The sequence below is a fragment of the Pongo pygmaeus genome, chromosome 1 (genome assembly GCF_028885625.2).
Source record: "Pongo pygmaeus isolate AG05252 chromosome 1, NHGRI_mPonPyg2-v2.0_pri, whole genome shotgun sequence".
In the NCBI taxonomy this organism is placed as follows: Eukaryota; Metazoa; Chordata; class Mammalia; order Primates; family Hominidae; genus Pongo; species Pongo pygmaeus.
The window spans coordinates 14,463,080-14,535,168 of record NC_072373.2 but is presented as its reverse complement, the minus strand read 5'-3'; the positions used below and the strand labels follow the sequence as shown (position 1 = coordinate 14,535,168).

General features: G+C 45.7%; 1 pseudogene; it reads right to left on the bottom strand.

Moving 5' to 3' along the window:
- Positions 1–24,897: 24,897 nt before the first annotated feature.
- Positions 24,898–46,194, bottom strand: LOC129019296 (uncharacterized; annotated as a pseudogene).
- Positions 46,195–72,089: the final 25,895 nt, after the last annotated feature.

Below are 72,089 nucleotides of genomic sequence, written 5' to 3'. Positions count from 1 at the left end.
GGGAGTTGAGTGGCAGTAGATAATATGCCCAAGCCTCCTCATTGGTGGGCAGCCCTGCTGACCGGAGACAGCAGGCTGAGTCCAAAGTTGAGACTTGGAAGAAGGGGAGGCAGTAGAGGAGCCAGGCTCTTTCTGCACGGACTTCTGGTGGGGGGTGAGAGACTAGAATGAAGGTTAGAATAATAATAACAATAAATACTATCACTCACTGGGCAGCCACCATAGCTATGCTAGGCACTGGGCAGGTACTTTGCATCCTCTAATCTCACTATTGTAAGATACGGGGATTGTGCTCATATTACGAATGAGGACAGCGAGCTCAGACAGCTCTAGAAATACGTCAAGATCACACAGCTAGCGGCACTCAGAGAGAGTCCCTCCCAGCCTTGCTTCTACAAAGCCTGAATCCTCCCCCTTCGAGCAGCTCCATCGCGGTTGCCTGTGCAGCTTGGGCATGTGGGAATACGTCAGAGGCGTTTTGCTCGCCTTTCCAAAATCAAAGCAAGAGAAGGAAGCTTGTCGCGGGCCTGGCCTGTGTGTTCATCCAAGTTGCTGCAATCTTTTCTTGTTTTTAAATTCCCTTCTGCCTTCCATACCAAGGCCCAAAGCAATGGATGACTGACCAGGCAAGCTCCTTGTTTCCATGTTTGTGTGTTAATGGGCTTTGCGTCTTTTTCCAGCAAATCTGTTTTGCCTGTTTCCCTCAGATTCTCAGCTCCTCAGGGGAAGAACTGAACCGTACATGCCTTATTTCTGGCTCCACAGCTCCGAGCTCTGAGCTCTGTACCCAGGGAGCACTCGATGGATGGTATTGACTGGCTGACTCAGGCCCCGTCTGCCCACATGAGCCATTTTGAGCAGCTTTGACTAAAATGCGGACAGAATCAGTGAGAGCCAAATAAGCAGTCTGGTCGATTCTCTTCCCTCCCACCCTATTCCGAATGCCTCCTGGAAACTGCTGGTCCTCCTCGCCCACGGTTCTCTCCTTCACCAGGGGCCCAGAGGCTGCAAAGCGCCCATCTCTTCTCCAGTGCCGTTTGCATCCTCAGAGCAGCGCCGCACTGTGAACTTGTTAGAGGGATCCTGATTCACCCAAGGCAGTCTCAGATTTGGAACTGTCATTTTTCTATTCCTGCCATCTTCACCCGACAAATAGTACTGAACACCTGCTCTGTGCCAGGCAGAAAGTATAAATGCAACCTTTGTCGCCCTGAGAAACAATAGGAGAGAAAGGTGATTCCTGAAACTTAAAACAAACAAACAAAAGGAATCTGGGGTTACTCAGGAATTTACTTACTTAGTCTACATACTGAACAAAGTATAGCCTTTATTGGTAAAATTAATTGGACACAAAACAGGTCAGGGCATGTTCACTAGTTGGATCTTCCAAATTCGGAAACCCTACTTTTTAGGAATCTATATTTCAAAGGAAAGAGAAGATGAAATTTACATACACAAATTTGCTTGTAAATACATCAAGCATCCCTGGTACAAATTAATAATATCAGTTGGCTCTTGGAAAGGGCTGAGAATTGGAGACAGACTTTTCAGAATAAATTCCTTGGATATTTTAAATTTTGATGCTATGAATAGATTGCTTACTTTAAAAAAAGAAAGATATACTTTTTTTTTTTTTTTTTTTTTGAGATAGAGTCTTGCTCTGTCGCCCAGGCTGGAATACAATGGCACGATCTCAGCTCACTGCAAGCTCCGCCTCCCAAGTTCAAGCGATTCTCCTGCCTCAGCCTCTTGAGTAGCTGGGACTACAGGCGCCCGCCACCACCCCTGGCTAATTTTTGTATTTTTAGTAGAGACGGGGTTTCACCATATTGGCCAGGCTGGTCTTGAACCCCTGACCTTGTGATCCACCCGCCTCGGCCTCCCAAAGTGCTGGGATTACAGGCGTGAGCCACCGCACCTGGCCTCATATACATTTTTATAAAGCAAGGAGAGGAGAGCAAAAGTATAGAGACGTGAAATAATCCAAGCTCTAGACCAGACCAACAAATGATTCTCCTGAAAGAAAAACATGCAGTTGCAATCATAGCCCCATCCTAGGCATATGTTGATGGCATTTACAAATAACTTTTTCCACAGGGTCAACACTTTAAGAGAGGTTGGGCACCTTGATTGTGCTTCATTAGGCACAGTCTAGAATGTAAGGGTCGTTCATCTTACAGGAAGGAAAAGTGGTGAAAAAGACGTGAGTGGGTTGACCTGCACCTGTTGATTGTAAGGCCACAGAATTCAGTGACAGCAGAGAGGGGTGGGAGCAACCCCTCCTCCAACTGACCTCCCCTAAAGTCACACAGAACAGGCCCCATCCTTGAGCTTGCCTGGTCAGTCATTCATTGCTTTGGACCTTGGTATGGAAAGCAGAAGGAAATTTAAAAACAAGAAAAGGGCCAGGCACAGTGGCTTACACCTGTAATCCCAGCACTTTGGGAGGCTGAGGTGGGCAGATCACGAGGTCAGGAGTTCGAGACCAGCCTGACCAACATGGTGAAACCCTGTCTCTACTAAAAATACAAAAATTAGCCGGGTGTGGTGGCATGTGCCTGTAGTCCCAGCTACTCAGGCAGCTGAAGCAGGAGAATCGCTTGAACCCGGAAGGCAGAGGTTGCAGTGAGCTGAGATTGCGCCACTGCACTCCAGCCTGGGCGACAGAGGGAGACTCCATCTCAAAAAAAAAGAAAAGAAAAGAAAAGATTGCAGCAACATGGATGAAACTGGAGGCCTTTATCTTCAGTGAAAGAACCCAGAAACAGAAAAATGCCACATGTTCTCACTTATAAATGGGAGCTAAACAATGTGTCCACGTGGATGTAGAGGGTGGAATAATAGACACTGGAGGCTCTGTAAGGTGGGAGGGCGGGTGTGGGGTGAGGAGTGAGAAATTCCCTGTTGGGTACAATGTACATTACTCAGGTCATGGGAAGATGAAAAGCCCAGATGTTACCACTATGCAATATACATGCGTAACAGAACTGCACTGGTATCCCTGAGTCTATAAACATCAAACTAACACAAAATAAAATAAAATTAAAAGAAGATTTGGGCCATTCAAAAAACAAATGAATAAATAAAAATAAGGAAAGAGAAAAAGAGAACTGGATAAGAGGCAAGATAAGAAAGGCAAAGGCCTCAAAGGAAAGGTGGGCATTCAGCCCCTGGGCTGGGAGCGCTAAATCTAGCCTCAACCATACCCCATCCCATCTGCCTGATTCCACCTGAAGTCAGGTAGCTTGCAAAAAGCCTGAAGCCTAATTCTTTAGCCTTTTAAGAGGAACCTCTTCTGAAGCAAAGGTCATAGGCATGGCAGGTGTCCAGTCTTCCTTGGAGGGGTCCCTCCCCATATTCCCAGCTGTGGGGCCTCTCTGAGGCAGCTCCTTCCAGCCCTAGGTGAAAGGGTGCAATCTCTGGATACCGGGGAAAAAACAAAAAAAAACAAAAAACAACCTCTGGGGTGAAATAGCCCCCAGAAAGAAAGTCTTCTTCCTTTTTTCCAGGAACTGTCAGCTCCAAGGTGGCGTCACTCCTAAGCTGCTTTCCATTTACAGATAAAAAGAGAGAGGAGACAGGAGAGAGGGGAGAGAGGAGAGAGGGGAGAAGGGAGAGAGGGAAACAAGCACAGATGTGAATTACTGGGTAATGCCGAGTGGCTTCCCCACTGAGCACGTTGCCATGGCAACACACTCCCGTGATGGGCCACTTTGGGAGGGGGGTACAAAGAATTGCAGGGAAATGCCATGAAAAGCAGCAGTGTGAGTTTGGGCCTAGGCTTTCTGTATTTCTGGAAGCATTCTTTGTACAGATGCATTTTTCACCCCTGCTCCTGGATCTACTCCTGTATATTCAGCAGGTGTGGCAGAAGTCTAGAACTCTCACACTTCAAAACAGAAGACATTTTCCTCATCTTCTTTTCCATACTTACACCTGTCCATCATTCAGAGTGCCTCTTAAGCTTGTCTTCCCTAAATAAAGCAGGACAGTGTCAGACATTTCTTCCAAACATAATATTGCTCTATTTAACCTTGCAGCTCTAATATAGACTGACTACATTTCCTGGTCTATCATAGATAGATAGATAGATAGATAGATAGATAGATAGATAGATAGAGAGATAGATGATAGATAGATAGATAGATAGATACACACTTCTTTAATGATAGGGGTCTCACTGTTTTGCCCAGGCTGGAGTGCAGTGGTGCAATCACAGTGTAATATAAACCTTCAACTCCTGGACTCAAGCCATCCTCCTGCCTCAGCCTCCCAAGTAGCTGGGACTACAGGCACATGTCACCATGCCCAACTAATTTTATTTTATTTTATTTGTAGAGATGGGGTCTTGCTTAGTTGCCCAGGCTGGTCTCAAACTCCTGGTTTCAAGTGGTCTTCCCTCTTCACCCTCCCAAAGTGCTGGGATTAAGCCACTGAGCCTGGCCACATATATATTTTGATATGAGTCCTCTGAGCATGTCTCTTTTTCTGTGCCTTCATTTTACAGTGACAACTTCTCCTGAGTGAGACAAGCCAGCTGTGAGAAGGACCAGCTCTGTCTCTGCCAGGCCAAGAGCCTGGTTAAGTTCATGGTGGGACCGGGCAGGGGGTATGTTGGGTCAGGGGGACCAGAGGAGGAAACCTCATTGCAGTCATAGGTCTTAGAGACAGAGACCGAAGTGAGAGCTGGTCATCTCATCCGTTAAGTGGGTGTCCAATTTCTTCCTGAATGCCTTTAGGGATAGCTACCTCCCTACTTCAGGAGAAGGCCCTTTCAATGACTTAACAATTTCCTTCTAAAAACATTCAAAAAGTGCTGGTTATCCCATGGGTGGGATTGTCCTCTTATGCCGTGAGGCCCTTCCACACTCTCTTGAGCACCTAGTATGTCTCACGTGAATTCCATTGACGAGGGTGTATCATGTCCACTATGCAGTCGGGAAACGTCTGGTGCAGGAGGGTCTTGTCCAAAACTACCCACCTAGCAAGCAGCAGATCTGAGACTCTCAAAGCCATGCCCCTTCTGCTTCCCCTTGCTGCTTCCTAGAGTAATGATGATGATGACGAAGCCGGTTTGAGCCAGCTGGAGGGGAAGGAAAGGCAGAAGGAGCCGGTCCCTGCCTGCCAGCAACCCCCCTACCTACTCTCAACAGCTTAAGCATAAGTGGGGGTTGGACCCAGTGTCACTGAGCCGATTATTGGTAGGAAAATTACATGCCTTCTCTCCATCTCCCTTTTACTATACAGAAGAACCACAGGGATAGGCAAGAGGGAAGCTTGGCAGGTGCCAAAGATCATTTACCCCATCTTTGGTTTATGGTCAGACTTGGGAAGCTGGGCTTAAACAGGCTCTCCATAGAGTTAGTGCTGCATTACAGCAGGTCATATACAACGGCAATAGCAGTGCCACTCACTACCATTTAATGAGTGTTTCTATGTGCCAGGCACTGTCTTACCTACTTCATAGTCACGATTTTATGTAAGTGGCTCAAAAAGTTTAAGGGATCTGCCCAAGGTCTCATAGCTAGTAAGTGGCAGCTAGTAGGTGGCTTTAACCCTGGTCATCCGATTTCAAACCCATGCTCTTTCAACACCATGCACCAATCCCCTGAGTCATCAGTTCATTTGACAGACTTATTTGAGCACCTACTAAGTGTCAGGGGCTGCTCTAGGTGCTAGGGACCCATCAGTAAATAAAACAGACAAAGATCCTGGACTTTTTGGGAGGTGAGGAGGAATGCTATAGAAAATAAACAAACAGGCCAGGCGTGGTAGCTCACGCCTGTAATCCCAGCACTCTGGGAGGCTGAGGCAGGTGGATCAAGAGGTCAGGAGATTGAGACCATCCTGGCTAACACGGTGAAACCTCGTCTCTACTAAAAAATACAAAAACTTAGGCAGGTGTGGTGGCACACACCTGTAGTTCCAGCTACTTGGTAGGCTGAGGCAGGAGAATGGCGTGAACCCGGGAGGTGGAGCTTGCAGTGAGCCGAGATCGTGCCACTGCACTCCAGCCTGGGTGACAGAGCAAGACGCCGTCTCAAAAGAAAAAAAAAGAACATAAACAAACAAATAAACAAACAAAAAACAGAGTGAGAGAAGGGAGACCAGGGATGCTAAGGCCAAGCAGATGGGGTCAGTATTGCAGGTAAGTTCAACAGAGGTCAGGGTGGGCATTGATCAGTGAGGTCTGAGCAGGCACTGGGAGGGGAGGAGTGGCCAGAGCCCTATCAGGGGGAAGAATGTTGCAGACAGAAAGAACAAGTAGGGTCGAGGCGCAGTGACTCACACCTGTAATCCCAGCACTTTGGGAGGCTGAGGCAAGTGGATCACCTGAGGTCAGGAGTTCAAGACCAGTCTGGCCAACATGGCGAAACCCTGTCTGTACTAAAAATACAAAATTAGCTAAGAGTGGTGGTGCATGCCTATAATCCCAGCTACTTGGGAGGCTGAGGCAGGAGAGCCACTTGAACCTGAGAGGCAGGGGTTGCAGTGAGCCAAGATCAGACCATTGCACTCCAGCCTGAGCGACAAGAGCAAAACTGCACTAAAAAAAAAAAAAGAAGGAAAGGAAGGAAGAAGAAAGAGAAAGAAAGAAGGAGAGAGAGAGAAAGAAAGAAAGAAAGAAGGAAGGAAGGAAGGAAGGAAGGAAGGAAGGAAGGAAGGAAAGAAAGAAACAAAGAAAGAAAGAAAGAAAGAAAGAAAGAGAGAGAGAGAGAGAGAAAGAAGTAGGGCAAAGGCCCTACAGTGGTAGCATGTCTGGCTTATTGGAGGAATCGCAAGGAGGCCAGTACTGCTGAACTGGAGTGAAACTGGGCAGGTGGTACGTCATAAGATTGGAGAGATGGTGGAGGTGGGTGTAATGATTTCTGCTTTTCTCTGGGTGAGCCAGAAGCTTCTGTAGGGTCCCGAGCAGGTGTAGCACTACCTTACATTTGCAAAGAATCACTCTGGCTGGTGGGTTGAAGGTAGACACAGACCTATCGGAGGTCACAGTTGTCATCCAGGGGCAAAATGGCAGTGGCTCAGAGTGACAACAGTGGAGCTGGATATATTTTGTGGGAGTAAGTGAGATTTCCTGACAGTTTGGATGTGGAGTAAAAAAGAAAGAAGTCAAGGATGACTCTGAGGTTTGGGACCTGAGCCACTAGGAGAATGAAGTGCTCCCAGCTGAGAAAGGAAGGCTGTGGCTGGAACAGGTTTGGTGGGAGGCAGCCTAGGGGAATAGGGAGCCCAGTTTCGGGCATGTTGAGTGGCAGATGTTGATTAACTTCCTGGAGATGTCAAGAAGGTCCTTGGATCTATTATGAGTATCAGAAATATTTTAGAACATCTGTAAACAAGTAAGACAAGATTTCAGGTGTTTCAGCCCATGTTACCATAAAAAATTTGAAGTATTAAAATAAAAAATGTTTAAAAAATTTTTAAAAAGAGATTTCAGATGTAAGCGTCATTCATCAGGGCAACAAAAATGGCTATTAAGCTTCTTGTTTCCCGTAAGACACGTCATGGAATAAGTGCCATGGTATATTCAGTACCATAGAAATTGCTGACTGGGGTGGACAGGAGAAAGGAGGGAAGTCACCCAGAAGCAAGAGAGGCAACCAATATAGGATTAGTAATTTTTGTTCCAGATAATCAAGGACTGGGTAAATACATGCAAAGAAACCTATGTTAAAATGAATGTAAATACCTTATCTGGAAGGACAAGTCAAATCTCACATACAGGCCTGGAAATAAAAAGCTTGATTAATTTCACATTAGGTTACCAAAACTCTTGGTACTTAACAGTTAACCAGAAATTAACCAGAGAGCCAAAAAGTAGATTATAGGTAATTCTTCTGTGAATTAAGGAGGAATGGGCAGTAGAGGCTGGGCGCCGTGGCTCTTACCTGTAATCCCAGCACTTTGGGAGGCCGAGGCAGGCGGATCATGAGGTCAGAAGATCAAGACCATCCTGGCTAACACGGTGAAACCCCGTCTCTACTAAAAATGACAAAAGATTAGCCAGGCGTGGTGACGGGCGCCTATAGTCCCAGCTACTCGGGAGGCTGAGGCAGGCGAATGGCGTGAACGGGGAGGCGGAGCTTGCAGTGAGCCGAGATCATGCCACTGCACTCCAGCCTGGGCAACAGAACAGAGCAAGACTCTGTCTCAAAAAAAAAAAAAAAAAAGAAGGAATGGGCAGTAGAACTGTTCTTCTGTAATACCTGCTCATACCAAATTTACTTTCAAGTGTCAGCAAATTTCTTGGCTAATTATCACAAGTCTCAGAAAAATGATGTGGCTATATTTTAATAATTGGAGCAACAATTTTAGGTATGTCACCACCTGCAGCCCGTCCTCTCTGAGCCCAAGCCGCCCCGTGCACTTCCGTTTGGTATGTCTACTTTGAGATGCATGGAAATAAAACCCGTCAATTCAGATCTTGGGAGATCTCCAGCCAGGGATGTGAGGTGTCAAGTATGAAATAATCACAAAGACGTTGGAAAAAAGCTTCACCACCTCATTCTGAGCCAAGTTCAGAAAGTTCATCTGAAATGCCAAGAGTAATGCTGGAAGACCCTGGAAGAGCTGAGACTGGAATGCAACAAGAAAGATTTTGAGTCTTGTTGGAGAAAACGGGGTGCCTTCTCATAAAACCTGCGCAGACACCTCAACGCTCTGACCTGCTTCTCCGTCTTGCTTGGGCTCGTGACTCTGTTTATAAAACATCTCTGACTCTGATGGTTAAATGCTGGGGTCTGTGTGCATGGAATTAAACTAAGACAGCCCGGGCACTCGTGGGCACTAGCAATCTTTTTTGGACGAAGAGTAGCAAGGAAGCATTCCCTATTCCTTCATCTCGGCTCTTTCACATACCATGTCATAGTTGTGGCTCCAACTCTACGGCCAAGTGACAGTCTCTGTCACCGTAATCAGGCTTAGGATATGGACAGGGGCTCTCACAGGCTCTTAAAGAACCAGGAGGGGTACTGGGTGTCCGATCACACACACACACACACACACACACACACACACTCTACTTGTGTATCAGATGTCCACTGACATTGGCCACATTACTGCTAGATTTGTGAACCAATTAAAAGCTGTTCTATTTGATAAACATTACATGTATATGCATTCTATACTGCAATAATAATTATCTCTTTGCATATCTGTTTCCTCACAAGTGCATGAGTCCCATCAAGACAAGGATAAGCCTTTCCACTTTAGAGCCACAGCAGGAAGCCTTCAGCCTGGTACACAGTGGGTGTCCAATAAACCTGAATGGACAGAATGAGGAAACTGAGACACAGCTCTTGTGTTCAGGGCCATTCTGAGACCAAATCTGGAAACAAACTCGGAATTTCCAATTCCAGGCTAAGTGCTTTTGCCAGAGGGAAGATGAAAGCGTATGTTTCAAGCTCTGCAAGATCCACAGAGAATTTTTTCTAAGCTCCTCTCTAAGAAGGCGCCAAGGAGCTCGATGTCTTTTTCCCCTGGACCCAGGTTTTATGTCTCTGCCCAGTGGATGCGGCTTCTCCACTGCAAGGAGTGCAGCTCCCTCCTCATCCATTGGGAACATAACAGCCGAAGCTGCTCCCCCACAAGCTGCAGGATAAATGTCAGTGAGGAGGGAATGCTGCTGCCTGGGTAGACTGCATTCTACTCATTCTGCTGAGGGTCACGCTTTGAAAATATCTCTAATTTTGTTTTCATAGCTTGTTAACCTTTTCCTTCCCAAAACAATGCCCATGTTTGTTTTGGCTCCACTCGCGTCCTGCATACTGAGGACGGGTCTGAGTTGGATGCACAAAAGCATTTTTCCCTTAATCTCATTACAAGGGCTCCTCAGTCTTTAATTCTTCCCAGGGCTCACTTGCTGTGAAGTGATTTCCTCTTGGAATCCGTTTCTCTTTGTGAAGCTGGGAGAGCAAGTCTGTTTGGTTTTGTAGGGATGTGGGGAAGGAAAGCAAAGACAAAGGCAAAAACAAGTGGTGCTGGGGTGCCCTGGAAGGTCCTAAGAGCAAACGGACCCACTCTGAAATGTCTGCAGCTGAGACCAGTGATACTCGAATTCCAGTTTGAATGAGGATCACGCGCTGAGGTCACGTACTTACTGCTGTCTCCTGTCTACCTGAGGTTTACAAAATGTGTGAATAAAGGCGCCAGTGCTTTGACAGCTGGTCTTGCTCGTGCGTTTAGAGAGCATCTTATTTCATCCTTTTTGCCCCTCGAATGTTGCGCATCTGACAGTTTGACCACCCTGCCTGGACTCTTACATGCATGTGGCATTTATTTTTCTTTCTTTTTCTTTTTTTTTTTTGAGACAGAGTCTCGCTCTGTCACCCAGGCTGGAGTGCAGTGGCGCCTCTCGGCTCACTGCAAGCTCCGCCTCCCGGTTCATGCCAATCGCCTGCCTCAGCCTCCCGAGTAGCTGGGACTACAGGCTTATGCCACCACACCCAGCTAATTTTTTGTATTTTTTTCAGTAGAGACAGGGTTTCATCGTGTTAGCCAGGATGATCTTGATCTCCTGACCTCATGATCCTCCTGCCTCGGCCTCCCAAAGTGCTGGGATTACAGGCATGAGCCACTGCACCTGGCCTGCATGTGGCATTTCTAACATGTTCCTCCTAAGCGTTGTGGACAAATCCACACTGAGTTTTTATTCTCATGGGTTCATGTTTATTCTCAATACTTGAGGAAATTGTTAAGTTTAACCAGCTTTCTGTTAATTTTACTATCCTTTCTCATTAAAAGATTTCTTTTCCCATCTGAATTGTTTCCTAGATTGTATCTGCAAATACAAAACTACAATGAGGGACAGAGGATTCTGGAAAATGAATGGGGATGCTGGGGGAAACTAACAACACCAGCGACAAAACCAAGCCACTGGAGCCTGAACCAGTCAGGTGCCTGAGGAAAAGGGGAGGGAAGGTTTTCTCTCCTGCTTATTGTATTCCTGTTGTATATTGTACATGTAATGCATGCTAGCTGCCGTCTAGAATGGAAAAGCATGCCCTCACCATGGTCAGGCCCACATTTTGCTTTCCGTGTTAAAGACAGAAATGGTGTAACGTGCTCGTCAAGAGGCGGCACCTGCAGCGGTTGGAGCTGGCACCCTTGGCAGACTTTCTGGGACCGAGTCCTAGCTTTTTCTCTTATTAGCAAGTTGCTTCCCCTCATTTATAGAATGGGACTCATAATATACCTACCTCATGGGGTATCAGACAGCATCCTTTCTTTCCACCTGATGCATTAATTTGGACATGAACTGAGAGAAAAGAAATATAAAACATATTCCCTGCTTTTCAGTAGCTTAGAATCCAGTGAAACTTACCAATATAAAAGAAAAGGATACAGGCAAATTCTTGACAGCATCTCCTCTGTACTCACACATCCTCTCCCACTATCTCTTTATTATATTTTCATGTAAAAACGTGTGTGGGTGACGGAAGGATTCTGGGAGGCTTCGTCCTGGAGCTCCAGCGGCTTATCAATCACCATTAATCTTGGAGGCTCACAGCCCCCGTGCGCATTTGCTGAAGAGGAGTGAGTCATCCTGACTCGAACAGCAATGCTGACAGTTAATTGAATTCCAGAGCCAACGTTTCTTCCTACCTACAGCAATTCTTCACAGCTCAGAGCTCCAGATTGCTCTGAGCAAGACCGCTGTGTTTACGAGACAGAGAGAAAGAGAGAGAGAGGGTGCCTTTTTCAAGTGATTGAAAGGCCATGTTTACATGTAAGATTTCGTTTTTCTTTGACTTTCAGGCTTAAAACTTATGCAAACTTGGTCCAGAACAAAATGGACCAAACAATTATGGTTGAAGATTGCTATTAGTGTCTTTCCATGGGGGCAAGGGGCACTGACAGAGAAGCCTCTTTCCACTCTAAATGTAGCAGGTGTAATCTGCAAGCAGCCAGCCCCTCTTTTAATAATCCTTTATCTTCTCAGTGATGACCAAGGGCAGTCATTATTTGCTGACTGGTCCGCTGTTGAAAAGGGAGGAGAAATCAATGCATGTGTAGAAAATTTTAATGAGGAAAGATTTATTTCTAGAGTCCTTTCACAACATGTGTATATTTCAAGAGGAGAGTGACTATGCAAAGTGACAAAGACAACAATTTATATTTGGAACATCTAGTGTTGGGTGATGGGCTGATTGGTTTGATGGAAGCCAGGTTGTCACGGACTGAAAAGGAAGCAGGTGGTAGATAAATGGAGGGAGCAGTGGATGATTCATTCAAGTCATTTAGCACACTGTCTTGGGAATCATGTGTGCACAAAAGCAAACAAACTTTTTGGGAGATTCCAAATTGGGCAGTTGGGTCTTGGAAAGAGGCCCCCCATGTGGGAAGCTCGAGCCCCCTCCAGAAGGCTCTTCAGAAGCTGTGTTAGAGCAGTGTGTTTCTCATGGTCGGTCCCTGACTCATTATCCTTCGTTCCTGGTTATACAGGATTTACCTGAAGCAAAATGACCACAAAGGCAAACTCCTCCAGGCCATCTCCTCTTGAAGTCCTCTTTGTTCACAGCAAGGCCCCACGTCACAGTGCACAGCCTGCCTGGGCCTGTCTGTCCAGGATCCAGCCCAGGCTGAGAAGCCCTGCAGCAGGCAGCAAAAAGAAGCCTGAGGTTTGAGGAGAGCGGCGGGAGGGTGGAGTGGAGCCAGAGGCCGTCGTGCCTTGGAAGCCCAGAGCCATGAGTCCCGCACCCTCATGGAAGCAATGGAGGGATCCCTCCCGGTTCTCAGTGCAGACAAGTTCCTTTCCGACTACGGCCCTGAGGATCAGAGAAGAACACCTGTCTACAATGGCAGAAAGCTTAGGGATTTACCTCTTCAACTACCTCTTGTTACAGAAGAAAAATCTGACTCCCATGTGATCACAGCGAAACAATCTGAATGAGACCCCTCTTCTGATTTATTCTAAGCCCCCTCTCAGACTGCCCCTAGGCCAACAGGGAGTTGGGGATGGGGAGTGAGAGAGTTTTAGACAAACTGATTGGTTCGGCAACACAGTCTTCTAGCAGAATTCTTACTCCTTATTCTTCAATAACAGGTTGTAGAAATTCATTCAAGTATGTAGGCTTGAGTCCTGGCTAATAGTTATGGCTCCCTTGGAAAAGTTCTTAACTCCTTGAGTCTTGGTTTCTTCCCCTGAAAAGTCAAGAACAATCATTGTGCTGGTAGTGGTGGTAATAATAATAATAATAATAATAATAATATCTGACTTGTTGAACTTTCAGGATTACCGTGAAGATCTAATGACAAAATGAATATAAAATTACTGAAAAAGTATGAAGCCCTCAAAGTATCACACAGTGTTGACGATAAGTTCATTGCATTTCAATCCCTTAAAACAAACAATTCAATTCTATTTCTATATTTCTATATACTTATAATGATTTTCACACACACTCACACACACGCACATACACACTTTAGCTCTCTCTGATCTTTATACACCGGGTCACATGCTTTTACATGCATTTACCATCTGCTGTGCATAAAGCCTCACTCTGCCCAGAGCAGAGTCAACAGAAATTAGGGCTGAATCCTGACTCAGCCTCAGTTATTCACCTGTAACATGCATGTAATAATAAATAAACAGTGGAGATTTTTCCTTGCAGTGGACAGATGCTAAATCATTATAATTGTATTCCCATCCTCACATAAGTTTGATGGGCATGTATTGTGTGTTTGAACTTACTCATGGATTTCTTAGCCTGGCACTCAAGGCCCTCTGTAGTGTGAGCCTCTCTTCCTAGCCCCTAGTTACTCCTGCTGCCTCCCATCTCCACTCACTTCAACCTTAGCGGCCCCGTGCTTCCCACACCAGTGCAATGCTTCTCCTTTCTTCACCCAGCTTCCTCCGTTGGAAGAGGAGGATGTTCCCCTTTCTTTCCCTGCATTTCCAGCTCTTTGCCTCTATTGGACCCTGTACTGTCAGCCCACAATGACTTCCCTGTATCCAAATTCTGCCCAGTCTCTTAGGTCTGGGCATTCGCTCCTCCCCTTTGAGATTTTTCCCGGAGCCTCTTAGCAAAGTCACTTTGCTCTCAGTTTTGTGGCTCCTCGACTGAATTTCCTCTACACCACATTTCACTTTCTGCCCCATGATTTAGGTATTCATGGACATGCTTTCTCTCTTCTCTAAAATAAAAACTTGCCGAATGAATGGATAAATGTGTTGTCTTGGAATAATGGGTTGATGTTTGTAGCTGCTTCCATAATTAAATTAAAAGCTTTTTAAAGGCAGGGACCACATCTTATCCACAACAATAATTCAATTAACCAACACGTTGGAGGGCCTAGCCTGAAATGGCACTGGATAAGGTGCTTTAGGGGTGGATGACAGAGCCTGTGAGACACATCCTTGCCCTTCAAGCATTCACAATCTGGTTGGAAAGGCAAGCCCCTCTCCTCTAAAAAAAATGCATGGAGAAAACAACCATAAATATCTGTTAATGGGGGAGAGATTAACAAAGAAAAGATTATTGTATTCATGCAATATACTACTACTCAGCAATAAAAAGAAACAAACTACTGATAGACTTACTCAGCATTGATGAACCCCGATCATTATGTTGAGCAAAAAGGGCAGACATAAGACTGTATACCAATTGATTCTATTCATATGGCAAGTCCAGAAGAGGGAAAACAAGACTTTGATAACAGAACTCAGATCACTGGTGGCCTGGGTTGTCTGGGTTGGTGGTGGGAACAGGGAGGGGGGTGATGAAAGCAAACGGGCATGAAGGAACTTTCTGAAGTGATGGAGATACTTCATCCTGATTAGGATGGTGCTTACACACATGCATCTGTCATCAAACTGCACACTTCAATTCTGTGCATCTTATTGTATGTAAATTTTATGCCAATTCAGTTGATTAAAAATGAGTAGAGAGGCCAGGCTCAGTGGCTCATGCCTGTAATCCCAGCACTTTGGGAGGCAGAGGTGGACAGATCACTTGAGGTCAGGAGTTCGAGACTAGCCTGGCCAACATGGTGAAACCCTGTCTCCACTAAAAATACAAAAATTAGCTGGGCATGGTAGCACATGCCTATAATCCCAGCTACTTGGGAGGCTGAGGCAGGAGAATCGCTTGAACCCCAGAGGCAGAGGTGGCAGTGAACCAAGATCATGACACTGCACTGTAGCCTGGGTGACAGAGTGACTTCATCTAAAAATAAAAAGAGTAGAGAATTAAGTCGTACATTAAAATGTAAATAACAGTTCAAAACAACCATGATGGAAGAGATATTGCAATTCATGGTTAATAGCAAATTGAGTTATACAGAAAATTGTGTTGACAGTCACAAGGAGAGACTTATTCCTTTGGACCCTGGAGGTCTTTAAAGGAGGAATGTGAAGACCTTAAGGATCACAGAGGGAAGGAAGAGTGTCTGCCAGGTGGGTCATCTTATGCTCCCCCTTTTCTTTTCCTTTTTTTTCCCCTTTTTCTTTTAGAGACAGTGTCTTGCTTTGTCACCCAAGCTGGAGTACAATGGCTGGATCATAGCTCACTGCAGCCTCAACCTCCTGGGGTCAAGCCATCCTCCCATCTCAGCTTCCACAGCAGCTGGGAGTACAGGTACATGCCACTACACCTGGATAATTTTTAAAAAATTTTTTTGTAGAGACAGGGTCTCGCTATGTTGCCCTGGCTGATCTCCAGCTCCTGGCTTCAAGGGATTCTCCTGCCTCAGCCTCCCAAAGCACTGGAATGACAGGTGTGACCCACTGCATCCAGCCCTCATGCTCCTTTTGAATTTACCACAGAACCCCAGAAAGCTCATGACAATAATTTAATAAGTAAGTGATCTCATAAGAACGCGTTCTTCCACTCTCTGTTCAGGAAGTGTAGACATAAGCCAATCCAAGCCCATGTCCACACACACAGGCTTGTGGGCCCTTCATGTCTCTGCTCCTTTCTCCAAGCTGCTCTTTCTGCCTGGATTTCCCTTCTTCATCCTTCCAGGCCTGGAGACATCTCGCTGTTTCCTCAAGACACAGCTCCTTCTTGGAGTCTTTAGGGACCCACCCTTCCAATCTCTTCAAGCAAGGCTATCTCTCCCTAGGTCAGGTTCTCAAAGTGACAAATCCATTCTGCTCCCCTGATACTCCCCTATTGCACCAAGGTTAGCAGCTTCCAACCCAACTGTGAGCAACTCCTGACTAGGTGTTTGCCAAGCAAATTACTTTTCTAATTAAACAACAAAAAAATGTGTGCATCAGGCCACACCACATATTCAGGGCCGGCTAAAGGCCAGTCTAGTTTCATTTTCATCTCAAACCCTTTCTACTTGGTGGGACTCTCCACCGTTGCAGGTGGCTGGATCTTGTGCTCCGCTGGCCTAGTGGCCTGCAGGAGAAGCCCTCTAGAAGGTTCCTCTGAGTGTCTCTTACCATGAACCTACAGGGCTGCAAACAACAGTCTTCAGGCACTTCTGCAAGTAGCAGAAAGCCCCTCCACACAACACACCCTTCTGCCCATTAGTGCCAGGCTTCCTTGTGGCAGGAGACCAGAAAAGGGGCGACTGCTTCCAGAAATGTAGTAGATCTAACAGGAGAAGAATCCAAATGATCACCTGGTCCCACAGATAGGGAAACTGGGTTTAAAAGGATGAAACTATAGTCTTACTAGGAGGACCTTTAAAAAATGAACAGAGAAGCAAAAGCAAACCTTTTTGTCCTCCTCTAAACACAGGGGGTGGTGAGAAAAAAAATAAATCAATCAAAGTCACCTGGAACAGAACCCGTCAGTAAGGAAAGACAGGCTATTTTCAGGTTCTAAAAGGATACTAGTAACAGTCGGGGGGGGCGGGGGGGAATCCACATAAAAACTGTGCTTGACAGAGGCCTTTTGAAAGCAGATAAAGGTGTGTTTTGCTGCCTTGTGGCCTTGAGCCTTTTCACTCTGCCTAGTCCAGCTGGGCTTGGAGATTGAGGTCTGGGAGTGTGATTGTCTATTTGTTCCAACTGATACTGGAGTTGTTTGCTTTGAACAATGTGACTTTGTTTCTTTGTCAGACATGGCCAGCAGCATAGCTGTTGCTTAGGAAAGGAACAAACACATTAGGAGCTTGCTAAAGTCAAACAATGTTTTGTATATTGCAGAGTATTAGCGAAAGCACTGTGATACTGGCCAAGGCAGCTTAGTGTGGCTCTAAGGACCATAAAATTCAACCATTGTGGTGGCAGGGAGTGATTTCCTCTCCAGTGCCAACCTGAAGCATATGCACTGGGCTCTGAGCTATTTCCAAGAAGATGCTGAGAGCAGTGGATCTGGAGCCAGGAATGACAGCCTTATATTATTTAAAAATCATTGCAATTTGCTCCTCCCAGAAGAGAGGATCCATTAGCTGCATTCTGAAAGGCAAGAAGACTCCCAAGCTAAAAGCCCTGGCTGGTGTGAGGCACAACTATAATAAGGGCACCTACTGTGTGCCAGGCACTGGACTAGCGCTGAAAGTACTGCCTGTGCATTACCCCAGTAACCTCAGTGCGTAGAAAGAGGGGTGTCTTGGAGCCAGCTCACAAGAGCCAATTATGTCTATCTCTTCCCAACTCCACATCCAGTGACATCATGGCAACAGCTTGAAATTGGCCATGGTGGAGGTATGTACACCATGGAAATTGGCAAGTACTATGAAATCAGAGGTTTCTTTTCGTTGATTGGTTGGTTTCATTATTGTTCAATGTTTACCAGCACAACCGCTGGATAGATAGTATTCTTATCCCCAGTTCACAGATGAGAAATTGAGGTTTTAAGTAACTAATCCAAGCGGTCATGCAGATTTCAAATTCATGTCTTCCTGAAACTAGACTCCAGGGAAGAGCCCAGTGCAGGCTGAGAGCTGTTGAGGGCTGTCTGGAGGGAGCAGGAGGTGGGGTAGGGCAGGAAGCCATTGGGATCCCCAGTAATCCAGACCCAGTGGAACCTGCTTTGAAGCACCCTTTAGAATTGAGAGACTGTGCACAGAGGCCCCAGGAGAAGTGGGTGTGGCCTGGCTCCAGCAGCTGCCCTCACTACAGTTGAGGGTCCCAGGACCCTCCGCTACCCTGGGGCCACCCTTCCTCATGTATGGGTTTCTCTTTCCTCTTTGGGATAACTAAATGATATTCCATTTTAACAACACATAATACTCTGGCCATTCCTGGGGTCAACAACCTCTCAGAAGTGATCAGGGTAAGGTTTTGGGTATCAGGAATAATTCTTCAGTGTGCTAATATTCTGGTCTGCAACCTTCAAACCCAGTCTTCGTGACTGACTGGAGCAAGGCTGGGGCAAACAGTATGTCAGGAAACTGCACCGTAGATATTCCAATGTCAGCACAGAGAGGATTCTGAGACCCAGACAATGTGGATATGACTTCTGAGTCACCCATGTGAACCTGTGATATGGAGGGGAGGTGGGAAGTAGGGAATGGAGTGATGGAGAAATGGTGGAGGCTGGAAATCTGTGTATTATGAGGGAGGAATGGGGATGAAATTATGCACTGGAATTCTTTAGCTCTGATGATCAGGTAGAAAAGAGGGGGCAGCTACTCCTTCTCCACCTCCTCTACTGCCTGCATCTTCTTTCTTCAGATGCAGACATGATTCCTGATTTCTTTTCTGGCTTGGTCAACAGCCTAAGGATATATAGTGGCTGCTGGGACTGATGGCAAATTTCAGTTACTTTTCTGCCATAGAGACCTCAAATCATCTCAGTCCACAGCGCATGTGCATCATATTTGCTTTCAACCCCAAACCAAGCTCTAGAAAACCCAGATTTGAGCCACAGAGAGAAATCACTACCTTTTCAATAAAGTCCATGACACACAAAATGCTATAGAAACACAGTTTAGCGCCATCTTGTCCTTACTGTGTAAATCAGAACAGTCATGGCTACCTCTTATTGTGCATCAGTATGACTTACAAGATAATGGAGATGGAGCAGTAACATTGTTGAAGTTTTTTTCCTCCCTTCTTAACTTTCCAAATTTTTACTGGCTTTTTGAAATTGCTGCCTAGCGCAGTAGCAAATGTTGTATGAAATTAAATATTGCTTCCCCCAGCCAAGCAATGGCTTCCTCATCGTTGCTTCAGTATTTATTATTTGAAGTTGTGTTTGGGTTGGCTACAGTCAGAAAAACACATCTTTTTTTTTTTTTTTTTTTTTTTTTACATTAGACCAAGAAAGAAGGTGAGGAAGGAGAGAAGCAAGAAAGATTTGTTTAATTAGAGAAATAGACTAAATCTGTATAGTATCAAAATATTGTTTTGACTGGCTTTTCCCTGATGTTTTCAGATTGTCCAAACATAGAAAAGAGAAGCCTTCTTCACTGCCTTTCTGTACCCTCTTTCATGGGGGTTCACCATTAACTATCTGTCAAGATACAGGAGAAATACCATCTTCCTATGGAGCTTTTCCCACCAGTTTTTAGCATGTGATGATTCCTGCCCCCTTTAATTGTTCTGATCTTTCTGCAATTGATGTCTGCCATGGACTGAATATTTGTGTTCCCCCAAAATTTATGTATTGAAATACCCGCAATCGGATGGTATTAGGAGGTAGGGATTTGGGAGGCAATTAGATCATGAGGGAGGAGCTCTTATGAATGGCACTAGTGCTCTTATAAAAGAGGCTCCAGAGAGCTCATCTGTCTCTTCCACCACATGAGGACACAGCAAGGAGATTGCCGTTCATGAGCCAGGGAGTGGGCCCTTGCCAGACACTAATCTGCTGGCATCTTCATCTGAGACTTCCCAGCCTCCAAAACAGTAAGAAATAAATATCGGTTATTTATAATCCACCCACTCTATGGTACTTTGTTATGGCAGCCCAAACACCCTAAGACATTGTCCAGGATCACATAATTAACTTTTTATTATAGTTTATTCATTCCCTAATAATCTATATATAAAATTCAGCTGTTTTTTATGTCGGCATGTAATGTCATCTCTTGCTCTCTAATTATCAGTGGAAAATAAATCTATGGTCTGAGTTCACATCCCAGTTTTGCGACTTACTGCTATTTGTGTGTAACCTGAAAAAATTCCCTTCCCTGTGCCTGAATTTCTTACATGTAAAACCATATTATAACATATCATGTGTGTGCAAAAGCTATTAATTTTTTATATTACTTTAAAATATGTGTGCCTTTTCCCTTGCCTCCCCATGCAGACGATGAGCTTCATGAAGTCAAGAATCATTTGTATATTTCTTGTGTTCATCGTGGAATCGAGCACCACATTGAATGTTTGTTGATTGACAAGTGTTTCACCTTTCTTTTTTCCTGTCAGTTTAGGTTTTAGCCAGTGCATTACTATAAGCCAGACAATTACTGTAGTTACTAGAAGCAACAGAAAATATGCTCCCAAGAGCAATAAGCAAAAGCAATAGATCTAAATGACAAGCAACATGTATCAAAAGGGGCCACACATTCATCTTTCTGTGTGATCAATTTTGGGAAGATGTGATATTACTTTTCTTGTAAAACAAGCAGTGATTTTTATGTTCTGTATAAGGGTTGTATTCTATTTCTACATTTTGAATGAAGGTAGGTTTTACCCGAGTTTACTAATGATAGCTACGTTTATTGAGTGCCTACTGTGCAGTGGTATACTGATAAGTAAGTTCTTGGGAAGACAATATCCCCACTTTGTGGCACTGGCTGATTTCCATGGTGAAAATACTCTTGCCATGGCCAGTTTCAAGTTACCAGTGTAATGCCGCCGAACACAATCTCACCTCATCCACCAGTGGGAGCTGCTCCTGCCACCTCCCAAACTGTGTCAGAGCTACACAACTATTCACAAGAATTTCCACAACAACCCTACAAGGAAGATATTATTGATATTATTGGCTCCCATCCTACCAATGAGAAAACAGGCTGGGAAATTATTTGCCCAAAGTCGCATAGCTAATAAGAGGTGAGTTTGGGATTTAGACAAAGGTCTGCATGACTCCTGAGCCCACCGTCTTTCCAATGCACCCCACTTCCTCACCACACAGCTGTGCGTGAATGGAAGAATGTGGTGACCCACTACTCCCAACTCTGGCAACACTGGGTGAGCGGAAGTGTCTCCAGACAAAGACCCATAACTGCCCCCAAAATGCAAACCCAGCCTTGGAAGACATGAACTTTCTCACAACCTATGAGATGGCTTTGCTGGGCAGTTGTTATCTTGCTCAGTTTTGGCACATTACCATGTGATGCAATCGAGCCAGTCACATGGCACCCACTCAGAGCATCCAGTGGTACCACAAGTAGTCAGAGTGTCTGGAGGAGGGCATGGGAAGAGCCCTCCTCACAGAAGGGCTCAGAAGGGACACAAACACCCCTGCCCTTCCAACAGCTGCTGGCCAGCAAAGTACATCGGCTTGCAGTGATTCCTGCATGTGAGTAGAAAGGGTGTTTCCAGCACATCCCAAAAAGGGTTTCAGTTAAGTCCTGCAGCTTAGGGCTCTTTCTTCCACAACTTCTCCCGGTTTTTTAAATGGGGGACAAGAGTGCTTGTCTCTCTATAACCCCAGGAGATTCATGAATAATGTCCCCAAAGGCTGTAAAATGACAAGATGGCAAGAGGCACATAAACACAGTGTTATCATTTTCCTCCACGACTTGGTTTTCTAGATGTTGCACCTTGCTATAAGCCCCAGATGGAACCACAGCAAACCAAATAATTGCTTTCCACACTGATTGTGGTTTTAAAGAGGTCCCACATTGTGAAATAATGATGTTGACAAAAATAATAATAATACCTCGTGTTTGAGTAACACCTTTCTTCTTAGGAGCTCAAAGCACTTTACAGACACAAGAAACATTGTCAACAGACGGACAATTAATAGAAAAAAAAATGACTCATGTTTTAAGAAGTTACTCCGTGGGGGATAATGGTTCTATTATCCTCACAAATGGACTGGCGAACATAATATCCATTTCTGGTCTAAACCAGGAATAAAAATGCCACGTAGGACAAGAGCAAGGGTACCTGGAGTGAGCAAGGAAATCAAGAGGGCTCCTCTCCCATCATCTACCTGAACACAGTCTAGACACAGCCACAGCCTGGGACAATTCTGACCCCAAGTGACCCCATGACAAGAGGCTGCTCAGGGACCTGGGTGATTAATATGACGGGACAATCACCCGATTTGTAGACTTTTCTCGAGGCTTCTTTCTGGGGTTCAGATGGAGGCTGTTGAGTCATCATAGCAGATGCTCAAAAGAAAAGAAAATCCAGAAGCCCATCCCCAGGGCCCTCCTGCTAAATGAATGGCAGCCCCACCCTGCTCCTCACCCACTTCCCTCCCCTCTGCTCCCCCCAACCTCCTGCGTTTACCTCCCGGTACTCACCCAAATCTACAAGCTCTGCAAAGCCAGCTGCAGATATCACAGGCGACTTTGAGCTGTAAGAAATCATGAAGCAAAGGCATTTGCTGAGAGGCCACTCTGCAAAGTGCAGTGCTGGATTGAAAGGGTGGGGTGTGAGACCAAGGAGAGGGGAAGGGAAGGGGAGAAGCACTGATTTAAAAGCTCAGTAGGGAATGCACAAAGTTTGTTACCTGTGCTAGCTCATTTGATCTTCATCAAATGCCTTGCGATTGAGGTGTTGTTATCCCAGTTTTTAGATAACAAAGCCAAGCATCAGAGAGCTTAAGCAACTTATCAGGGGCCACACAGCTGTCAAGTAGCAGAGCCAGAAGGAAAATCCAGGTGAGTCTGGGTTTCCACTTCAACGACAAGTTAGGGAGAGGAGCTGAGAGTGTGCATCGAGAGCTGTCAGAGCGGGCATTGAAGACCATGGTGAGGAGTTGGAGGTTGGTTGTAAGGTCATGGGAAACTACATCCAGGCATCACCCAGATGAGCAGGGAGGAGGAATGGATCTGAGGGGCACTGTAGAGAAAGAACTTGGGGGATGGATTGCCTTTGGTGTATAAAAGGAAGAAGGTGTCAAAGAGGATCCAAGGCAGCAGCTCTACATCCTTGTTGAGTCGAGAACCCCTGTGTGACGTGCAACTGAGAACTCGGGATGCTTCCCCCAGAAAATGCACACAACCCACTCACAAACATCAGCGTCATTTTGGGGGAGTTGCTTGGTTCAAGATTAAGGTTTCTCGCCCTGTGAAGGGCCTAAAGTGGTGAGAACATCAGCATCCTGCGTTTGGCTTGTAGGACTCTCAAGACAATTGTATATTTATTTTCAGAGAAGAAAGGAAAGATCTCTGAAACTTGAAATTAAAAACCTTATTTATTTTAATATAAGAGAGGAGTTTCCTTTTTTCCATGTTTCTTCTGCAAATCTGATTAATAGGACCACCACAGATGCCACTAAGGGTCACTTCACAAATCTCCCTATTCTTCTATGCTTATAGATACCTATTTGCAAAAAGGCTACAAGTCCTAGTAACTGGATGAAAGACATTTGGGGACAAAGGTCAAAAACGAGGGGAGGTTGGGCACGGTGGTTCACGCCTGTAATCCCAGAACTTTGGGAGGCTGAGGCGGGCGGATCACCTGAGGTCAGGAGTTTGAGACCAGCCAGGCCAACATGATGAAACCCTGTCTTTACTAAAAATACAAAAATTAGCCAGGCGTGATGGCGTCCACCTGTAATCCCAGCTACTGGGGAGACTGAGGCAAGAGAATCACTTGAACCCAGTAGGCAGAGGTTGCAGTAAGCCGAGATCACGCCACTGCACTCCAGCCTGGGCAACAGAGAGAGACTCCCTCTCAAAATAAAACAAAACAAAGGGGAACAGGGTGGATCCAAAGCTGCTCTGGAAAGTCAAGTCTCGAATGCCACAGGAACGTGAAGCCTTCATAGAGCCAGCGAAGGGGGTCTGCGTCCAGGATGTGGAGCGGGCTTGCAAATCTGGGAAGCTACACAAGAAAATGCCACTGATACACACGAGACAGAAAGAGAATGGGTAGAGGCTGATTGGGAAGAGGAATGTGCCTGGATGTTCCTGGTGGCAAGTCTCATTCTACTTTTCCCATGGAGAAAGAGGGAAAGACAAAGGAGAGTGAGGAAAGGCCTGGGAGAGGAAGCCCCGCAGTCGTTTATCATCTATGGGGTGGAGAAATCAGAAGTCTCCACAGCCAACTTTAAACCCGCATTGCATCCCTCACCCCAGTGCTGATACTACCTAGGCAAGCTTGGGGCAGTGCGCTAGTGCGAGAGGAGCCCAGGCACCCACCACAATCCCCCCAGGGAGTAAAACTTGAGATGGGGAGGGTGACTGCATCCAGGAAGGACCGTCTTAGCCCAACCTCACCATCACGTCCGTGCGTGTCTGCTGGAAACCTGTCTCTCCCAAGGTTGCCTAATTTTCTGCCTAAAATATGGGCTGACCTGCCGCTTACTCCTTCGACATGCTGTCTGGTGGGGGAGGGGGGGTTGGGGTGCTGGGGCTTAAGGAGAGAGAGTTTGGTGGAGATAAAAAAATAATAATAATAAGCCTGATCCACCATTCTGGACACCCTTTCCAGCTCTCTGCTCCATGCAGCTGTGTGTGTGTAAGAAAAACAGGGTATGTGAGTTTGTGTGTGTGCGCGCACACCAGCAATCAGTGTGGCGAGGCCAGAGGCTTTCATCACTGAAACACTGAGTTCCTGTTTATAAACATTTGCTCACTGTTTTGTTATGTGGGGGAATTAACCACAAAACATGACCCACGACGTCAAGTCCTCCATCTTCACATCCTTCATACCGCATGCACTTTCTCTCTCTACCTGAAAGTCGCTGAGTAGAAAATAATTTCTCTGCAGCAAAGCGGGGAATGCCCAGAGAACAGAAGGCGCCTCTACACAGACTTGAAGGCTTGAAGGGAGGCTGGGGAGACCTCCCACTGGCGATCACTGACCCATGGGGCTGACTCTGGGAAAAGTCATCACATGGGCCTTGGCTGAAGGCATTACTCTTTCAGGGGCTTTTTGGCACCCCAAAAGCCATTGGGACCAAAACAAATGTATCTCAATGGCATTTGCGTGCCATAGTGGGCGGGGGGTGAAGGTCTAGTTTGTATGAAGAGGAGAGGAAGACCACGCAGAGCAGAATGCAGCTGAGATCTTGGGAGAGAATGGAAGAGGGGATGGATCCGCTGAGAAGCTCTGGGGCGCCCAGGTTGAGAGGACTTATGCAGACTGAAAGGAGACCTCAGGAGCAGAGTTCTGAGGGGAGGGGCCCTGGGTGTTGAGTTTGTTTTCCTGACCGTCCTCCAGATAAGATGGTTCTTTCTGGTGAAAGACTGAGCATGCTGCTATCGTAGTTTGGGGGCATCCCAACAGCAGGATGCAAGTGTTCTGTGAACCATATTCCACAGAGCGCTGGGGCTCCAGAGTTACCCTGGAGAGCCCGTGGCAGGGGTGGGGTGAGTCCTGCCCTCTGAGAGCCCTGCCCTGCCTTCAAGGAGAATGGTTCCTCTTCCATCTGCTTGAGGCATTGGAGCTCCTCACTGGACTTCGTGGTAAGAATTCAATCACCAGGAAAAGTTTGGAAGCCTCTGGATCAATGATATCCAAAGTCTCTGATCTCAGCTTGGAGGTGCTTTGAGCCTCTGGCCCCGGTGCTCTGCACTGTCCCAGAGAAAGGGGTGGGCCACTTTTGGTCCTAACAAGCAGTTCACCAAGAACAGGGCAACGGCTAAAAGATGAAGAGTGTCCAGATGCAGATGAGGGATCCCAGGCCCTGGAGAGAGACAGTTACAGGACACCAAATTCCCGGTGGTTTTCCAGGGCATTCCAGTATTAGAGCCCTCACCCTCCTTCCCAAGGTTCTGCGCTGATCCAGTGCAGAAGCTGCATGCACTGGAGAAATGGCTAACTCTGTGCCCAGGGCTGGACAGAGCAGCATCGCAGATCAAAAGGCCGCCACCCCCAAGAAGTCCATGAAAGGCAATCACCCCTCAAAGCAAACCCTCTCCTTTCCAGGACTCACAGAGATTATCAAGTCCCAGCTCTTGCACCCCAACACGCCCTTTCCCTTCCTGCCTCATTACTCTCTTGAAGTTCCATTCCTGTTCCACAACCACCCAGATCTCTCCCGTGCCCCTGCCTTCCTTCCCAATGAGAAGCAGGGGGAACGCTGGATGCCCATTCTTTAAAACAAACAGGAAGTGGGGGAGGGGGAGGGGAGGATTGAGGGGGAAGGGAGAGAATGGCATTCAAGCACTGGAGCTTGACATTGTAATGCTTTGGGCAGGGAGGGAGGAGGCCACCATGCTTTACTAGGTCATGGAGAGGCGGAGCAGGCCTCTGAGCACACGCTCAGGCCAGGGCACCCCAGTGCAGGTTGCTCAGAGGCTCCCTGGGCCTAGAGCATGGGCATCTCTGGGCACTTGCTGCCAACTCGGGAATACTCTTCACTTTTCCATTACTTCTGCGTGGCAAATATACGTATAGATATTATCGTGTGTGTGTGTGTATGTGTGTGTGTGTATGTAATCAAAACTTATCCTCCGTAGTAAAAAAAAAAAAAACAGTATTAATTATGTTTTGGATTGTCTTCATAGAGATCTGAGAGCATAATTTAAGTAAATACTGTAGTCATGACTAGCAATGCTATATTATTCTTATTTGAATTTTAACCCTAAGAATTTTCCAGTCTGCTAGCCAAACCAACACTTGGGCACATTTATAGTTCTCAAAAGCTAAACTCATCCCAGTGTTCTCCTGACTACTATGAGAGGTTTGGAGTTCTGGAGCTCAGACGTGACACTGTTTCCCTGCATGTGTGATGAGATGTGTGTGGATGTGTCAGAAGATCGGCCTTTGGGTCAATGTGTATTTCGGGTGCTGCTTGCTTCTTGCTCCTTTGGGTGTGCCCCAGGTCCCATGGCCTCGTTCACAGAGTTCTGAGCAAACCCATTCCTGTTCCACCATCTCATGGTTTGCCAGACGTTACTGGGGCAGGAGAAGGGCTGTCAGCTGGGGCAGTCAGCAAGAATGACTCTCTGATTGCCCTGGCTAGGAGCCCCTTCCTGATACTCAGGTAAGAGCAAACTGTTCCTGGAACCGTGCACACAGGGCATGGAAACACTGCTTGTCAATGGATTGAAATGAAAATCCCAAATTCTACACTTTCTGTGGCAAACAAACCATTGGGCTTCCTTTGACTTCTTCATTGTTGTGGACTACTATTCGTAACTGTTCAGTACGTTATGCTACTAGATAATCATAACTATATGTGTAGCATACTCTATATGTATGTAGTATAACATACTCTATATGTATGTAGTATAGCGTGAACAAACACACACAAAATGTTAGGATGGTGTGTTCCAACACAAAGACATGCACACTCACAACCACACAGCAACAACCCCTCTAAGCTTTCCACAGCCACCAGCTGTTCTCAATCAGCCTCGGGCCGCTGGATCGCCTCCTCGCCTCCCGAAGTCTGTTCCGTGCACTCGTAATTGTATCGTCTGCATTATCGGGCACATTCTTTTTTTTTTTTAGGTTACTGAAGTGAACTGATTTATTTGGTCATTTTAGCACCAACAATTATAGAAGAATAGGCCAATTATTTTTATTTTTATTTATGTTATTATTTTTTATTATACTTTAAGTTCTAGGGTACATGTGCACAATGTGCAGGTTTGTTACATATGTATACATGTGCTATGTTGGTGTGCTGCACCCATTAACTCGTCATTTACATTAGGTATATCTCCTAATGCTATCCCTCCCCCCACCCCACGACAGGCCCCAGTGTGTGATGTTCCCCACCCTGTGTCCAATTGTTCTCATTGTTCAATTCCCACCTATGAGTGAGAACATGTGGTGTTTGTTTTTTTGTCCTTGCGATAGTTTGCTGAGAATGATGGTTTCCAGCTTCATCCGTGTCCCTACAAAGGGCATGAACTCATCCTTTTTTTATGGCTGCATAGTATTCCATGGTGTCTATGTGCCACATTTTCTTAACCCAGTCTATCATTGATGGACATTTGGGTTGGTTCCAAGTCTTTGCTATCATATCAGGCACATTCTTGCCAGCAAAGAATTTCCATTTTGACTAGGTGTCGATGGAAACAGCATCTTCTCCTCACCATTTTATACATCTGATAACTGAAAAACTCTCTGAAGACTAGACTCTGGCACCACACATTGTGAATCCTGTTTCCACTTTCCTATCAGCCTGGCTTTGGGGACACGGGCCACAGGACATGTTTATGCTGGGATATGACTTCAGGCTCTGTCCTCTCTGTGGAAATGCCACAGGAGCCAGCAGAAGGGCTGAAGGATGTCCCTGCAAGCCACTTCTACATCAGAACAGCTGGCGATAGCTTCATATAGGCTGAAGAGACTGCAAATTGCATCAATGTTCCAGCAAATTCAAAATAAATATCTCCCCAACGTAATTTTCACTTAGCCAGATCCCAAAAATGTCTAAAGCCACTTCAATGTGACAAGAAACTAATGAGGTGTGTGGAGGCAAAGTTGAGGTGAAAAGAGACAAAAGTCTTTATTTTATTATTATTTTTCTTTTGAGATGGAGTCTTGCTCTGTCACCTAGGCTAGAGTGCAGTGGTGTGATCTCGGCTCACTGCAAACTCCACCTCCCGGGTTCAAGCGATTCTCTTGCCTCAGCCTCCCGAGTAACTGGAATCACAGGTGTGCACTACCACACCCGGCCAATTTTTGTATTTTTAGTAGAGATGGGGTTTTACCATGTTGGCCAGACTGGTCTTGAACTCCTGGCCTCAAGCAATCCACCCGCTCGCCCTCCCAAAGTGCTGGGATTATAGGAACAAGCCACTGCGCCCAGCCAAAAGTCTTAATCTATTTATGTTATTTTTGCAAATTGTACAAAACACATGGTCTTGGGAACTGACTGCTATGGTACCTCCAGGCCCATGCAAGAGATGAACCTGAAATGGAAGGGCCCTGAAGCTTAAAACTCGTTAGCTTTATACTAAGTCCACCTCTGCATAGGATTTGGCAACTAGTGGTCCAAGGGGTAAGGGAAACAAAGTCTTCCAGCTGCAAGGAAAAGCTTACGCAAAGGTGCAGAGGCCAGAGAGCTCAGGACTGTTCAGCAAGCAGGGAGAACAGTCATAGGTGAGAAGCACGCAGTGGATGTAGATCTGAAATACTGGGCAACTGCAGACCACAGAGGGTTGCAAATGTCAGGGTAAGATATCTTAATGTCAACTGTACAGCAAGAAGCTTCGAAGATTTGCACTCCCATGGCCTAAGGCAAGGACTACCCCTCTCCAAGCCCTGCTTTAGAAAAAGAAATCTGGGATGGACAGACGGGAGGCAGAGAGACCAGCTCAGAGGCATCAGCAGCTATGTGCTGCAAATCAGGATTCTTTGGGAAAGGAACAACACAATGATTGACAGAAACACACAAAGACTCATGCGTGAGCCTTGAGGCAGTGCCCAACTCCTCTTCCTCCCCTGATCCCATTCACCCTTGGACTTGGCATAGCCCTTTTCTCTGATACCTGGCTGCTCTGATGTGTCCTCAGCCCAGCTTTACCTGTGGGGTCACAGTCTCTGGAACTACACTCCACACCCGTCACTGTCCTACCAGTGGTGGTGACTCTCAGTCACACTGTCCAGGATGCACCTGACATCCATGGATGTGGTTTCTGCCTGTCCTCTTAGACCAGGATGCAAGAGGAGGCGGTGGCTTAGTTCAGGCAGGAAGAAAGAGAGCCTCCACAGGGGTAGCCTTGGGAACCGGATGGAGGGACCAAGTGGAGAGAAGGTCAATTAGGCAACTAGGTGTATGCAGAAGGTAAAGAAGACAGACACATCAAAGAGGACGCTGATGGCCACAGTGGAAGGAAGAATGTCTGTGTGTTTAGGCTGCAGGAGAAGCCCAGCGCTGCAGAAATTGATGCATCTCAGCATGGATGTGCTCAGTTGGAGGCTGTGCACATCTCAGATTTGCCTCCAGCACAAGGCTTCATTTTAGAGTTTCGTGTTCTGGCACCTTGGTCATGGAGAGGCTGGAGAATCTCCTTTACCTTCTTGCCCCCCACCACCTATGCTCTCTCCCTGGGTGATCTTACCAGCGCCCTAGCTTTAACTTCAGCTTTGCATGGGGGCCCAGGCCTCTGCTTTGAACTATGCACTTGCTACCTTGCGCTGGCATTTGACGGAGCTTCCTGCTATAGTTAGACCTGTTCTTTATGGCCAGTACCCACTCTGGCCGTGCAGTACCCCTGCCACAGTGATTGCTGAATTGTTTTTATTGTGATAAAATACACACAGCATGAAATTGACCATTTAAGCCATTTTTAACTGTGCAGTTCGGTGGCACTAAGTTCATTCACATTGTTGTGCCACCACCACCATCCATCTCCAGATTTTTTTCATCTTCCCAAGCTGAAACTCTATGCCCATTAAGCATCGACTTCCCATTTCCCTCTCCCCAGCCCTTGGCAACCACCATTCTACTTTCTGTCTCTATGAGTTTGACTCCTCCTCTAAGTATTTCTTTCTTTTTTTCTTTCTTTTTTTTTTTTTGAGACAGAGTGTTGCTCTGTTGCCCAGGCTGGAGTGCAGTGGCACAATCTCGGCTCACTGCAAGCTCCGCCTCCCAGGTTCATGCCATTCTTCTGCCTCAGCCTCCCGAGTAGCTGGGACTACAGGTACCTGCCACCACACCTGGCTAATTTTTTTGTATTTTTAGTAAGACGGGGTTTCACCGTGTTAGCCAGGATGGTCTTGATCTCCTGACCTTGTGATCCGCCTGCCTCGGCCTCCCAAAGTGCTGGGATTACAGGTGTGAGCCACTGCGCCCAGCCCTACTCTACGTATTTCATATGCAATATTTGTCCTTTTTAACTGGCTTATTTCCCTCGGCATAATGTCTTCAAGGTTTATCTCTGTTGTAGAATGTGTCAAAATTTCCTTCCCTTTCAAGGCTGAACACTCTTCCCGTCGTATGGATAGACCACCTTTTGTTCACCCATTCATCCACTGATGAACGCTGGGCTGTTGTGACTAATGCTGATATGGATATGAGTGTACAAATATCTGTTTGAGTCTCTGCCCTCAATTCTCATTGGATATACATCTGGAAGTGGAATTGCCAGATCATATGGTAATCTTGTGCTTTGTTTCTGAGGAACTGTTGAATATTTTTAACATCACACCTGTTATACAATAGGTACAACTGCTACTTCACAGCTTGACTCAGGTGTCTAATTAGCATCTCATAGTGGAAATATCCAAGCCCAAAGTCTTGATGGTCCTAAGCCTATTCCTCCCCAGCTTCTCCCATCTCCATAAGTGGAATCACCACACAGCTGGGGCCAGGGCCCTTGGCCGCATCAGCAACTCCCTCTCACTCTGCATTTCCAACCCATCAGCAAATCCTATCAGCCCTATGTGCAAATATATCCAGAACCAAATCACTTCTCACCACCCTGCTGCTGCCACTGGACCCAGCCCACCTTGACCTCTCACCCTCACTATTGCAGTAGCCTCCCCAAATAGTTGCTCTTTGCTCTTTTACCATCTAGTCTTCATGCAGCTGTTAGCATGAGCCATTTAAAATGTCAACCAGATCCCTTCACTCGTTTGATTAAAACTTCCAATCTTCTCACCATAATTAGAAAGAGAAAAAAGACCCAAAGGTGTTACCATGTGCTGTCATCTGAATGTTTGTGTTGCCTCCAAAATTCATGTTGAAACTGAATCTTTGATGCAACGATATTAAGAGGTAGGACCTTTAGGAAATGATTAGGCTCTGAGCACTCTCTTCGTGGATGAGATTAGTGCCTTATTCATGGCTGGCAGGAACTAGCGAGCCCCTTTTGGCTCTCTGCCTTTCGCCCTGTGAGGAGCAGCAAGCGCCAGCATCTTGGATGCAGAGAGCAGCCCTCACCCAACACCAAACCTGCTGGCACCTTGATCATAGATTTTCTAGCTTTCAGAACTACGACAACTAATTTCTTTTCTTCTTCTTCTTTCTTTTTTTTTTTTTTGAGATAGGGTCTCACTCCGGTTGCCCAGGCTGGAGAAAGTGACGCAATCTCAACTCACTGCAGCCTCGACCTCTTGAGCTCAGGTGATTCTCCTCCTCAGCCTCCTGAGTAGCTGGGATTACAGGCATGCGCCACCACGGCCTGGCTCATTTTTGTATTTTTAATAGAGACGGGGTTTCACTGTGTGGGCCAGGTAGGTCTCGATCTCCTGACCTCAAGTGATCCACCCATTTTGGCCTCCCAAAGTGTTGTGATTACAGGCGTGAGCCACCACACCTGGCCTAATTTCTATTATTTATAAATTACTCAGTCTCAGGTATTTTATTACAGCAGCACAGATGGACTAAGACACCATGGGCTGTATGAGTGGCCCCTCACCCGGCCTCGCATCCTCTATGCATGCCCACTCCTGCCTTTTCCACAAACACATTGATAGGTCCTGCTTTGAGGTCCCTGACCCTGGGTGTTCTCTCTGCTAGAAATTGCTTCCCACAAATCATCACATGGCTTATTCGAAATGCTGCCCCCTCAGAGATGGCCCCTGGATGATCCTATCTAGACTAGAATAGCAACTCTCATCACTGGCAGTCTCCTAATTCAGTTTCCAGCTCTTCAGCTACCTAGCATTCCTGCCCTTACAGTACCTGATTATTTACTGGCTGGTTGTTTATTTTCCCCCTAGACTATAAGCTCCAGATGGAAAGGAGAGGGTTCTGATGACTGCTGCATCCCTCGGGCATGAAGTAATGCCCGGCATGGAACTCCCTGCTCTCCAGGAAGAACGTGCTTCCCATCGTGAGATGCATCAGCACATCTCAGTCTCCAGGGCCAGTTCAGTTCTATGGACACAAGGAAAGGGTGAAATGCTAAGATCCACACCGGAGACACATAGGTGGATTCAGTGCTTTGGGATTCCCAGAGTCCGTGGCCAGTTCTCTTCACCAGTGGAGTCAGAGCCAACCTGGCCAGTAGAGTAGGGAGTGCACCCTACTTTAAGTGCTTTAGGAAAACCTTGCACCCACAAATAGTTCTACCACTAACTAATCTATCACTATCTCTTAAATTTCACCATTAATAGTGCAATTTTTTTTTACAGGAAGAGGGGAGAGAACTAAAATTTACTCAGTAGTTAGTAAATATCAGGCAGCATTCAAGATGATCAGGCATCCCAGTGTGCCTGGTCAGAGGGATTTCATGGGACATTCAGAGCTAAAACTAGGATAGTCTTGAACAACTGGCATAGTTGGTCACCCTACTTCGTTTCTTGGTTTAGTTCTCTCATCAACCATATGTGCATTTTACTCATGAGAAATCCAGGCCTTCAGTCATGCAGCCAATGTGGCAGAATTGGAGTCAAGGCTTCCACGACTCCAGGGTCCAGGTCCTCTCTACCACATCCCAAGGGCCCCCTGACCTCCCTTCAGATGCAGTAATTCTGAGATAGCTCTGTGCAGCTCTCCCCTCGTAAAATATACTCTACAGCACTCAGATCATGAGATATGGAAAAGAATGGATGAAGGCTTGCTGGAAAGGCAGAGACAGATACTTTGCAGGAAAAAAAGGACTTCCAAAATGTGCGTGGCAACTTGGGGTTTGAAAAATCTTTGTTCTAAGGGCCAGAACTTTAGTGCCAACCTGACATAGGGAAGGGGTAAGAACTGATGAAAATAGTCCTAACTGAGAAGCACTTTGAGCTTCTGGGAAAGAGACTGCTGCATTGAAGTGGCCAGCTCTAGGCCACGTCATAGGACCTGGGTGGGCATCATTCTTTCTGACGCTTGACTCCTCTATCCTAGTTATTTGAGATTTCAAAGTAGTCATCTGGTTTATCTCTTCAAGTGTGACCACATAATACACTGTTCAAACAAGGACACTTCTAAGAATGAAAGGGGAACAATTCATAATTAGCCAAGGACAACAGTGGGGAATGGGACTCGGCCCCGGTTAACTGGGATGCCTGATTCCGCGGCCAGCTCTTCTGATCATGAGGAACTGAGTTGTGATCCTACCTTCTAATGCACCAAACAAAGCAGGGAAAGTCCCAGCCGCACGCCATTGCCATTGGGCTCTTGTGCCTCCCTCTGGTTCTGCCCCATGTCCCAGGGTCTAAAGAATACCTTTTCCCCAAAGGTCTAAATACTCCTTTGAGTCATTTGCAACAAATATCAGCATAGGAATGCTTATTTCAACTACTCTTTCTTGATCACCACAGAGTTTTCTGAGCACTCACCTTGAACAGGGCCTCTTCTGGGTGCTACAGACATTTTCAAGGGAGAGAGACCTCGCCCACCCATAGGCAGTGAGCTGGCTGGCTGGTGGGTGAGACTGTTGGGGGGTGAACCTGCCCCTCTTGATGTTGCCCCTCAGTTACTGACCACAGGCTTTGGAAAAACCTCTTCAGCAGGGTACCGCTTACACTGATCTACTTAAACGTCGACTCCCACGCCCTGAGGAGGAGCCGAGCATGCCAGAGCAGCAGAATGCAACTTTGCTAAGATCAAAGTGCGAACCTGCTGAAGCTGTGTGTCTGAAATTACCCAGAAATCGCTTTGTGCTCACCCATGGAGCAGAAGCGATGGTGAGCAAGTGTGCAGAGACCATGAAGAACTTGGTGCAGGGATGAATATTGTCTGCAGCTGGTTTTCTCCAGTCCCTGCCAGTGCACCCAAACAGTGTCTGTTTCTGCACTACTGGGGCCCTAGGCTCAGCACAGTGCCAAGTACATAATAGGTGCAAAGTAAATATCAGTCAGTCATTGAATGCTCGTCTCCACGGACCATGCTGGGCCTGAAGTGGCCTAAGTTTGAATCCATGCAATGGACCATGGTCGAGGGCTCATGACTTCATGATGAATCCTGGAATGTTAGCGCTAACAGTGTTCTTACAGGATCAAATCCAGTCCCAGTCAGTTTCAGCTGAGAAACTCAGGTGTGGGCCCAGAGAGTTTAAGATCACTTGTCCAAATGTTGTGAATGCCAGAGGCAACACTGGACTCAGGTGTTCTGGGCAGTAACCTTTGCTCCTCTCTCCCTACCACATGCCCCCCAGGCCAGCTGGCCCTTCTGACCAGCACCATCTGTCTGATGTCTCTTTGCCATTACTCGGAGGCCTAACCTCAGCACTGACAGGCTGCTTGACCTGGAACCTCGCCACTATGTCCTAGCCATGCTCCCTGACACCCCCGCTCCCCAGCAAAATTACTCCCTTCTTCCTCTGCATTTGATTAATTCTCTCATACAGCATCTCTTTTCTTTTCCCACTGTACTCCTGTTGGCTCAAGATGTGTCTGCATTCCTTACCATTTTACCAGGAACAGTGTCTTTTTCATCTTTGTCTTTCCAGTGCCTCAATTGCACCTACCACGCATGTATTATACAAAATGTGCAGCTTGCTGTGTGACTATGGCCCAATTGTTCACCGTCTCTGGGCCTTCTCTTGGATTTATAAAATTAATGGGGCACTACTGACTTATCTCACAGAGTGGCTGTGTCCTAATGTATATATTGTTGCATAAATATCTTGGAAATACAGGGGCCAACGACAGCGCTCAACAATAAATGCTGTGTGCTGAGAGCAAGTGTTAGAGAACTTGAAAGGAGGCTCTTCTCTCTGTGATGAAAGAAACGGAAGGTGGCTCTGCAGAGCCCCTCAGATGATGCACGCTGTGGACCCGAGCACCGAGCCTGGGTGGGGGAGGAAGGAACTTAGGAGAGATGTGAGGGCAAGGGTGTCTTGTGGAGAGGGCTTGACCAAACCCTGACCCTCCTCTTTGTAGAGCCTCTGGGCTCATCTGCAGGGTCTGTGCAGGCCGCCTGCCCCCTGCGCCAGCAGGCGAGGAGGACAGCCTCCCCTTCTCAGCAGGACCCCTAGCCCTGCAGAGGGAGCTGGGAGCTGGCTGCTTTTAATTAGAGCCGCCTCTTTCCTGTTTTCCTTCGCGGCTGGTTTCCCAGCTTCCCTCACCCTCTGCTGATTCCCCCAAGCAATTTTTTTAAGCATCCAAACCGTCTGGGATAAGAAAGGAGAAAGCTGTCATTATGTGTGTGAGCTGTGCAGTGGCTTCCGCTGGCTTCCCAGACATTTGGAGGTCGTCAAAAGGCTGGCTCTGCTGTCTGGACATGGCCTGAGGAAGCCTGGTGCCAGCTTTCTGCTTCCTATGCCACCAGCTCTGCTTATGTATATATTGAGCACCTACTGTGTGCCAGGCCCCCAGATGAGCAAATATAGCGTCGGCCTGAAAAGCTGAGAACTATTGTCATGGCTCTCTTAGGTCTAGAGCTGTGACAGTGATCACCAGCACACTGACAGAGGTGTGAACGGAGCACCCCAGACATGCAGCAGGAATGAGAACGACCGGCACGATGGGTTGCACCAACAAGAACCTTACAAGGAGAACACAGCCCCAATCTGGCTCCCGTTCCCTTTAGAACTCACTCTCGTGCATGGCTCGTGGAGCCCACGTTCATTCAGCATGCAAGAGGCTCCGGAAGGGCTGTCAGATTTAGCAAAGAAAAATGCAGAACGCACAGTGAGATGTGAACTTCAGATAAACAACATATAATTGTTTAGTGTAAGTATGCTCTAAATATTGCATGGGACATGCTTTTTATTATAACATTTAAGGTATATTTGCACTAAAAAAGGGATGTGTTGTTTATCTGAAATTCACATTTCACTAGGCATCCGGTATTTATCTGGCAACTCTTTTCCAAGGTCAACAGAGAGTCCTAGACCATAGACCAGAAAGTCCATTCTACCTGACACTGGGCTACAAGAAATGTATCATATTTGTGGGGATCAGCCACACTGGGAGAAAGATAGCTGTCTCATGTCACCAGGGTAGATGAAGAAAGGGTTCTAAAGCCTAACAGCATTCATATTATAGGTACCTGGGCTTGTTTTCAAAGATCAGCAATCAAGGGGAAATGACAGAGACGCTGGAGGAGCCTGATCCTCCCAGAACCTAGTGGCTTGACCTAAGAAGGAAGAAAATGGTGGCTGCCTTTGCAGACCCAGGCAGTAGGCCAGTAATTCCCAGCCCTTTGATACTGTATTCCAACTGTCATGATCTGTTCGATGCCTGCTCTATCTCTATCCCAAATACGTGTTATATGGCTTCCATCAGTATTTTTTATGTAGTGCAAGCTTAATTTAATCTGAGAGTGGTTTAAGAATACACATACTTCTCAGCCATCAAAGAACACGATTAAGAATCTCTGTGCTAGAAACTAGAAAGTTCTAGGAGATTACTGAAGGAGAGGCAGGAATGGGAACTGAGATGAAGAGGGCAAAGACTTAACCACCGACCGTCCATTTTTGGAGGAAGTGGCTGAGTGGAGTCTGGGAAAAAAAAAAAAAAAAAAGACAACCAGATAACCTGAAAACCAGCTGGGCTGGAAGCAAGGAGAGGGCCCAGGCATTAGCCCAGCCCTGGGGGCAGCCCAGACACACCCCGGCATTTCTCAGGAGGAAGAAGGCACAGCCTGCTGTTATTTACAAAGCTGTTGTTGAGAATTTTGAGGATCTCTTCCAGGTTCTCGCTTATGTAAATTCTAATTCACAGTTCCCTGGGCCCACATGTCTCATAAACCAGGCCTGATATTGTAAACCCTCTCCATTCACAGAGCGTTTTAGCTTTGCCTTTGTTCTCCTCTCCAATTTCCCACTTCACAAACCTAGATCTAAAGCTTTACACGTGGTTGATAGGGAAGTGTCGTTTGAGCAGTTCTAAGAGGCTGTCTTCCTTCTTCCTCCGACCCCCACAGCTCTGGTTTCGTCTTGGATATCAATTATTGGCTTTTCCATAAGAAGGCTAATGTATTTTCAAAGCAGGCAGATCACTCTCCCATGTTTTGACAGTTTGGCTTTAGTTGAAATATAATTAAACTTTTTGAAAACAAGAACCTTGAAACTCAGTCTTCACACTGTTTGCAGTTTTTTTCCCCCTCATGCATTCGGTTTTTACTTGCTGCGGCACAATTGATTCGGCCTTCACTTTCTGCGCTCAAAACAAACACTGGTTTTAGGCATTCTGCTCTCCCAGCACCGCATGGCTGAGGGTGGAAAAAAATAACATCTGAAACAGGCCGGGCTTTTGATGATACCTCCTTATGACAGACACATCGAAAACCACCGACGGTGAGTCACCCACATTCTGTGCATACTCTCTCTGAGGAGCAGGAAGTGTGGCTATTTTAAACCCTGAGGCAATGAGAAGTTTTTAGATGCATCCTAAGGCACTCCGGCCAGCGCTCTGCATGCACACGGGGGCCTTCCTAAGTGTGGCCCCAGCACATCTGTAGCCCCGAGGCGACACACCCAGCCTTCTGCCAGCCTCTCTTTGTTTATTCGGCTTGTCCTCGTTTTGCGTTTACACGAGCAAGCCGAGTCTAAAAAACACAGAGCTACAGAATTTATAAAATCAACAAAAACTTTAAAAAAAAAAACAAAAAAACACCACCACCACCACCACCAATCGCAGCCTGGCGGTTGGTGAGGGTGGGTGGGGGCAAACAGATGGTGCCACAAGATGTCCTCGGGCGGCTCACTGGGGACCGAGCCTTGTGGCTCTGTGGCCAAAAATAAATAAATAAGTCAGGGCCCAGCAGAAGTGCTTTCACTTCTAACCCAAGTCACTAGCTGTGGGTGATGAGTCCTCTTACTCCTTATTCTCCATCTCCAAAGGTCAAACAAACAAGTAGAAAAAAAAAGAGAGAGAGTGAGAGAAGGAATTGAACTGAAATGAAATGACTTTAGATGAAAGATATGTATATATAAAGAGTGGCGGAGGGGCCGGGCGCTTTGGCTCACGCCTGTAATCCCAGCACTTTGGGAGGCCGAGGCAGGCGGATCACGAGGTCAGGAGATCAAGACCATCCTGGCTAACATGGTGAAACCCCGTCTCTACTAAAAATACAAAAAAATTAGCCGGGCGTGGTGGTGGGCGCCTGTAGTCCCAGCTACTTGGGAGGCTGAGGCAGGAGAATGGCGTGAACCCGGGAGGCAGAGCTTGCAGTGAGCGGAGATCGCGCCACTGCACTCCAGCCTGGGCGACAGAGCAAGACTCTGTGTCAAAAAAAAAAAACAACAGTGACAGGGGGACTTGAGGGAAATGAGCCAGATGTTGCCACAAAAGCAGTTATAAATCCTGACCTTGTTTGGTAAAGGGAGCAGGCTCAGCCAGGATGCGAGACATCTCCAGGTGCTGGGAGCTTCTGAGGATGGTGAGCTCCCAGACCGAGGCAGCAAAAATGGCCTAGAACCCATCACTGTGTGGGGAGGATCTGGCTTCCTTGATGTGGGGGAAGCCTTTCCAGAACACTGGCCGCTGATAGAACCAGCGGGCGATGTGGCAGGGTCTAGGATTCAGGCAAGACTCCATTTGGCTGTAATGTTTTTTATCTTTGTTGGCAGTTTTCTTAAGGAGAATGGAATTATTTGGGAAATGGAAACCCAGCCTTCAACATCTTTTAGCACAAAGTGTTAAGACTCCTGAACTGGGTGGTTGCTGTATAAGCCACACAAGCATTCCAAATAATATATATTCTTTCTATTGTTGCAGATGCTAACTGCCTCCTAACTCTAATAAAACCTAAAGAATTTGTTGGTGGAAGAAAGTCCTGGAGTTTTAAAAAGCAGCTGCAGAAGAGACCAGGCCGCCTACACCCCTTGGCTTGTGGTGTCTTTACTCCATCTTGACAGCCAGCAAGGTGGCCTCTCTGGTACCTTTCTTCTGCAGTCACTCTCCCTCTGTCTCCTCTTCCACTTTTCAGGACCCTTGTGACTACCTGTGGGTAATGAGTCCTGTTACTCCTCATTCTCAATCTCCAAAGGCCAAACAGGTAGAGAGAGAGAAGGAATTGAGCTGAAATGAAATGACTTTAGACGAAATATTTACATACGGAAAAAAAAAAAAGAGTTGGGGGGACTTGAGAAAAATGAGCCAGATGTTGCCATGAAAGCAGTTATAAATCCTAACCTTGTTTGTAAAGGGAGCAGGCCCAGCCAGGATGCTGGACATTGGTCTCACCTGGAGAACACAGGCTTTTCTTCCCACCGTAAGGTCAGCTGATTCGCAGCCTCAGCTCCTCCTGCAACCTTCCTTTGCCCTTTGCTGTGTAACCTAACACATTCCCGGGTTCCAGGGATTAGGGTCTACACATCTTTAGGGGGCATTATTCTGTTGAGGGTCAGTGGTGTCCTTAGCACTGAGACAGTTACTTGTCTGTCACCACAGTTTATTTGTTAGGACATATGACCAGGCAATAGTTGCTCTGTATAGTAGAAATACAGTCAAATAATAGTGTAAATTGATAATACACATTTACTATTTGCCAGATATAAGCACTTCACTTCATGCATGTTAACACTCATTTAAGACTCATGATGGTTCCATGAGGTAGGTACTATTATTAGCTCCACTGGACAGACGAGGGAAAGTACAGGGTGTATCCATGGTTGGGAAAGGGTGGAGATAGGGTTAGATCCAAGGCCTCTGGCCCAGGTTCCAGATTCTTAGCTAATAGGATTAGAAAAATACAGGGGTGCTGCCCTCCAAATACCAAGGACAAGATACAAAGGCAAAGTGCCTTCCTGGCCCCTTCTTCCCCACCATCCCCCTATGGAGCCAATGGCCCTCTCTGTTATATCAAGGCCCGGAACAGCAGGGAAAGGTGACTCAGAGAGTTCTGTTCACCCTACAGGCCTTGACGCCATCCAAGACCTGACCACATGAAGTTGAGCTTTCAGCTAAGGGGAGACAGAAACACACCCTGCCTTGTGTGCTCAGCTTGGACTGTGACAGTACAAGCCCAGTGACAGCTGGTGCCTGGAAACCATCTTGCTGCTGTTTTCTGTGAGTGGAGAGGATCTTCTTCTGCAGAGGAGAGGAAACAGTGTCATCAACTGGAGTGTGTTCCTATGCTTCCAGGGACCCTGGAGTCATCTGCTGGAAGGGGAGACAGTGAAATCTGCAAGGGAAGTTGGCTATGTATTTTCGTGCCCCTCAGTAGTCAAATCCTATGGAAACAAACAAGGCTGGTCTCTGTAGATGGGACCTCCCACCCACGTAGGGTCAGTTTTATTCCCAGAGTAACAGAGGGAAGGCAGGGCCAGAAACATGGTTTGGGAGTTGCTCTCCTAGAGACCCTGGACTGTTTCAGGGCTCATCACCTCCTTGGTCCAAGATGCAGTGGCTGGGCCCAGTTGGCAAAAGCAGCTCCAAACAAGAGGGCATGAAGAACCAACTCGAAAGCTCCTCGGGGCCCCAGGGAAGTAGGATGGAGAGAACCTCAACCACCAAGTTCCGCAAATTTCACAAGTTTATTACAAACCCCAGAAGTGTTGTTGGGTTGCTTAAAAACGATTTAATTTTTGCAATCTCCCAAAGAGAGCGGGTGCCCCAAATTAAAACTGATGTTTGAAAAATAATAGCTATGAGGATGAAAGACAGTGCTTCTCATGTGAGGGGAGCAAGGAGGTGCACAGAGAAGCACCCTAGTGTCAAAGCTGTAGGGAGCCCTTTCTTGTGATGTATGAGTCGTAGGTGTCTGTTGCCATGATGGGGCCCGTTCCCCTGTTATCTAACCAGAATAGTCACCTTCTTGTGATTCACCTAGAAATCTGATTCTTATCAGAACTCTGAGCAACACAAGGGAGGAGGAGGCCTCCTGATGTCATGGAGAAAAGAATGAGCTATCGCATCAGATGGGCCTGGATCTGAATCACAGCTCAGCCACTTATACTTACTTTGTACCCCTGACAAGTTACTTTAGTTAACTGAGCCTCCGTTACCTCATTTGCAAAATGAAGATGAACGGCACTGAGCTTGCTTGGTTCCGGGGATGCTGAGGTGAGATGATTGTGCTGTTAAGCATGAAAACTGGTACCTGTGGGACCTTGACAATAGTTGCTACTATTACTGTTGCTTTTCATGTCATTATTGCTAGCATGAATATTATCCTCAAAGTGGCCTTCCTCATACAATTCTCACAAGTCCAGCGGTAAAGGAATTGAGTATATGAAACTTCATACATGTCAGAGCTCTCTTTGGAGGGTCCAGCAGTGAGGTACCAAGGTGGAGCTCCAGTTACAGCATGTACTTCCCCAGGCACAGGGCACCGTCCTCGACAGCTGGCATCACTGCACCTGCAGCATCTGCCCCTTCCTAGAGCCTCTCTCTTATGCTTTTCACATCACTGGAGAAGCAGCTTGCAGGACCATGCCGTATTTCACTCTTACGGTACAAAGCCAGAAGGTGCCCAAAGGAGAAGCACCTACTCCCGTGGTAAAAAGGTGGGCACAGGTGCAACTGCGACTCACCGAGAGCCAGGCTGCCAGCCACACAGCCAGGGACACCGCAATGGGGGAAGGGGCAGCAAGGATGTGTCAAAGATATTCCTTTCCAAATGACTTTGGTTGAATGAAATGCTTCCGGTTCGTAACCTGGCCTCACATTTTATAGCTAAATATGAGCCGGGTGCATTGATGGAGCCGTTTTTGACATATTTCAATTGCACTGATTGCCTGACATCATTCAAGTCACCCACGTTTCCCCAGCACAGGCCACACACTCAGGTAAATTCAGTTGTTTTCACAAGAACAGCCTCCCCAGCCCTGCAGAAGTCATTGTCTTTTGCTGGGCAGGCCCTGTGGATGGATTCAGCAGCAGTGACCGGCACACATGGTGGTTAATGGGAGTAAGAGGGAAAGGCCAGTGAAGGTCGGGGCTCGTATGGGAAACCAAGTCATTTCCCACCAGGAACATTTGGCACCCTGACCCCTCACCCAGGCAGCTGATATGATGGCTAAAGGGAATAACAAGTGGCCACACCCACTCCTGAGAGCAACTGCAAATTGCATGTGGCCACGAGGGTCTCTGTAATCTGTTTCTGTTTGCTAAATGCCTCTCTACCAGGGGCAGTTAAGACACCCGGAGAGTGGACAAACTTGGAGGATGTTGCTCAGTTCCAGAAAAGGAAAAAAACATATTACATGTACATTGGAGGTAAATCAGCCTGACTGGTTCTTGAGAACTTGACGATCTCAAATGTCCACAAATAATTGTGCAAAGTGGAGACCAACAGGCAGAGAATCCAAGTAGATAGTGACAATGGTAAACACTGTGCTAGGCACCATTTTAAGAGCTTTTGTATATTTTAAGAGCTGTTTGGCTGGGCACAGTGGCTCATGCCTATAATCCCCGTACTTTGGAGGCTGAGGTGGGAGGAGTGCTTGAGGCCAGGAGTTCAAGACCAGCCTGGGAAACAGAGTGAGACCCCATCTATATAAAAACATGTTTTAAAAATAGCCAGGTATGGTGGCTTGCACCTGTAGTCCCAGCTACTCAGGGGGCTGAAATAGGAAGATTCCTTGAGCCCAGGAGTTCAAGGCTGCAGTGAGCTAGCATCTCGCCACTGCACTCCAGCCTGGATGACAGACTGAGACCCTGTCTCTAAAAACAAACAAAAAAGAGCTTTATGTATATTAAATGTTTACATGTAATCCTTATTATACAAGGTAAGTGCTATTATCCCCGTTTATGGGGTAAGTACTATTATTATCCCCATTTCACTGATGAGGAAATCAAGGCAAGTGAAGTCACATCCCCAAGGTCACAGAGCTGGTAGGTGACACAGCTGGGATTTGAACACTTGCTGTCTGGCTTCTGACAAGGGTCTGTGTGCTTAACCTTGATGCTAAGTTGAATAAATACGGCACATCTTGCCAAGCAAAGAAAGGAATCTAAAGATGTTCAAACTCTCCCTTCAGCAGAGGGCAAAGGGTGGAAAGTAAGCAGCTAGCACCAGGTGAACAAGAGGAGGCAGGTTGATAAGCCAACTTCCTTCCCAGGAAACCCCTTCTGTCTTAGAGGACCCTGTAAAACCTTCTTACTTCACCAAAATGAATCTCACAACTGTTGGAAAAACAGAGCCACCCTATCCTGTTCCCCCAAACACTGTCCCCAGGCCTATTATGCTGAATCTCACAACTGTTGGAAAAACAGAGCCACCCTATCCTGTTCCCCCAAACACTGTCCCCAGGCCTATTATGCAAGTGCCTATTACAGCGAGTTGTGGATGTCTCTTTTGTGGTCATGGTTTTTAACTGCAAATGAAAGAAGAAACCCAAGTCAGGAAGCGTGCATCTTACCAATCCCACATTTGGGGGTGCAGGAGACCCCGAAATGTGGGCTGAGTCTTTGGAAAGAGTGGAACACTCTGTGTGGGGCTGGCGGGCTGCTGCTGGGAAGAATGAGGTGTGGCAAGGGCTGAGACAACCCCAAGACAATCTGGGGGAAAATCCTGGCAGGGGAAGGAAGGGAAGTGAGCCATTAGGGGTGACCCTGGCTCCGGAAGTTGAATCTCTCTCTGAAGAAGGACAGAGTGGCCACACGTGGTTCCTGGGATCCAGCCTCTAACCCTCGGAACAATTGTGAGAAAATGCCCAGGGGCAGTTCCCTGTGCTCTCAGAGGCCCTCTTCCAGCACAAGGCCAGCGCCACAGCCAGTCACCCTTCAGCAGGTGGTATTTTGTCCCAGGCCTGACTAGGTGAGCCAGTCATTCCTCACACAAAACACGCTGAGAGCATCCCCTGGAATTCCCATGGGCTCCCTGGCCTCTCACACCCTGCTGTGTGTCTTGACTGAGATGGCGGGCACCTCAGAGACAGGGCACACAGGGAAGCATCCAGGTCCCTGGGGACTCCAACAATGCTTCGAGCTGATACCAGGGGAGGAGAGGGGCAGCCTTGGGGCAGGGGGGCGGGGTGCAGGGGCAGAGAGCAGGTGCCTTCGTTGGATTCTCAGTCTGCAATTTGCAGACTGAGACCATGAGCACAGCACCCTTCCTCAGAGAAATGATCATAAGACCTACCCCACTGAATGTGGCAGCTGCAACTTTTGTTCACCAAATCCTTGAGAACTCACTGTACCTTGAGCCCTGGAAGTGCAAGTGTTTTTAAATCAGAAGAGCAGCACATTGGCTGGAGGGAAGAGGTGGTCTTATCTCAAGAAGCAGAGCTCTGGCAGGTAGACAGGGGAGAGGCCAGGAGGTCCTGCCATCCTCAAGGAACATGTGCCCAGGCAGCAAGAAGCGCAGGAACTGAGGGCCTCCCACATCACTGGGGCACCAGGTACCTTCTGCCTACAGGGACCACTGCTTGTTGTGCCTTCAGGTAACTTCTCTGCTGTCAGCCCCTGAGATCCCAGATTGCATTGGAAGAAATAAAAATATTTCAATAGAAATAGAAAACAAAGGTCTTTGACATATTTTGAGATGGTTGTTCAGAGAGCCAGCAAACAGAAAATTCCCTGAAGAGCTGTCTTTTGTGGGGGAGATTTGCATCTGCAGAGAGGCAACCAGGCCTTCTCCAAGGCCCTCCCTTGTCCAGATCTAGGAAAAATTAACCGAGAGTCTGACATGTTTAAAGGTCTAAAAAAGGATTATCCCCGTAATCCCAGCACTTTGGGAGGCCAAGACGAGCGATCATCTGAGGTCAGGAGATTGAGACCAGCCTGGCCAACATGGTGAAACCCATCTCTACTAAAGATGCAAAAATTAGCCAGGCATGGTGACACATGCCTGTAATCTCAGCTACTCAGGAGGCTGAGGCAGGAGAATCACTGGAACCCGGGAGGCAGAGTTGCAGTGAGCTGAGATCGCACCACTGCACTCCAGCCTGGGCGACAGAGCAAGTCTCCATCTCAAAAAAAAAAAAAAAAAAAAAAAAAGAATTATCATCTATTCTCTTTGAGGGCTGCTATCTGTGGGATTTCCTCTGCATAACAAGATCGACTTTGTTAGCCAGGACTCCCCTTCTTCCCCCGAATAATCTATCTTGCCACCATAACCTGCTGTTCCACCATAGCCTGGTTTGGGCCATGCTCTGAGCCCCCATTCTCTCTGTAACTGTAGGATGAGATGTAAGCTTCTACACTTCGATGCAGATGGTGGGGTAATCACTCCACGGTTCTCCCCCATGCACATATTGATCTGTATGCCTTTATTCTAATTAATCTCCTTTTGTGAGTTGATTTTTCAGCAAACCTTCAGAGGAAGAAGGGGGATGTTTTTTCTTTGTCCCCTATAGCATTCTGTCCCTCAGAGCACCCCCTGAACCTGCCTCAGTAAGACCAGCATGTGGAAAGGGGAGAAATCTAGTACACAGCCTCATTCAGTGCCTGTCCCTCCAGCCTCAGCCATCAGCCCCGGAGAGGCCCAGGCCACCAGGGGATGCATACCTGAGAGCTGCCTCCAGGGCGGCATCCATGTTCCCTATACCCCTGAGATGGCTCACCAGGGAGCCCATGGCTGAAATCTGAAGACAATCAGGTCTGAAGACTTCCTGCTTTCCCGGAACACCACCCAGAGATGGCCACATCCTCAGGTTCTGCATCAGACTGAAGGAAGCTCAAGGATGTTGGTGATTCCAGTGTTGGCAGAGATCATGGCTTGCTCCAGGCATCTCTCCCCACTTCACAGTGGCCAGCGAGACACCTTGGATGTGGCTCACCAGAAGAAGCCACGTTTTCTCTAGAGGCGACACACACACCTGGAACTTGTCTCCCTCCCAAGGAGTTTGTGGTGCCTTCACAGGAGGGTGTGTGGCTGCCAAAGGGCATCAGACTGGACTCTGAAGCACCCTGCTGTCCTCAGGCCAAGACCACTTTCCAGCACAATGAAGCTAGAACTAGGCTCTGAAAATGTCACATCAACCCTTTGCATGAAATCAGAAGACTGAGCCCCTCGTCTTCACAACTCACTGGCTCTATGACTTTGGAAGAAGCTCTGAACCTCTTGGTGTCTCCAATTCATCATCCGTAAAATGAGTATCATAACACTGTACCTGCAGGGATCAAAACAGAGTCCCAGGCATGAAAATACTGTGAAGTACAAGAGCTATGAATGTCAATTGCTAGTAGTTGTAGGTGAACCACCTTGAGGGAAGGAGGAGAGAAGGTGAAGGGTGCTTCCACCTATTTACAATCCTGAATTCCTGGACTCTGAGCTGGTGTTCGTATTTTCCAGCTAGCCCAAGATGACATGTTCACTTGTGACCATTTGGTCTCTAAAAATGAACTCCCATCTGGAATCCAAGACCGTGGCTGGCCTGAACTCCGGACCCACATCTCACTTCCAAGAAGGAAGCTAGAGTGGCCCCTAGGGAACAGCCTGTGTCAGGACCGTCACTTTAAACACCCCTGCTCTCTACATTTAGAGCCTGGAAAAACTTAGTCAAAACCTAAAATGAACTGAACCTTGGCCCGTGGATGTTTCCAAGTAAATTGAAACCCTCATCCACACCATTAGCCCAGTGCTTCTGCAACCTAGTGATGCTTACCCACCGTGACTCCTCGCGTCAGTATACCCCGGGATGTGTGGAGGCGTTTAAAGGGCTGGTGACTTAGAGCTGGTGGTGACATTTTGGATCCTGTGGTGCCAGCCACCATTAGGGAAATCCTAAGCTGATTCATTGGCTCTTCTAGGTAAGGGTTTCAAGAAGACAAGGTCTTCTTGATAGGAATCTAAGAGAAGAGGCATCCTGGTTGTGTTGGAAAGAACATGGTCTTTGGAGCCAGACAAATCTTGAGTTAGTATGGACTCCAGAATGTCTGTGTAGACAGGATTTGGGGCAGCAATAATCTCAATGAAAGGAAAATGACAGGGAAGCACATATTGAAGCTACATTTTTGCCTCCTGTAGGCTCTTCTGACTTAGATTGTGTTTATTTGGGATAATTGTGGAGAAGGGGGCTGCTACAGATGATGGTTACAATGAAAGCCTCCCAAACCACCCCTCGATAAAGTCACTGTCTGGATTCAAATTCAGCATCTCCCACTTACCGTCTATGTGACCTTGGGCGAGTAACTTAGCATCTCCAAGCTACTGTTTTCTTATTTGTAAAATGAGAAGAATAATTCCACTCTGGCAGGGTTTTTGTGGGGGATTACATTAGATAACATATGGGAAAGGGCTTAGCACAATGCAGGCATATAATAGGCTCTCAACATATGGAAGTCTCTTTCCTTCTTTCCATCGCTGGTCCCCAGATGTCTCAGGATCCTAATGAAGTATCCAGATGAGGACTGAGATCTAGAAAGTTTTTTTTTTTTAGTTAGATTTTTGTGGGGGTTTGCCTTTGGATTTTGTTGCCCAGCATTAAGTGTATTTCAAGGGGACACTACATCTGCCCTGCACATTGTAAGTCCAGAATACCATGCAGCTGGCCTACTTGAAAGGGAGCCTTCACAGGCTGAACTACACAGGCAGCACCAGTCCTGAGGATGAAAAAGCCACCATAGCAAATGAATTAGGCCAGCGGCTTTCCTAATGTCTAGAGGCAGCAGAATCTTCCTGCAGTGGGATTTTTTAATGGTTTTTTTCTCCTGGTTTTTGTGGTGTGTGCATGTGTGTGTGTGTATGTGTGTTTCCTTTCTCACTGAACTCCTGGAGTCTGGACAAGACACAGGATGACAGAATAGAAGGAAAAAGAAGGAGACATTATAAGTACATGCCCCAGTACCAAGTTCTTTGCAAGAAATCTCTGGAGACTCCTTGTGGAACTCATGGGGTTGGCAGAAAACTACTGACTTTGCACGGCCAACACTCATTGGTTCATTCATGCATTCAGGAAGCATTTGCTGAGGGAGGCTGACAGCTCCCTGGGAGGTGTTAATACATGACATAGCCCCAGTCCCTACATTCTAATGAGTTGTTCCAAATAACAAGTGTTGGGACTCAGAAAACAATACCCCAAAGGAAGGCTTAGCCTCAGAAGCAAAAGTTTTTCTCTGATCTTCTCCTGCCCTCCTATCTCTTGCCCCTCATTCTCCCCGAGGCCAGATATAGAAACCAGAATTCCTCTTCCCCAAGGCGGGTATAAAAACCAGAACCGCTTTTCCCCAAAGCCAGCCACAAAACCTAAAATACAACTCTAGCTTTCCTTCCACCTTTCTGTGTAAAAACTGGCCATAAAGACCTCATCTAACCTATCCTGTTTGACTGTAGGTCATAAGACCCCCATTTCAGAAAGGGTCCTGTCCCATACCCAGAAGGAAGGAATGCTGCATGGATGCCTGGAAGAATCTAGGCAGACAAGCCTTGCCGGGCTTCCCACTCAGTCTAGCATTCCATCAGACCCTTTTCGTCCAGTGATATTTCTACATGACTATCCATACTGTCTTGAACCTAAGTGTAAAAGTGGACAATTTCCCCTCTATCTTTGGGTCTTCATTCTGAAGGCTCCTGTGTATACACGTTAAATAAATGTGTATGCCTTTTTTCCTGTTAATCAATCTGCTTCATGTCAGTGATTTTCCCGTGAATCTTTGGGAAGCAATGCTGGCTCAATTAGAAATAGAAATTTTCAGGCCGGGCGTGGTGGCTCATGCCTGGAATCCTAGCACTTTGGGAGGCCAAGGTCAGGATCACCTGAAGTCAGGAGTTTGAGACCAGCCTGGCCAACATGGTGAAACCCCATCTCTACTAAAAATACAAAATTAGCCAGGCTTGGTGTTGCCTGCCTGTAGTCCCAGCTACTTACGAGGCTGAGACAGGAGAATCACTTGAACCCAGGAGGCAGAGGTTGCAGTAAGCCAAGATCACACCACTGCACTCCAGCCTGGGTGACAAGACCAAAACTCCATCAAAAAAAAAAAAAAAAAAAAAGCATTAGAAAGAAAAAAGAAGAGAAGGAAAGAAGGAAGGAAGGAAGGAAGGAAGGAAGGAAGGAAGGAAGGAAGGAAGGAAGGAAGGAAGGAAGGAAGGAAGGAAGGAAGGAAGGAAGGAAGGAAGGAAGGAAGGAAGGAAGGAAGGAAGGAAGGAAGGAAGGGAAAGAAAGAAAGAAAGAAAGAAAGAAAGAAAGAAAGAAAGAAAGAAAGAAAGAAAGAAAGAAAGAAAGAAAGAAAGAAAGAAAGAAAGAAAGAAAGAAAGAAAGAAATTTGCAAAATGATCTGCTGTTAGACCTAGGCCAGTGGATCATGAAGCCACACACACCACACGTTGTTTCCTTGCAGGGACCCAGTCCCTCCCCTGAGAATGCAGGTTCCTGACTTCTGGTCTCCCACACCCTTGGTGCTATGCAGCGTCAGCCCAGTGTCTGGCTCACAGCAGCCCTAGTGAGCATCTCTTAGGGAGTGCCCTTTACCACCTGTGTATTACAGCTTCCCAAGGATTAGGAGTAAGGGGAAGAAGAAATTTAAACAAAATTGCTTTTGAAGCACAGATGAGTTCACAATACAGAAAAAATGGTGCTTGGCAAGAAATGTTTAGGATTTGGCAGATTCTGAAGTTCATTTCACATTGTTTGATGCTTTAAACCAGCTGCTTCTCCCATTCCCTAAACATCAGCTCCCAAGAGAGCAAGTCAGCCTAGGACTCTCCAAGCAATGATATTTCCTTGGATAACATGCAACCTCTTCTGGAAGGCCTGTTCCATCAGCACTCAGCTCAGCACCCATCCAGAGCATCTCACTTCCTTTCTCACCATGGTTTCCCTAACAATGGATTCCACACGTGCATACCGCGATAGAGAGTCAGTTCAACTGAGCATGTTTCCCAGCAATTGACACAATAGATTCCTCACTGGCCAGTGAAGGAGTCTACTTACCTGGGATTCCCCTTGTCTCTAGTGAGCCACTGGGGGCCATGGTACAAGCAGCCAATCCTAAGGACCCTCCCGCTCTCCTCTTGTTGTCCAGCTTGTTTTCTTAGTATGCACACTACTTGGTTTATGGTGCCTGGAGAACCTCAAGCCAAAAAGATGCTTGCTCCTGACTTCTCTGATTCCAGGGTTCCTTACCTCCTAGTCTCCACCCCTGGTTCATAATCAGCTTGAAGGAAGACACAACCAAGACCCGACCTTTGCAACAGCTGTGAAATGGGATCAGAGGATTCCGGTAAAAGTTTGTCAAGCTAAGTGGGATGTATCCAAGGCTTCATAAGAAAGGAGGCTGGATCTAGCTCCAGAGCCACTTCTGGAGGCCTGGATAAGAATGGGAAAAGTAGGCCTCCCATTTGCAATTCGCAGACCCATGCTGTGTGGTCTTAAAGCCTCAGGATCAGTGAGGAGGCCCCAGGTCAAAATTCTGGCTGAAACTGTGGGCCCAAACAGATAGGCTTTCATTATGGTACAAAAAAAAATGTATCAAGTGTAGTGGGTGTTTGTTTTGGTTTTCAGAATATTAATATGGTTTAATACCGTTGTTTGGAGGGTTTAGAAGAATGACATACATTGCAGAGTTCTTGGCACCTAGTAGAAACTCAATAAATGGTAGCTATTGAATTTCCCCCTTCTCTGTACAGCGATAAGTCCAGACCTGCCCACTCTGGGCCTGCCTCCTTGGGAGCCTGAAGCATTTTGCAGAGGAGCTGCCCTTCCCCCAACTCAGTCAACTCAATGTTGGTTGTGCCCCCTGCACCTGTAACTGGGTCATCTCTTACTTATCGCCCGCACTCAGCAGAAGAAATCAAATGAGTGTTAATTGAGGGCTGGGTTCGTCAAAACTACTGCTCTTTTCTGGTGTGCTTTATTTAAGTGTAAGCCAATCCAAGCTTACCATGGGGTTTCTGTGTAACTGAGAGTTCCCAGTGCTTTGTGGCAGGGCTCACATTCATTCCAGACAACATAATGAACCACAATCTCACATTACCTAATCACATGGAGGCAGCGCAGATCACAATGCCGCATTTGGCATTTCTGTGGTGCGCTCCATCTGAGGAGCTCAAAGGGCTTAAAGAAAACCCTTTCTTTATTTGGGAAGTATTATTATCTGGGTTTTACAGAGAGAGATACCGAGAGGTGAAGTGACCTGCTTTAAGACCACACAGCAAGACGTCTCTGGGCTGAGATGGAGCCCAGGCAGCTGACAGGCGCTCCTTGGCCAGACATCACAGGCTCAAAACAGAAAGCTGCTCACACAGAGCCTGTCCTCACCAGGCCCCGTGGGGGACTCATGGAGGAGACCGACTCAATAGCAGAGACGAAGACAGAGGGAATTTAAAAGCATCAGCCGGAGGAAAGGTGTGCAAAGACCCGGCTCAGCCTCAAGAGAGCTGACTGCAGGATGAGACTTGCTCAGATAGAACATGAAGCCATGAACTCTGTTCAGCAGATATTTCTCCAGCTTTCTTCATGGACTGACCCCCAGAGAGAATCCTTTTATCACCTTGCTTCTCTGTGACAACATTATTTTTAGTAATAGCCATGAAATGAAACAACAAAAATAATGGATAGAAGAGGAAAGCAGTGGTATTTCTCTCTTACTGACCCTTCTGTGGATAGTTATGCCCAAAAAATAGAAAAATAAATAATACAGTAAATATTACAGTACGAAAAAAGTAGTAGATTAGCACCTTTAACTACATTTTTGTTAGTTAACTTTTTTTTTTTAAAGGAAATACACTTAAAGTTAAATATTGGTCTATTGTAGTCATGAGGAATGACATCATGGTCTCTGTTTTTAACACTTAACTACTTTAATTTGTCCATGACCTAGAAGAAAAATTGATCTTCATAGTTTCATGTTCATTGAGCAGTTGTCCATCTACTTTTGTTCCTGGTTAATCACAGAACACTGTTTAGTGATTTTAATTTTGAAAAGTGTCTTTCACATAAAGCAATAGATACATAAATTGTTACAAAAAATCTTAAGCAACAGAATATGTATGGCAAAGATTCACCAAAGTCCAATTTCATAATAAATTCTATAAATTGCAATAGTGTCCACATCTCTGTTTCTCCAGGATCGATTTTGTTGTCTTTCAAATGTCTCCATGGCTGAAAATCATGAACACAAATAAAAATGCCAAGTGATTACACAGATTGGCAGAACTGGAGTAACTCAAGTTTTATATAAAGACACAAAGAGAGACAATGTCGTGGTAAAATATACAAAAATAAAGCAAATTGAGAGCCTGGGAAGAGAAGTAAGAGGGAGAAGCCAAGCCAGGGAGAGAAAGGCACCTTCAGTTATCTGCACACTGACATAGTTGCTATGGTTGGACCATAAAGTTAGCTCAACAGTCCAGGCTTCCTGGCACCTGAAGAAAAAAGGGAGATATGGCCAGTCATGCCTTTCATATTGACAGAAAAGCAGCCACTTCGGGAGAGCCCAAAGAACAGCCTGGTGAACCCATGTGGAGGCTTCCACGCAGGGGCTGGCTGAGCCCACAGAGGGACGTCAGGAGCTACAGCACACTTAGGTTCTATTTGTTTTCATTTTGTTTCAGACCAGGAGAAGGTGAACTTGAAAAAGAGGTCCCAGATGCCCTATGAACAACCATTAGAAAGTAAGTGATTTAAAAGATTAATTTTACTAAGAAACTAGAAAATTTGTGTTCAACACATTTTAGAACTGAGATTAGATAAAAGGCAATGCTTGACTAGATCCAGAATAATGAAGATGATGAAGAAGAGAGCTGGAGAACAAGAAGGCTTCACATTCCTTTTCAACTCCGCATTTGGCGGCCGGTACTCCAACATGGCAGCTCCCCCTGCCATGCAGCAGTGTGGGCTCTGGAGTCTGGGTGTGCACAGACCTGTGCCTAAATCCTGGTTCCAGGGGATGTCCCCTGGTGGTAAGGATAGATTGGCTTATCAGACGCCCTTCGTGCCAAGAACACTGGATAATGTGGACAAAACATCTTTTTTAAATCTACTTGAAGGCATCAAAAACTACCAGCTAATAGTAGCCTGTAGTCCCAGCTACTCAGAAGGCTGAGGTGGGAGGGTCACTTGAGCCCAGGAGTTTGAGGCCAGCCTGAGCAACATAGCAAGATCTCTGTCTCCTAAATAAATAAATAAGAATTAAAAAAAAAAAAAAAAAAAAAACCTACTAATGCAATGAGAAACTAAGGCACTAAGATCCCAGAAACAAGGCGTGAGTGGAGAAGTGCCAGCCACTTTTCTCCTTGTCGTGTGTGGATTCCCCAGCAGTGGCTCGGAAACTGAGAAGTTGAGCAGAGTTGCCAGGACTCTCATGGTGCTGAGGCAAAGAAAGGAATTCAGAGCCCAGCAAGGAGGAAGAGCTGGGTTAAATACCACTGGTCTTCTGTTGAGACTCCCCACAAAGGGGTGACCCAGGAAGAACTCAGCCTGCAGAAAGCCTGCACCATCTTTAAAGAGCTCAGTGCTTGGTTGGATTAAGGTGATATAAAATGAACTAATACATATCTAAACAACCCATGAGTCAAAATACGAATTACCATGGAAATTAGGAAATATTTCAATAAAAAGGTGATAAAACTAAAACATATCAAAATGTAAGGGATGCAGCCAAAGAATGCTTAAGAGAAATTTAAAACCTTGAATGCTTTACAAGAAAAGAAGAAAAGATGAAGAAACAATGAACTAAGTTTCCATCTCAAGATTTTAATAAAAGAACAGCATATTAAATCCTAAGATAGTATAAGAATGGAAATAATAAATAGCAGGAATTAATAAAGTAGAAAACAATAATACAACAAAGAAAACCAACAAAGCAAAAAAAAAAACAAAAAAACAAGTCTTTAAAAAAGACTAATACAGAGGCAGGCGCTGTGGCTCATGCCTGTAATCCCAGCACTTTGGGAGGCCAAGATAGGGTGGATCACCTGAGGTCAGGAGTTCTAGACCAGCCTGACCAACATGGAGAAATCTGCTAAAAAAACAAAAAAGTAGCCAGGCATGGTGGCAGGCGCCTGTAATCCCAGCTATCTAGGAGGCTGAGGCAGGAGAATTGCTTGAACCTGGGAGGCTGAGGTTGCAGTGAGCCAAGATCATGCCATTGCACTCCAGCCTGGGCAACAAGAGCGAAACTCCATCTCAAACAAACAAACAAACAAACAACAAAAGAGATTAATACAATCGATAAGCCCATAAGACTTTTTTTTTTTTTAAGAAGAGTCCCAAATATTATCAGTAATGGAAAGGAAGCCCTAACAATGGAATCTGTGGCTCCTAAATAAGATAAAAAGCTGTTCAGAACCAATTTATGATGATAAATGTTTAAATCTAGGTGAAATAGACAAATTCTTTGGAAAACACAACTTATTAAAACTGACCCAAATAAAAAAAGAATATTTGATATAATAGCCTTATATCTATTAAAGAAATAAAATCCATAATGAAAAACCTTTCCACCAAAACAAAAACAAACAAACAAAAAACCTCCAGGCCCAGATGGCTTCACCAGTGAATTCTTCAAAACCTTTAAAGATGAAATAACATCAGTCTTTACAAAAGCTCTTCTAGGAATTAAAAATGCCTTCTTGACTCATTTTTGAGAGCTTTATAACCTTAATACCTGACAAGGAAAGAAAATGGTGATTTATTTCTCCTGAACATGGATGCTAATCCTAAACAAAATGTTATCAAACTGAATTCAGCAATATATAAACAGGACAGTACATCACAAACAAGATGATATTTTTTTCCAGAAATGCAAGATTATTTCAGTGTTCAGAAATCAGTCAATGTAATTTACCACAGTAACAGAATAAAGAAGAAAATCGTTGATCAACTCAATAGATTCAGAAAAAGCATTTGATAAAATTCAACCCCTGGTGATAATAAAAGGAAAAAAGAAGTATTTAGGAAAGTAAGACTAGAAGGGAAATGCCTTAACATGATAGAGTATCTACAAAAAACCCTCCAGCAAATATCATATAAATGTTCAAATATTGATACTTTTCCCCTAATACTGAGAATAAAAGAAAGATGCTTCCTATCTATCACCACTTCTATTCATTATTGTATTGGAGGTCCTAGCCTTTGCAGTAAAGCAAGAAAACAAATAAAATTTTAAGAAATGGAAAGAAAAAAACTGCCATTATTGACAGACTATATCATTGCATATGTAGAAAATACAAAATAATTTATAGAAAAACTAACAGAATTAATAAGTACATTCAGCAAGGTTCTTGGATTGAAATATCAATATACAAAATCAGTTGTATTTATATATAACAGAAACAAAAACAGAATCAAAAAAGAAAACATTAAAAAATTGGACTACATTAAAATTTGTGTCTTCTTTTCACCAAAAGATACCATTAAGAGTGAAAAAAAAGCCATAGAGAAGACATTTACAATCCTTATAAATGACAAATTATTCATAGCTGGGAAATATAAAGAACTCCTACAAATCACCGAGAAAGACAGAAAACCCAATAGAAAAACGGGCAAGAGACGTGAATAAGCCAGTAGATATCCAAATGACCAATAGCATTTGAAAAGCTGCTCAATTTCATTAGTCATCAGGGAAATGCAAACTGAAACACATTCATCAGGATGGCAAAAGTAAAAAGAGAGTATCAGTATCAAGTGTTGGTGAGGACGTGGATCCCCCAGGACTCTCATAGCTGAAAGTGAACTGGTACAGCCACTTTGCAAAACTATGTAAAGTGTCTACTAAAGCTGAAAATCCACACACCTTATGACCCATCAATTCCATTTCTTGGTATATCCCACACCGAAATATGTACACCAAAACACATGTACAGGTGACCCTTGAACAACATGGGTTTGAACTGCGTGGGTCCACTTATACACAGATTTTCGTCCACCTCTGCCATCCCTGAGACAACAAGACCAATCCCTCCTCTTCCTCCTCCTCCTCAGCCTACTCAATGTGAAGATGGTGAGGATGAAGACCTTTATGATGATTCACTTCTACTTAATGAATAGTAAATATATTTTCTCATTCTTATAATTTTCTTAAAAGTATTTTCTGTTTTCTAGCTCACTTTACTGTAAGAATACAGTATATACATTCAAAATATGTGTTAATTATTTATTCATCAGTAAGGGTTCTGGTCAATAGTAAGCTATTACTAGTTAAGTTTGGGAGAGCCAAAAGTTATACATGAATTTTTTACTGCTCTGACCCTCGTTGTTCAAGGGTCAACTATCCGAGAACATTCCAAGTAGCATTATTTGTCATGGGGCAAAATTAAAATCTACTCAAATAACCAGCAAAATGAAAAATGTGTAAATAAATTGTGATACATTCATACTATGAACATCTTTGTAGCATTAAAAATTACCAAATTACTTGTACACGGATGACATTAGATCAACCTTACAGACGTAATACTGAGTGGAGAAAAAAAGTCAGACAAAAAGAACGTATAATGTAGAATTCTGTTTTTATAAAATTCGCAAACTAGCCATCTAATGCTCAGTGACAAAAATGGTCACCATTGGGGAAGAGGAGGTTATTGGAGAGGGTCTGGGATTTTTCTGAGGCTGGTGATAGTCTAGCTCTTGATTTGGTTGGATGGTTACACAGGTATGTTCACTTTTATGATAACCCATTTAGTTGTACACTATGCCTGTCTTTATGTACATAATACCTCAATTTTTTAAAGTTTATTTACTAGCTAGCTGTGTGATAGTGGCAAGGTACTTAACCAGCAGAAGTCTCTGACCTCATCCATAAAACTGATATAAACATGACTGCTTCAAAGGATTGCTCTGAAATATAAATGAAATAATGTAGGTGAAAAGCTTAGCACAGGTCCCAGCTGAATAAACAATAGTACTTTATAATCACCATTGAGGATTTTATTTTATTGTTTATTTCCAGGATTATCAGGGTTTGGCCACTTGCAGACAGCACCCAGGTCTCTTCCTGACACACCTGTCAGCAGTGAACCTGAGATTTTTCAAGGCCTCCTGGGATACCAGCCTCAGGCTGTGTTTAGGGCTTGGTGTGGTGGCTCACGCCTTTAATACCAGCACTTTGGGAGACTGAGGTGGGTGGATCACTTGAGGTCAGGAGTTTGAGACCAGCCTGGCCAACATGGTGAAACCCCATCTCTACTAAAAATACAAAAATTAGCCAGAAATCGCTTGAACCCAGGAGGCAGAGGTTGCAGTGAGTGGAGATGGTGCCATTGCACTCCAGCCTGGACAACACAGCAAGACTCCATCTCAAAAAAAAAAAAGAAGAAGAAAAAAACCGTGTTTAGAGGCCCCTGGTCCTCACACTTGCAGAGGCTCCCCTCCTAATGCCAAGAGTGTTGAGGGATCGAACTGCCTGGAGATGGAGATTGAGCTTCTGTTGTCCAGACAAGTTCATGCCTCTAGACCCCCCTTCCCAGAGGCAGGCCTTTAGGATGCTGAGATTGAGCTTCTGTTGTCCAGACAAGCTCATGCCTCTAGACCCCCCTTCCCAGAGGCAGGCCTTTAGGATGCTGAGATTGAGCTTCTGTTGTCCAGACAAGCTCATGCCTCTAGACCCCCCTTCCCAGAGGCAGGCCTTTAGGATACTGAGATTGAGCTTCTGTTGTCCAGACAAGCTCATGCCTCTAGACCCTGCTTCCCAGAGGCAGGCCTTTAGGATGCCCCAAGGCAGGAAAATGCAATCATGTGATCCAGAGGAAGTCCCATAGAGCTGAGGCATCCCTGAGAGAGGGAGGGAGTTCAGGCACCCACCCCTGCAGTCCCTCAGCCTCAGAGAAGGGAGAAGGGAGAGTGTCCAAGGCAAACCTGACCTGAGGTTTTGGGTGGCAGGGGAGTGCATAATGAATGCCTCGTTGGAGCACCTCAGTGATAATGTGGGTATTGTGGGGGCATCCCGAGTAGCACACAGACTCCATTCATCCTGTGCACAAACAGGACTCTGCAGACCCAGCTGCTTCTCTGGAAGCCATGGGAGGTTATTAAATATGAGCTACAGCTGCTTTTTTGCCAATTCACATTTTGTAAAGGCTCATGTTGTTTTTCCTCTTGCCTTTTTGACTTAGAGCCCCTGTCTTGGACTTGGCTTTGTCCAGTTATTTCTTCATTTTGAGAGACAGCATCTTCAAACGCAGACATTGCCCAAATCTTTCCTGATTATAAAAATCAGCTGGGTTTCTGCTAAAAATACAGATTTCTGGGCCTCAACCCAGACACACTAAATGCAATCTCTAAGACTGGGGCTCTAGGAACTTAGAGTTTTAAAAAGAGTACCAGGTGATTCTTATAATTATTCAAATTGGGAAACCATCCTTCAACCTGGTTCCTTCAAATTCCAGGGAATCTCCTTCGGTAACTGTTCCCATTTGGGCTCCCTTTACTTTCTTCCCTTTTTTTTTTTTTTTAAACTCAAATTTCTCTTTTTCTATGCAATAAGCTCTTAATAGTAGTTCCACGTTCTATCCACCCCAAGTTTCTTACCCTTTCCTTTTGTTCAGGCTTAACACCTCAAACTCTAAAGCTGTGGTACCCTCTCTGCAATTCCCATGATGCTGAGATAATGCCCCAGGCCATGGCTTCTCACTCCTATGGGGATCGGGGGCAGGGGGAAATCTGGCTAAATGACATATTATTTAACTCAAATTAAGGTGGATTTCTTTTGAAAACTATCCAATGATTGATAATACCCAGAGGTAACTCAAAGTGTTCTGCAAAATCACTACAAACTTCCAAAACAGTATTTTGAGGGTTACAAGCACTACCAATAACCTTGCCTTAAAACACCGTAATATGCCATTTGAGAGTATTTTTGTCTGGTCAGTATTTCTCCACAATCCTTTATCCAGGGCCACTGCTCAGAATTTGGAGTTAGAACATCTGAGTCTTGTCTGAGTTCTGATTTCAACGTGTGGTAGGAGATATCTCCATCTAATTGGGTTTCTTCATATTTCATATACACTGATGATAATTTCATATACACTGATGATAGTGGCTTACCTGTGTTCCAGAGTTCTTGATCATCTCGTGGGGCCATAGAAAGAGCCCAGAGCGTGGATGGCAGGGGTTTCATTGAATGAATGAATGAGTGAGTGAATGAATGAGGGAATGGGTGCCACATCAAGAAAGGCAGTTTTACTAAGAATAATTAGGAACAAATGTTGGATCTTTAAAAAAAAAAAAATAAATCCCATAAGGTGTGAGGCTGAGATCCTGTGAAGTGGTGCCGAATTTGGAGGCAGAGTCCTGCCAGGAGAATGTTCTTCTCTGCTGGTGTCTGTGCTGACCCTCTGCTCAATCTGCTAGTTGCCCAAAAAGACACTTTGGTGATCTTCATTTGAGTTTCTGCTTCTTTTGTCTTTCAGAGTATTGTTGGATCAGGGCTGCCAGGAAGCAGAATTTGATGACAGCTTTTGGGTTTGACTTGCCAGTGAGCACGTTTGGCTGGGTGTAGGGCTTCCGTGGTGTAGCTGGCCCATGGCCTTGAATTTCTTCCAGTGGGCCCACTGCATTTCCCAAATGGACTCTTGCAAAGGGCATCTTACAAGTCAGAGAGTATGTGTAAGTGTACGTGCATGCACATGTAGAGAACAGACCTCCTCTTGGATGTCCGGCCTTTAAAAAGATATCAAATCATCCTCGTCACTATCTGCAAATATGCCTTCAGCACTCAGTATATGCAAAGCACCGTTCTAGATATTATGAGGAATGCCACAAAATAGAGTTCCTTCCACGGCTTTCAGAAATTTATAGACTCAGTTAGGCAGATAAAATCAATAATATCCCATTTATATCAGTCCAGTTTCTTGGTTGCATGCCTTAGAAATCAACTCTGGTTAAGCTGTATTCCAGGTGGGAGGACCCGATCAGCCCTCTTCCAGGTGGCACCAGATATATGTGTCCAGAATGGAGCTTGAGGAAGTGAATCATACCTGGAAAAGGGTGTGTCTAAGGACCCAAGAGGGAAAGTGTGCACTCGCAGAATATGACTACAAAAAAATATGTAGAACAAATGCTCATCTTTGAAAGAGTGTGGAGGAGAGTGTTCTGACTAGTTGAACTTATGGAGCTGAAAGAGCAATTTTAAGAGGATGCGAAGGAACTGTTCACGTATGACCCCCTCACTGCCCAGAAATCACAGATGGAAGCCCCCACTGGACACAGAGGGCAGGGTGGGGCCCAATGAGCAAGACGGCACTGATGATGACGGTTGAGAGCCTGGCCTCTGAGAGCAGAAATTACTGTGCCTACAAAAGAACTCCTTGCCCTTCAGCAAGAAAGGCACACGGTGCCAGCAGAAAAAGAGGCAGGACCCAAAACGCTTACTTACATCAATTCGTTCTTCTGTAAAATGAAGATTCTGGACCTTTCCCTGCCAAAAGCAAATGGATGTTGATAATAAACCAAGATAAGTTTAGTATAGAGAAAAGGGTGCAGTATATGAGAAGACATGGGATCTGGTGCTACAGCCGTGATTTACTAGCAATGTGACCTTGGGCAAGTCGTTTAAGTTTTCTGAGTCTATTTGCTCTTCAATAAAATGAAGTTGGTAATTCTGGGTAGGTAAAGAACAATTGAGATACAATGCGTGTGAAACTCTTTGACAAATTATATAAAGTGCACTGCCAGGGTAAGGAACTATGCTTATCCTCCTTTAAAAAATGAATGTGGATGTTGTTATCAGTAAACTACCATGAAGAGTTTTAAGGATGTTCGGCCAGGTGCGGTGGCTCACGCCTGTAATGCCAGCACTTTGGGAGGCCAAGGTGGGTGGATCACGAGTTCAGGAGATCGAGACCATCCTGGCTAACACGGTGAAACCCAGTCTCTACCAAAAACGCGAAAAAAAAATTAGCTGGGCGTGGTGGTGGGCACCTGTAGTCCCAGCTACTCGGGAGGCTGAGGCGGCAGAATGGTGTGAACCCGGAAGGAGGAGCTTGCAGTGAGCCGAGATCGCGTCACTGCACTCCAGCCTGGGCGACAGAGCGAGACTCCATCTCACAAACAAAACAAAACAAAACAAAACAAAGCAAAACAAAAAACAGAGTTTTAAGGATGTTCATCAATAACTGATTCCTATGGTTACGTCCCCTGCCTTACACTCAGGCTGCTGGCCTGCCCTGCAAAGGTTCTGCTGGGACCCTACTTGTCTCCAGAATAAGCCAGTGGCCAGAGAATCCTTTGAGCCAACCTCTCCCTGGGCAGCATGGAGGTGATAAATCTTTTGTATTGACCCAGGAGAAAGCCCCAGCAACAAAGACCAATTTATTTTCTTAGTAAATCACAAAATGTTCCTGCGGCAAATTCCTGGGACTATGCAAAGCATCACAGTCCCTAGGAGGAAAAAGGGATGGGCTGGCTGGACGGGAGCTGAAATATGCCCATCTGGCCCAGGGAATGTCAGAGTGCACCCCAGCTGACCACATGAAACAGTCTCTATGAAATGCAGATGTTTGGTAGGGTTGGGTGTTGCTTCCCCCATAATTTAAAAGCCTTCCATGCCTGCTACTTACTTATAGACTTCTTCCTCCCCACACTGTTTGGCTCAGTGGGTTCGAGAGGGTGTTTTGGGGTGTTTGGATAACAGTGCATTGTGGTGGTGGGATTTATTAACAACAGCCATTCTTTCCCACTCCTGCAAGGTGCTGCCTCATAGTCCATATTTAATGTTTAAATTAAGGTGAATTAAAATTAATTTTGTTGGAATTCTGCAGCTCCCGCTTGAGATAAGTGGAGACACTCTGGGGTGATATAAAATTGAGGTTGAGAATTGCTGCATTGGAGTGCTGTGCTAATGAGGTGAAGGTCAGGGGTTCAATCCCCTTGTGAAGGGAGCAGTTAATTTCACTCTCCCTCATAGCCTCAGATTCCACCCTTAACCCTGGCCATCTGCCTCCAAGAGGAGCCACTGGTCACCAGCAGGACAAAGTGAGATAGAGGACCAGATCTATACAAATCCATCAAACCCGTTAGAATGACAACCCAAAGCATGACCCATGAGTAATGCGCCAGGATTTTTAATTTTGCAGATGACAGCACTATTATATTTTTACTTTATATTAAACACGTACAAATATGGACAAGACCAATGAATCAGATGTCATGGGTTCCAAAATCTCTAAGGCATTACTCTTAGTTCCCAAGTGTTTAGCTAACTTGTTAGAGAGACAGCTTAATAAATGTATTGTGTATATCACGGTCACAGTCAATTCTTCTTGAGCCTTAAGAGGGAGAGAAGTGGTGTGGATATCTCCAAACAAAAGATAGTACCAATATCACTCATATTTAGTTTGGAAGAGATGATACAATTTAGGGACAACAGATTGCCCTCCTTGATTATGTTTTTCTTTAGCTAATAGTAATATTAGTTTGCATTCCCCTGAACATGTTGACGGATGGCAGAAAAGAGAGCCCAAATGCTCAAAAAGAGAGGAAGTTCAGGATTAAGCATTTGTCAGGGATAATCCACAGAATAGAGATAATCCAACTTCATTAATCAAAAGCTACCTGTATCTTACTAATTATCAACTTACCATTGTCCTTGTTAGAAAATAGAATTTTAGGCCGTTGAATTTTCTCTAATTCACTCCCCTCTCTTGTGTATCTAGGTTCTACTCCGGCCCAAAGGCCAACCTAAGCGATACCTTCTAGCCAGGGCAACACTGGCCTCCACTGCCTGGGGCCTTCTGCAGCACTTATGGTATATGCTAAATTGTGGTTTAGAAAGTGTGTTTCCTTAGTGCTTGAGGGCAAGGCTCAAATGTTTAGGTTCCTATATGCCTCACAGGGCCTAGCACAACACTGAACATCCAATAGGTGCTTAATAATAGCATGCCCATTAACACTGACAGACTAATTACAGTAAGGAATAATGAAGAATTACCACCCTCTTCCCCCATTTGACAAAATTCAACACCCATTCATTAGAAAAACTCTCAGAAAAATAGGAATAGAGGGGGACTTCCTCAACTTAATAAAAAGCATCTATAAAACTCTATAGCTAACATTATACTTGATGATGAAAGGCTGAATGCTTTCCCCATAAGATCAAGGAGAGGCAAGAATGACCACTCTACCACTCCTATTCAACTTCCTACTGGAAATTCTGCCAGTGCAATAAAATAAGAAAATAAAATAAAAGCAGATAGTTTGGAAAGGAAGAAATAAAACCATCCCTATGATTGTAAACATAGACAATCCCAAAGAATCTATAAAACAAACCAAAAAAAAAAAAAAAAACCCTAGAACTAATGAGTTCAGCAGTGTTACAGAATAAGAGATAAACATATGAACTTAATTCTATTTCTGTATACTGCAATGAACAAGTGGACACCAAAATTACAAATGCAATGCCATTTGCAGTCACTCAAGAGAAATGAAATACGTAGGTGTAAATCTAACAAAATACGTGCAGTACTTGTGTGCTTAAAATTCCTACAAAAGAAATCAAAGAAGAGCTAAAATACGTGAAGAAACATTACAAATTCATGAATCAGAAGATTCAACAGTAAAGATGTCAGTTCTCCCCATCTTGATATGTGGGTTAATATAACTGCAAACAAAATCCCAGCAATATTATTGCATAGATCTAGACAAGATTATTCTAAATGTATATAAAATGGCAAAGAAACTAGAATAGCTAAAACAATTTTGAAAAAGACAAATGAAATGGGATATATTAGTCTACCTAATGTCAAGATTTACTGTATAGCTACAGTGATCAAGGCTACATGGTATTAGTGAAGGGATAGATACACAGACCAGTGGAAGTTAATAGAAATAGGCCCACACAAAATTTCCAACTGACTTTAGATAAGGGTGCAAAGGCAATTCAATGGAGGAAAGATACCCTTTTCAACAAATGGTGTGGAAGCAATCAATATTCATAAGCAAAAAATAAATAAATAAACCTCAATCTAGTCTCACGCTTTACACAGAAATTAACTCCAAATTGATCATGGATTTATATGTAAAACATAAAATGATAAAACTTATAGAGAAAAAAAGGAAAATATTTGAAAGCTAGGGCCAGGCAAGGAATTCTTAGACTTGATGCCAAAAGCATGAGCCATAAGAGGAAAAATGGTTAAATTAGACTTCATCAAAGTTAAACATTTGCTCTATGAAAGACCCTGTTAAGAGGATGAAAAGTCAAGCTACAGACTGGGAGAAAATATTTGCAAACTGCCTATCTGACAAAGGACTAGTATGTAGAATATAGAAAGAACTCTCAAAACTCCACAGTAAAAAAAATAAAAATAAGAATTTTTAAATTAGAAAAAATGAGAAAAGACATGAAGAGATATTTAACTGAAGAGGAGAATATACAGGTGGCAAATAAGCATATGAAGAGGTAATTTAAAATCGTTAGCCATTAGGAAAATACAAATTACAACCGCAATGAGATATCATTACATGACTATTGAATGGCTAAAAGAGTGACAACCACAAATGCTGGCAAGGATATGAAGAAACTGGATCCCTCATACATTGTTGGTGAGAATGTAAAATGGTACAATCACTCTAGAAAACAGTCCGACAGTTTCTTATAAAACTAAATATGCAAGGCCTGTGCAACCCAGCATGCACTCCTGAGCATTCATCTCAGAAAAAAAAAGAAGAAGAAAAAAAAAAAACTTAAGTTCACACAAAAACTCACATGTGAATGTCTGTAGCAGCTTTGTTTGTAATAACCCTTGGAAGGTCCTTCAGGTGGAAGGTGAGTGGTTAAACAAACTGCAGTACATCTCTATCATGGAATACTACTCAGCAACAAAAGAGAAAACTATTCACACATACCACAACCTGGGTGAACCTCCAGATGGTTGTGCTGAGTAAGAAAAGTCAAGGTTGCATGCTGTGTAATTCCATTCATATGAAAGTCTTGACATGACAAAATTATAGAAATGGAGAACAGTTTAGTAGTTATCAGGAGTTAAAGATGGGGCAGAGATGGGGAGAGTAAGAGGACGCAGATGTGGCCACAAAAGGGCAACATGAGGGACCTTGGTGGTGACAGACATGTTCTGAATCTGGACTCTATCAATGTCAGTGTCCTGTTTGTGAAATCATACAATAGTTTTGAAGGTATTACCACTGGGAGAAACTGTATAAAAGGTACATAGATCTCCACATCATTTCTTACATTTGCATGTGAACCTACAATTTCTCTCAAAATGAAAAGTCTAACTAAATAATAATCACCCTTATCTGTCCATGCTGGAGACAGGTGTTACACTGCCAGAGTTTCAGATCTGCTCTGAGCACCATGATCTGGGTTTACCATGATCCTCATAATATACTCCCTCTTGTATTCCAGATAGAAACAATAAGTACCGAAAAGTCAGCAAGCTGAGCCCAGGAATTGCACCAAAATGATAATGCTCCGGGTGTTGAATTTGCCAGCACAGGGACCCCGGGTGGCAAATAGCGGCCGTGCAAGTATGGATATATGGCAAGGAACTCAATATGGAGCCAAGTTTCAGTAGGAAGATCAGATAATTAGATTAGGGAATAGATCAGCAAGCAAGAGAATAATCAGGAGTCTAAAAGTATTTATTCATCAGGAATAAGGGCTGGGCACCTCACTTGGGACTCAAGGCCATGACTTGGCCAAGCAACAAAGATAACATTTAAGGCCATGCTCTTGGTAGGCAGAAGAGGCATTCCCTTATTCATCTCCTAGTTCATTCAACAAATGTTTAGTGAGAAATTCTCAGAGGTCACTCACCAAGGCAGGTGCCCAAGACACAGACCTGGTCAGCTGAAGTTCCCTGGCTTCTAGAGGAAGCAGAATAGCAAGAATGCTTGGGAACCCTCAGGAGGAACATCATTTCCAGGGTTGTGTAGTAAGATAACAGGTTTTATGAGGAAGTGGTGTGGAAGTGTGGGGTGCAGAGGAGGCAAGATTCATGCAGAGAGAAGGTCTCATGGCCCTGAGCTGAGGTTACAGGACCATTAGCACAGCTGGGGTTCGTCTGTAAAGACAGGAAAGCAGAAGTCAGGAATTGAGGGATAAGGCTGGTGTTTATGGGGTATGCTGGTTATGAGCAAAGGCTCAAGTCAGGGAAATACCGCACAGCAGGCGATAGTGGACACTCTCACTCCATGGATCACAAAGAACCACAGGCCAAGATAGGCCAGAACACTGGATCGTGGTTCCCTGGAGGTGTCAGAGCTCTATAATCTATGAGGCCCTCATGGGTTCTTTCATCCCCAGAGCTCCAGGTGTATCTGATGATCCTCCTGCCTCTGCTGGAACCCTCTGACTCTCAAGTAGGCTTCACACATGAAGCCGGGAGATTGTTTTAATCCTCTAAATAACTTTCTGTTTCTACAACAGATAGGAAGACTATATCTTCTAGCCTAATTGGAGGCTCACAATTCCAGGGAGACTTTCAGCTGGGCAGGAGCTCTCTTCCTCTGAGATTTTATCTCCTGGGGACATTCCACACTTGGCCCATGACAGAGGCTGCCGTTGCCCAAGGGAACAATGCGTCAAGGGCCACTCATCCTTTGGAAAGCAGAAGTCCAGATACCAGAGTAAAACCGTAACTCATTAACACTTCCAACAAGTATTTATTATGTGTTGAGCAATCTGTGCCAGCCCCGATAACCTAATGGTGAGCGAAACCATGTTCTGTCTTCCTGCAACCTGCATGCAATCTGGCAAGTGGGTCAAAGAGCCTAAATAAGGCATTAGTTAGAATGCAGGTGCAGCAATTCTAACAGAACCTCAAAATACTAGGGTTCAGATAAGATGGAACTGCATTTACCTCTCACAAGGGTGAGCGGTCGAGACCCAGTTACCTTCCACCTTGTTGCTTCAGCATCCTGAGTGTGTGGCCCTCATCCATGTGGTCCAAGATGGTTCACCATCACCATGACAGCCACACTCCATCAAGGAGGAAGGAAGAGAAAGGTGGGAGAATGGAAAGAATACACCCCTCTTTTCAAAGGTCCAGAAGTCACACCACACTGAAGCTCAAACTCTTCTTGCAGAAATTAGTCCCATGACCACACCAGGCTGCAAGGCATACTAGGGAAAGCAGTTTTTAACTAGACAGCCATGTGCCAGACACTCCTTCGATTATCGTGGAAGAAGGTGGGCATGGATACTGCAAGTGAGTAGCAATCTCTAATGAAGAAGGTGGGTGAGTAATGAGAGGACACAGCTCACCAAAAACAAAAGCAAATAAGTGATCAGAGCTGAGCAGAAAGGGAAAAACCCACAAATGCACAAGATCTAAAGGGGAGGAGGAAAGGAGGGGAAATATCAAAAAACAAAGGGAACACAGATTCTGAACCTGGGCTTTGGAATATCTAGGCACTGCATCTATATTTCCTCCCAAGACAGACATCACCCTACATGTACAGGCGGGAAAGGTATGAAGAGAAGAGTGTTTGCCTGCAGCAGATCTGATGAAATGAGCTCCTCCAGGGCTCATGCTTTTAGCTCCAGACTGTCCATTATGAAAAATCACTAAGAAGACTAATGGTGCTGCCCATCAGTAGTGCCAACCTATTGCCTTGCCAACCATCCTAATGGCCACAATGATGCTAATGATGATGGCAGTGTTGATGCTGGATATGTTATTTGTCTCACTGGAGTAGCAGTGGAATCCCTTGGCATCCTTGGCTGAAACGTGCAGTGAAGTAGAAATCTTAATTGGCGCAATGCTGGTAGGCAAGGGAGAAATTCACAGCAAACCTAAGCCCTTCCTCTGTAGAATGGGAGGTGAAACAATAGCAAAGGCACTCACTCTAAGAGTGCACGATCCTAGGACTCTCAGAACATGCTCATCTCCCCTCACTCAGTCCCCAACATGTTTCAGGTTTATTTAGCTTTTCATATTTTCACGTAAAAGGCACGATAACAGCTAAGTACATTTTCCAACCATTGAATTCTGCCTACTCTGTGCCAGCCACAGTGCTGAGTGTTCAGCAGCATTTCAAAATGCTTTCATGACATCTCCTTTGGGTCTTTACTCTGTGAGGTAAGGGCAGTAGATATCAGAGACATTTCCATGTAATACGGAAGGAAAACATGATGGGTGATTTGTCCAAGATCACGCAGCCAATCCACAGCCAAGGCTGGTCCAGTTTCCCTCCTCCTGGTCAGTTGCATCTGCTGAACCCATCTCTTGTCACACAATCCAACTTATTTCTGGGATGACTTCTCCAGTGCCACTTGGTGCACTGCACAGTGATTTTCTAATATAGGTCAAATCCCACGACAGGTATATTTCACTCCTCCTCCCCCTCTTACCCCTCCTTTCCTCCCCTTCCTTTCCCTCCCCCACTTTCCACCTCCTCCTCCCCTTCCTCCCCTTCTCCTCCTCCCCCTCCTCCCCCTACTCTCCTCTTCCCCCTCTCCTCCTCCCCCTCCTACCCTCTTCCCCCTCCCCGCCTTTCCCCTTCCCCCCTTCCTCCTCCCCGTCTCCTTGCTTGGCTGCAGCCCACCTGCCCAGCTCTCCTCCTGCCTCCTTGCTTGCTCCCTATCTCCTTTGCAGGTTCCTCCTCTTCTCCCCAAATACCTCAGACCTCAGTCTTCAGACCTCCTGCTTCTCTGTCCGCACTTGCTGCCCCCATCAATGAGCTCATCCAGAGTCATGATTGTAGCTGCCTCACCAACACTGATGATGCCAAAGTCCAATCTCCAGCCCACATCACCCCCTCAACTCCAGGCTCAGAGAGCCAGCCAGCCACTTGCTTTCTCCACTGGAATGTCTACCTGCAACTCCAATGGATTGTGTCCAAAGCAGAGTCCCTGATTTTCCCTCCCAAATACGGTTCACCCCCCCACCCCCAGCCATCCTATCTCAGGGAACATGATATGGTTTGTATCTGTGTCCCCATTCAAATCTCATGTTCACTGTAATCCCCAGTGTTGGAGGTGGGGCCTGGTGGGAGGTGATTGTATCATGGGGGCAGATTTCTCATGAATGGTTTAGCACCATCTCTCTTGGTGCCATCCTACAGATAGTGAGAGAGTTCTCATGAGATCTGGTTGTTTAAAAGTGTGTGGCACCTCCCCCCTTGCTGTCTTGCTCCCGCTCTGGCCATGTGGCATGCCCACTCTCCCTTCGCCTTCCACCACGATTGGAAGCTTCCTGAGGCCTCCCCAGAAGGAAAGTGGATGCCAGCACCATGCTTCCTGTACAGCCTGCAGAACCATGAGCCAATTAAACCTCTGTTCTTTATAGACTTCCCAGTCTCTGGTATTTCTTTATGGCAATGCTGGAACAGCCTAATGCAGAATGTTAACTCTTTTTTCCCATTTGCTGAGGACAACACTTGGTCTGGCACCTCACATCCAATCTTTGCCAATGTTGGCAAATCCTACTGGCTCTATTTTCAAAACATTTCCAAAACCTGACTCTGCTGCTGCCCTGATTTAGGCTGCCATCCCCCTTGCCTGGACTAGCCATAGCCTCCTAATCCATGCCCCTGACTCCACCCTCATCCCTCAGTCCACTCGCAGCCTAGAGCCCAGAAGGATCCTGCAGAAACTGAAATTGGATTATGTCACTTCTCTGCTCAAAGAATGGCTCCCGTATCCTCAGGACGGCCTCTGGGGCCCTCCATAATCTGTCACTGCCCAACACACCCTTACTCTGTCTCATCTCATCTCCCCCAGATCCCCTCCCACCTGCAGCAGTGCTGGTCTTCGTGTTCCCAGAACACCCTGGCCACCCTCATGCTTGGGTCTGGGCCTAGCCCCTGTTCCCGGAGGTCTTTGCTTGGCCAGTCTTCCACCTCCTTCAGGTTTGTTCGCAAATGTCACCTTCATGGTGGGAGCTTCCTCAGCAGTAGGCGTATCCCTCCACCCACCAGCCCTTCCCCTCCACCTTCTCCACTTTTCCTCCTTGGCACTTAACAACCTCTGGTATGCTGTGTATTTTATCTTGTGTGTTGCTCTGCTTCCCCCATTAGAACTGAAGCTCCTGGAGAGCAGGAATTCTTGTCCATTTTGCTCATTGCTATTCTCCCGATACCTGGAATAGTGCCAGGGGCTTGGCCTATAGCAGGCTGGCAATGAATATTTGTTGAATAAATAAATTAAATGAATGGCTTTATCCCATTCTAGCCTTGAGCAAGATGCCTACTCTCTCTGAGTGTTAATTTTCACCTCTGTGAAAGGAACATGACAATGGCCATCCCATATCATCCTTATAGGGATGAAAGATAGTGTGTGCAAAAAAACCAGGGCAGTGCCTGATGGGCCATCATTCATTGCTATTGTTATGATTTCAGAGGAAGGTTGAGCCACTTAAAACATGTAACCCAAACCCAGTAGATGGAGATAGTGTTGTAGATCTCAAAGCTCTCTTGGCCTGGTTGACCTCCAGGTTGGTAATCACTTTCCCTGCTGGAGGAGGGGGTTCCAAGCTAGTAAGAAGCCTCCTTGCCACTGTGTTCAACAACTCACTTGCAATTCATCCATTCGTGCAGTCAACAGTATTGATGGTATCTCAGAAGCTGGGCATCCACAGACTTTGGGTCTCCCCTCACGGAGTCCATTGCCCTTCAAAGGACATGAACAGAGAGACAGCTGATGTCACAGAATGTGGTCAGCTCTGGAAGATCAGGGCCAGTCTGTTGCCTGCTCCCACCCACATCTCCACCCTATAGCCTGGCACACTCAGCATCATCTCAAGGTGCCAGACAATCATAAGCAAAGCAAAACAAAAAGTGAACAACATTGGCACATCCTGACAGTAAAAATATCAGCTGAGGAATTTGGCCTCTTGTCTTTGAGACCATAAACAAGAGCACAAACTTTCAAGGGTCCCTCACGGTATCAGGGCTGAGTGCCTCTACCTCAGGGCCTCCCCTGCAGGCCACAGGCTTGCACTGAGGTGAGCTGGATCCAAAGGCAATGAAGGGTCAGAAGGAAAGAGGTCCCGTGGGCCTCTCTCAGCCTCTCCAGGCCAACCAAGAACTCACGGGAGCTTAAACAAAGGCCGAGGATGCTCTTGGCCTGGACCAGCCTCCCTGATTGAATGGGAAGGGCACCCTGGATTGTGGAGTTTCTGGACCACAACTTCCTTCCCCCGCCATCTCCTGAGGGGCAACTTCCAGCCAGGTTCCAGAAGAGGCATGTTCAGGATCATGGAGAAGGACAGGCTCGAGGCTGGAGCCCACCCCCATGTGCCTTGGCCCTGCTCCAAAGCGTACCTCCACCCCTTCACCTCTCTGTTGCCATTTCTCCTGGGGACGAAGTTTTCCCTCAAATGGGTGCTCCTGAAACTGATTCATCCAAAGGATGTGGGAGGGTCTTGGAAGGGTCTTGGGTGAGAGGGCATTTGGCTCCCCTGTAAATGCTTCAGCAAGGAGTGAATCCTGAGAGCATAGTGGACAGGGGCGGGGGCAGGGCTGCCTCTTCCCTCTATGCCAAGGCACAGGAGAGTCTATGTTTGACTGGGGTGTTTTCCTCGATGGTGGCCGAGCTGCCAGCAGTTCCTGCAAGACCCCACTTGATGAGGCAGGGCTGAGAGGAGGTG